This window comes from Macaca nemestrina, chromosome 15, assembly GCF_043159975.1.
Source record: "Macaca nemestrina isolate mMacNem1 chromosome 15, mMacNem.hap1, whole genome shotgun sequence".
Classification (NCBI taxonomy): domain Eukaryota; kingdom Metazoa; phylum Chordata; class Mammalia; order Primates; family Cercopithecidae; genus Macaca; species Macaca nemestrina.
Genome location: NC_092139.1, coordinates 21,536,566 through 21,608,654, shown reverse-complemented (window position 1 = coordinate 21,608,654; position 72,089 = coordinate 21,536,566).

The following is a 72,089-nucleotide window of genomic DNA, read 5'->3' as shown; positions in this document are numbered from 1 at the left end:
TATTCCAGGGCTGGTTTCCTGGCACAGAGCACTAATTTTGGTTAGGCATTGCTACCTCCTACCAGGCCTCCTTGTACTGACTACTGACCTTATTCTGTAGTTGGCTACTAGGTTATGTCTGGAACACCCCACCCCAAGCTAGTCGGCTTCAACTGTAGCTAGTTTAGCCTCTCCCACAGTTAACCAAACTTTACCTCTGATGGAATTCTTGCAACTGATGAGAATGTTACCCATACTTATCTTAAACCAATATAGTTTGATCATCTGTCATGTGCCAATGTCAGACTAGGTACTAGATATAAATTAGTGAAGAAAATAGATACTCTCATTGCTTTAAGGAGCTTACTTTCTAATGCGAAGACAAACACAAGACAGATAATTACAACAGAGCATGCTGTACACTGTTATAGAAGTTTCTAAATTGTCCTGTTCCTACACTCACAGCTCCAAGAACACTGCTTTCCTGCCCCTCCTCTTTCCTGAATGTTTATTATTAATATAAGCCTATAGAGCTGGATTGCAGTACTACATTTCACCAGTATGTGCTGCCACCTAACACATGCTGTGCCCAAGCCCAAAAGTAAGCTGTTTTTATTTAATTGTCAAACCTTACCATGGAAAGCCAAGTGACAGTTGACGAGGCTTGACCAGGGCATCAGTTGTTGAGACAAAGAGAAAGACAGAAAAGGGAGTCAAGAAATATTTAAGAGGTAGAAATAACAGGATGTGAGGATGAGAGAGGGGAAGGAGACCAGTTAAGGAAGATGCAGACGTCCTGAAAACTATGTAGTTCATACAAACAAGGAAGGGCTTAAGGAAGCAAGCCCACATCAAATGCTGAGCCACAGTTTCAGTTATTAGCTTTAGCTGATGAGGTTGGTGTTTCAACCATAAAAGTATTTTGGTAATAAACCATCTCTTATTTAAATGACAGTGACTAGGATTGTCTTTAGCAAACTCATAACTGGAAGCCATCAATCCACCAAGTCCCACAACAGGATTTGATCCCCTTGTAGCTGTCAGGAGGTTAGAAGAAATCCCCCATGAATGTCCCTGAACACATATGATCACTGTATTAGGCTGTTCTCACACTGCTATAAAGAAATACCTGAGACTGGGTAATTAATTGGCTCACGGTTCCACAGGCTGTACAGGGAGCATGATGCTGGCCATTTGCTTGGCTTCTGAGGAGGCCTCAGGAAACGTACAATCATGGTGGAAAGTGGAGGAGAAGCCAGCTTGTCTTATGTGGCTGGAGCAGGAAAGAGAGTGGGGAGGTGCCACACACTTTTAAACACCCTGATCTCATAAGAATGCTATCATCAGAACACCACCAAAGGGATGGTGCTAAACCATCCACAAAGGATCCACCCCCATGATCCAATCACCTCTCACCACGACCCATGTCCAACATTGGGGATTACAATTGAACATGAGATTTGGGTGGGGACACAGACCCAAACCATATCAATCACCTACTGGATGCTATATCATTATCTCACTAGTTTTTTGCAGTTCTGAAAACATGCATTACAATCCCCATTTCATGGAGGAGAAAGTAGAAGTGATAAATTTGAGAGATTGTTCTATGCTGGAAATAAAACTAAGCCTCAAAGAACCCATAACCTTTCAATTGCATTGTATTTCCTAGAAATGTTCACCAGATTTCTGTAAAGCACCCTAAATCCAGCTTGAAGTTGTCAGCCTTGGGTACCTAGAACTGTTTTTTTAAATAAAAAAAAAAAAATTCATTGGGAGATATAACAAAGAAGTGGCAGAGCCCCAAGAACAGAACTTTATATCTTAGGGCCCAACACCTGATGTTGGCTGGGTCAAGAAGGACCAGGTGGTAACTTGAGAAAAGTAAGTGCTGCCATTCACTTTGATCCCATAGGCATTTACTTATTGAAAAGTGGATGTCGAATTTGGAAGCCAGGCTCAGAAGGGCCCAAGTGCAGAATCTGGTTCCAATAAGTCATCTAATATTTTAAATAATCATCATATTTTCCAGCAGGCTCCGAAAGCAAAGAAAGAGATACGCTTTATCTATTCCTTAGAATGAGAGGAGGTTCTATGGAGATGGCAGAGTTAAGAGTTGGTGCTATTCATCTTCAAAGGGACTTGCTAACATAACAAACACTTCTTTCTCAACTTCTGAATCCATGAAGCCTCAAGTGGAAATACTTTCTATCTGTTGGAAAAGCATTCCAGTCTACAGAATCAGTCTCTTGATAAGGCAGTAATTACTGGAGCAATTTTAGCAGGTACAAAGGCATTTTTAATAGTTTTAATTATTCAAGGGCCTGATTAATTATCTAGTCTGTAGATCAGAGGCCAAGGGAGGGATAAAACTTATGAAAATGGTTACCATGACAGGATAAAGGGAGAATTCAGCCACCTTCAAACCGAAAGCTGCTCTCTGTGGCTTTGCAGTTACATGTTTGTGCCCTGCACTGCTCGCAGAGGATGGACCACTGGACTGGGTGCTCAGAGTCCTGGGTTCCAGGCCTGGTTCCACCACCGATCTGCTACATCCTTGCCTGATTCACTTTCCCTTATCAGGACTCTAAAATTAGTAGGTTGGGGGGCAGGGAAGGTATAGGGAATACAATAGACCGTCTCTGGGCCTCTGTCAAGTGCTACATTCTATAGTTCCATAGGGCTTTTTTAAAAGTACAGATTCTATTGAAATTTTTTTCTATGGACAATGAAAATCCAGGGAAAGTTTATAAGCACAAAAGGGCTTTGATCATATTTTGAGTTAGGAAGACAGCCACTGTGTAGGGCAGATCAACATGGGGAGAGACTGGTAAAAGGTGACATGAGCCACGTCTGACAGATGAGTAAGGTTTTACCTGAATTTCTGCTTTTGGGTAGAACAAAGGCCACCCCCGTTTATGGAGCCTTTCACCTCCACCTGTGGCCCCATGTGAGGTACTGCGGAGACACAGGCCCTGCCCTCAGGGAGTTTGCCAGAGCAAAGATGCCTTGCTCAGATGGTAGCCCACTGATGGCTCTATCTGGAGGATGATGTCAGAACATTCTAGAAGCAGAGACACTGTCCACTTTCACTGACATGGCAAGTCATGCCTGGAGCCTCTCTGTACAAACCTTCTCTGCAGACGCAGTGATGAAACCATCTCGCAAAGCACACCTAAGCCCTGTGTGGGCTTGATGGCTTCGCTCATGGAGTAACTGCCTCACCTCCAGCATCACTCCTGACATGCACGCCTAGCTTTTATCCAGGCTCAAGTGGTAGGGATTCCACATGTGTTTCCCATATGAGAAATTTTCAGTCAATGTTGGGACAGTTGACAAAGAGCTTTCCAATTTGTTCTCTTCGTTCCTCCATCAACCCACAGTGAGTTCCTTCTGGACTCTGTCTCCTAGAGCGCAGCACAGAGGTTAACAGGAAGACTATCTGGTTCAAATCACCACTTAGCCACTCCCTGACTGTGTGACCTTGGACAAGTTACATAACATTTTTGTGCCTCCGTTCTCCTATATGTGAAAAATGTACTGTTATAAAGATTAAAGTGGAGTGCCTTACAATAGACTGATGAATGTTTGTGCCTCCCAAAATTCATATGTTGAAATCTTAATCCAAATATGATGCTATTTGGCACTGGGGTTTGGGGGAGGTAATTCAGTCATGAGGGTGGAGTCCTCTTAAATGGGATTAGTGCCCTTTTGAGAAGAGACCAAAAAGCCAGCAAGCTCTCTTCCCACCATGTGAAGATGCAAGGAGAAGTTAGCAATCTACAACCTGGAAGAGGGCCCTCACCAGAACCCAACCATGCTGGGACAATGGTCTTCCAGCCTACCTAAATGTGACAAATAAAGTTCTGTTATTTCTAAGCCACTCAGTCTCTGGTGCTTTGTTATAGCAGTCTGAATAACTAAGACGTGTCTGTACATAGTACATGTGCTGTAAAAGAGATAAGTAAATAACGATGTACCCTTGTGCAGTTTTCTCCGATTCTATAAGATTCTGTCACCCCCATTACTAAAATGGTACAGTAATCCTTATGCATTTATTTAACAAACATTATTTTCTTAACAAATATTTACTGTGCTCCTATTAAGTGCCAGTCACTGCCATGGGAGCTAGAGATACCACACTAAATAAAACGAGGTCTTTGTCTTTGTAGAGTTTGCTTTATTGTAGGTGTAGGGAGCAGGCAGGACAATCAAATAAATGCACGATATGGAAAAATAGAAAGCAGATGAATGTGGTGGTGTGTGTTTTTTAAGATATAGTGGTCAGGGGCCCAGCACTGTAATCCACTGGAATTACAGGTGGCTCACAGCTGTAATCCCAGCACTTTGAGAGGCCAAGGCGGGCAGATCACCTAAGGTCAGGAGTTCAAGACCAGCCTGGCCAATATGGTGAAACCCTGTCTCTACTAAAAACACAAAAACTAGCCGAGCGTAGTGGCGCTCGCCTGTAATCCAAGCTACTCAGGAGGCTGAGGCAGAAGAATTGCTTGAACCTGGGAGGTGGAGGTTGCAGTGAGCCAAGATCGTGCCACTGCACTCCAGCCTGGGCAACAGAGCAAGACTCCATCTCAAAAAAAAGAAAAAAAAAAGATATAGTGGTCAGGGAAGGCTTTTCTGAGGGGCTGGCATTTGAGCAGTGATATGAATCAACAGAGCAAGTGCTTTGGAAGCAAAGAGTGGATGCCAATCATAGGGAAGGGCTGGTGAAGAAGGCCTGAGGCAGGACCATGCATGACATGTGCAAGGAACAGCTGAGACCACCATGGCTACAGTACAGCAGGAGAGGAGAATGTAGTAGGTGAGATCCCAGGGGGCAACTCGGGGCCTAGAGCACAGAGAGTCTCACAGGCCAGGTCAGGACATAGAGAGTATCCTAATGTGGATACTCTCATTGGAAGCCTGCAGTGGGATTTGAGAGAAGAGTGGGATGAGTGAGGGCTGATATGGACACTGGTTACATAGGGCATGGCAGAATGGGAGACTGTGGTTCACCACAGAGAGACACAAGGTGTTTAAGAAGTTAGGGGAGAGAGATTGAAATAATCTCTCCAGAGAGCTTCAAGAGACTCCAGAGAGCTTTAAGAAAGCAGCAGCATTTGAGCTGAGTATACATTCAATGGGAGGAAGCCAACTTTCAAATGAAGGAGAAGTGGTGAGCATGATGCTTATGGGATTCGTTTGTTGATTTATTCATTCGTTCACTTACCACTGGCCCCTCTCTGCACTGCATCCTATACTAGGTGTTAAAGATACAGTGATGTGTCCATTTTATCCAGCCTGGCCCCTGTCTTCAATGAGTTCACAGTGCAGGATGGGTGGAGAGAATAGCTTAGGCTGGTGCTAATTCTTGTTAAGCCCCTAAGATTCCAGGCTTGTTACTGCAGTATAACATACTGCAGTAACAACACTCCAGTATTGAGTGAGGTGCCGGTCATGTGTCGGCTTTCGTAATGGTTAGATATTTGTCACAAAGGCCAGGACATGATGATATTCCCTCTGATTGAGACAGCTTCATCAGTAAACCCTGTTTACATTTATACAATCATCCTCAAGAAAACCTTAGTGCATTTGGCCACCAGTATGGTACCAAGGTCCTAATAACAGTTCATCATCTCAAAGAAAAAAGTGAAAAACAAAACTAAAATCCATCCTAATAAGTCATCCCAAAGAACAGCAATCTAGCCTCAGTTTTAATCAAGCTCTTTAAGGAGTGCTCGCTTTGTGCCAGGAACTCTTCTAAATGTTTCACAATAATTAACTCATTTAATCTTCACAACAGGCTGTAGCCATGCACACACACTTCATCCTCACTACTTCAGCACACACGGCCTGATGTCCAGCTGTCAGCTCATGCATTGCTTTGCCTGAGACCTTTCTCTTCCTGACAGAGCCCACGTTGCAGCCTGAATGGCAAGCCAAAAGTGTCAGGGAATTAACACCCCCACCAGTCGTATGCACTCACATGGCACATGTACATTCATGTACTTGCACATGAAAGCAGTCCTCAATTAAGGCCGGCTTGGAGTTGGTGTATAAATACCCCACCTCCTTCACCCCTGGAGTACATGTTTTACCCTGAGTTGTGTGTTTTACAGTCTCCAGAGCTCCCCAGGGGGATTAAGCTCAAGTCACCTGCAGTGGTAACTTGCTCTTTCCAGTCTTCCCTTACTAGTCATCTACCTTCACCTCCCAATTGATTACTTCCTCTTAAATCTATGTCTCCAGTCATTCCCCTGAGGGAACCAGCTTAAGACACAACCCTTTCTTTGAGGGAAGAAGGTACCATGATAATAATCCTTATTTTGTAGCCAAGAAGAGTAAATCAGAGTTTTCAAACTTATTCAGCGGGAGACTGAATAATTTGCCCAACGTCAGAACCGGTGAGTGGTAGATCCAGTCTTCACACCCAACCACCAGGGTCCCAGATCCATGCTATTAACCCCAATACTCTACTGCAAAAACAACCCAAACCACTGAGCACCTACCTCATTTCATTGGCTTTGTGAGGTACGCAGGTTGGTGAGCTACATAGATGAACACACTTTTTTCCAGATTCATCTATAACCTTCTCTTTGGAGATTCCGGCATGTAATTCAGCAGTGTGTTTGAGAACGTATTTGATGTGATTTTCAATGCAGTGGCAGCCACAAGGTGATTCATCAGCCGGCTGTCTTTGACAGTGAATTGATCTCCCAGGTCAGGAAGCAAACCTCAATTTACGTAGGATGCACTTGGAATGCGCCCTCATAGTAGCACATGGGAGATAAAGCACAGTCAATGACAGTTCTTGTCAATGAGTTTGTTATGGCAAGAGGGGAGATGTGAGGCTTTCCAGTCTGAGTGCTACCGCTGACACTCCAGATGTATGCTTTTTTTTTAATTTTTTTTTTGGTATGATAAACACTTTGCCTGAGTCTTTTAGCCCTGCCTGTCAATTCCTTGACATTTCCAAGTCCTCTTTTGATCCAAGTATCTTCATCCAATAGCACAAAAGCAAAATGAGTACTTACTTGGTGCTCAGGCCATCAACCATTCTTTTTTCTTTCAAACTAGATCTTTCTGATTTTTCAATTTTGTTTTATGTCCGGATGAGTAATTTTAGGACCATGAGGTTGGTGAAGTCTGAGCTTCCCCACTCAGAATTTCTTGCCTTCATACAAAAGGGAAAAAAAAGCCCATTATAGCAAATTGTCCGTGTGATTCATTTGTTGCAGTTGCTGATGAAAAATTTTTTTTCTTGAAGGTCTTTCGAAGATCCTGGACCATGATGATAGGAAATAACCCCAGAAAGTGAGAAAAACAAGGCACAAAAACTTAATATTAGTTTTATTTTACCGTTAGAAAATCTTATTCTTTTTGCTTTTAGGATGAAATTTGAGCTATAGAGAATGAGAAATTGAGAAATAGAAGATCTGATCAAAACTGCCTCTGCTAGTCTAAAGATTAATGTTTTCAAAATACAATTTTATTTTTCTTATGTCTAGGTTTTCTGTTCTTTATTCATACCTTAAAGAAATTAAAACTCATATGGCTGGTTTCTTCCTGCTTCTCATAAAAGCTGATCATTCTCAACCAACAGCTAGAACTAAGTTTACAAGAAAGAAAGGAGGGAAGGAAGGAAGAAAAGGGTGAAATGGGAGAGAGAGAGAGAAGGAAGAAAGGACAGGAGGGAGGAAGGAAGAGAAATAGTATGTGGAGGACATTCTGTTTCAAAACTGTAACCACCTCATTGACTGTCTACAGTGAAAATTCAATGGGCAGTCATTCAATGCCTCACTTAACTCCATCTGTGTACATTCAACCTCTTAATGCCTTAGTTTTAGGGCAGGCCCATTTGATCCTTTTCATCATCTTAGGCACAGAGTAGTGGTAACTTCAGTCCAGAAACAGAGTTTCTTAGTGTACTTCATTCTACACATCTACCTTGAGGCACTTCTACACGAAGACACTTGCTGGATTCTGAAGGGCTAGGAAGATGAATCCGATACTATGTCAGTCAAGAGATTAGGTTAGGCCTAACCTAGAAGCAACAAAAAAGTTGGGCTTGTGCACTCCCACACCAGATAGCCGTTGGCTGCAGATGCTCCAAGGAGACATAAGGCATTTCTACCTCTCTCTGTGTGTGGGCAAAGTGGCTCCAGGAGCCCAAAGCCAGCCCTAGTGACTAGAAGCAACAAAAATTTATTTCTTGCCTATGTCACATATCTGTTGTGGAAACACAGAGGCCTTCAATCTACAGTATCCTCACTCAAGGACCCAGGCTGAGGGAGGCTCCATCTCTGTTCTTCCGTGATTACTAACGCAAGAAAAACGGGATGTGGAGAATCCCACACTGACTTTTTCAAGACCCCCCCTGGAAGTGGCACAAGTTACTCTGCTCACATTTGATTGGTCAAAGTAAGTCACATGGTTATGGCTTAGTTCCAGGAGATAGGCAAACACAGTCCTATGTGCCCACAAGAGGAGACAACTAAAATATGTGGTGGCCAGCTGCAATGGTTTGAATGTTTGTCCCCTCTGCTCATGTTGAAACTTAATCTCCTTTGTAATAGTATGAAGAGGGTGGGAAATCTGACGATGGGATTTGAGAGGTGGGACCTTTGGAAGTAATTAGGATTAAGATAAAGTCATGAGGGTGGGGCATTAGTCACTTTACAAAAGAAAGGCCTGAGCTAGCACTCTCAGTCCCCTCACCATGTGATGTCCTGTGCCACCTGGGGATTCTGCAGAAAGTCCCACCAGCATGAAAGTCCTCAACAGAGGTGCCCAACCTCCAGAACTATAAGAAATGCATACCTTTTCTTTGGAAACTGCCCAGTCTCTGGTATTCTGTTATGGCAACAGAAAACAGACTAAGACTAACAAAGCCAACCACACATCCAATTCTTGATATGGAGGAGCTCACTGTCTTTGAAAGATAGCAAAGCCAAAAAATCTTTTCAGTGGTTCCCTAGGAGAGGAGCAAACTAAATGTCACAAGCTAAAAGGTAGCGCTCACCCAGAAAGAAGGGCCTTGGAAAATAAGCTGGATTTTTACAAGAAAAGATGAGAAATCAGGCTTTCTAGGTGCAAAGTAGAGCAGAGCAAAGAAGAGAGGTCAAGAACACATGAGCTATGCTGCATAAGAGTAGTTTGTTCTGTGGTAAATAGAATGTGTATTTAGCAATGTATAAAAATTAAGAAAGATGGTGGGATCAGCTCATGGAAAAACTGCATGCCAAGAGATATGGTTAGGCTGTGTCCCCACCCAAATTTCACCTTGAATTGTAATAATCCCCACGTGTCAAGGGCAGGGCCAGGTGGGGATAATTGAATCATGGGGGTGGTTTCTGCCATACTGTTCTCGTGGTAGCGAATAAGTCTCAGGAGATCTGATGGCTTTACAAATGGGAGTTCCCCTGCAAACGCTCTCTTGCCTGCCACTATGTGAGAAGTCCCTTTGCTCTTCCTTCATCTTCCTCCGTAACTGTGAGGCCTCCCTAGCCATGTGGAACTCTGAGTCTATTAAACCTCTTTCCTTTATAAATTACTCAGTCTTGGATATGTGTTTGTTAGCAGCATGAGAACAGACTAATATACCAAGCTATGGAGGTGGGAGTTCTTTCAGCATATTGGGCCATTGATTCACTCATTCATTCACTCAATAAGCAGAAGTGCCATCCTTGGCTTTGAGAATGTAGTAGCAAGATAAAGAGAATAATAGGAAATGACTTCAAAAAAGACTTTGACAAGAGAATTGAAAGATTCAGGTGAATTTATTAGGGGTGAACTTATGAGGGTGAATTCTGGCATCTGGCTTTGGAGATTCAGAGTATGCTAGAGCCAAACATTCAGAGAGCATGGCAAGAACAGGTTCAGGGAGAGGGTGGATGATGGGCCACGTGATGAGCCGGGTTTGAGATAGGCTAAGTTGGAGGTGCCAGGAGTGGCACAGGGGTCTGCCCAGTCAGTGTTTCCCTACAAGTCACCAAGCATGCGGTGAGCCCTCTGGTACACAGTCTGGGAGTGGGCCCTGATCCTCTGTGGGACACTGCCCTGGCTTCTGTGGGCAGATCACCCCCTGGCTTTTGCCTCTAACCTCCCACATCTGGGACTGCCTCCAGAGGGCTGGCTTTGGGCTCCTAGAGCCACTTTGCCCACACACAGAGAGAGGTAGAAATGCCTTATGTCTGTCTCCTTGGAGCATCTGCAGCCAACGGCTATCTGGTGTGGGAGTGCACAAGCCCAACTTTTGGGACAACTCCTGAGGCATAACTCATGCCCCCAGAGCTCCCACAGGGTCAGGCAGAAGCTCCCCTCTTCAAGACTTTTGCCCGAAATCCCGTCTTCACTTGGCCTCCTCCCCTTTGCTGGCCTTCTTCCACCCACTGCTCCACACCCACATACTGGTTTCTCCTGGGAGCAGTTTCTTAATACATCACTTGCAAACAAATCTCCATCTTGGGGTCTGTTTTGGGGGGACCTACCCTACATCCAGCACCTACAGTGTGCCAGTCCCTTTGAAGGACCCTGGGGATTTGAACATTGAATACTACACAGCCTGGTTTTCAAAGAGCTCACTGTCTGGTGGAGAGACAGATATATACACTGACAATTTCAGTGCAGTATGTGAATGTGCTGTTAGAGTAAGATGCTAGGGGGTGGGTGGGAGGCATGAAAATAAGGTGGAGGGCTCTTGTTCCACCCAAGGGATGCAGGGAAGACTTTATAGAGGAAGTGACCTTTAGACTGGATCTTATAGGATACATAGGATTTTACTAAGGGAAAGGCAGGGAAGGGCAACATAGGCAGAGAAAACAGTTAATCGAAGTCAAGAGGCATGAAACGGATGGGAAATTGAATGTAGGGAGACTCCAGGTAGCTTGCTATTGCAGGAGCCTAATAGGCAGAGTAGACAGTGGTGGGCAGAGACCACGGATTACTGCAGAAGCTATGTAGGGTATAGAATTCACCCATGAGTTCCCATGAGGAAGTGAACCTAGAGTTGTTCATGCAGGAAGGATACATGCCCTTTAACCTGTACTCCCAGCCCATGGCAGTCTCCTCACCAAGTCTGGTCCCCAGCCCAGAGGCACTTGACAGCACCCACAAACTTTCTCTCATCAACTGATATTGTGGCCAAAGACAACGGGCTCCCAGGAACAGATTAGGGATAAACAGAAAATACCCAGCACTTACCTGGGAAACTTTTGTTGTAGTTCGAGTTCTCCCAGAAGTAGACTCTGTGACAAGAATTTGAGCACCCAAAATTTATTTGGAAGGTGTGAGAAAATACCCATAGAGGAATGGGGAAGTGAAGCAGGGAAGAAAAGCAGCCAATACAGGAAGTGTTATCAAGCACGTTACCTCTACGGAGATGAGAGCTTGCTCCCAGGAATGGAATGGGACTGGTGTCACGTACACCCCTGAGTTTTCCCACCCCAGGGACAGGGTACTTGGGGTATCTGTATCCCAGGTCCCATCAATCATTGACTGAGGGCTGCTCCCAGGGAGTGTTAATTCCCTGAAAAGCAACAAAGCACCAACCAGGCAAGGAAGTGCAGGTGTAGAAAGTCAGAAGTCAGGTCACTGTGCCCCAAAGCAGGAAGGGCAAGGGAGTTTGAGCAGGGCACCCACGGCGTGCACCACCCTTCATGCTTCTTGTTCTTCCTTCCCAGCTGCGGGGGAGAAACATCTCCAAGGACCTGATTTTCCCCTTTCTCCTCCATGTGAAGTTTGGAAGAAGAGTCAGGAAAGAAGATCACCAATCAAAAGGAGGGGGCCGATATCCATCTAAAAGCCATTCAAGCTTCATTGTCCCCAACTATTTTGGGCCAGTGTATCTGCCAATTGGCACAGATCCATTTCCTCACTCCATAAAGCAAATGAGCAAAAGAGAAAGTTAGTTCATAATAACCCTTCTACAAAGTCGAAGCACAATCTCACTTCAGGTTTCTAAGGAATCTGGTTCTTTTCACCTGAAAATGCCTGTGTAAAGTTCTACTAAAGCAAACAGGTGTGCATTTTTGAATAGCACCACCATTAAGGAAACACAAAGCTTTTTTTGTTTTAGTCCAGTGGTATGCACAGTGCCCTGAGGCCTAGGAGCTCTGCAGAGATGTCTCAGGTGGATGAGGAAGGTGGAAAGGAGAGCTTTTTCTGTTCTGAGTCCTTGTCTTAGTTTGGGTTTCCCTAGAAGCTGACCAAGAGAAAAGGATTTAAGTGCAAGTTGTATATTTGGGAGGTGATTCTGGGGTCACCACTTGGGGAGTGAAGAAGTGAGAAAGGGAAGGAAAGGCAACCAACAAAGAGTGTGTTATCAATGCAGTTACTACTGTGGGCAGCTAGTGCCTGTGCCTCGTAGGGACCTGTGTGAGCCAGTCTAGAGCACATATACCGCACACCTGAGGGGTGCGGGAGCTGGGGTATAAATACCACAACTCCCTTCAGTCATTAGTTCAGAGCTGCTTGTGGGGGACGTTAATTCTCTGGGACTTCCAGCCTGCCAAGAAGTGGCAAAACGACCTCTGGCAGCCAGAAAAAGCCCTTGGGCAGGGAGGGAGTGACAGGGAGCATGTGCTGGCAGATGGAATTTAATGGAAGGAGCCAAATTTTTGCAGAACAAGAGAATATGCAAGAGAATATGTATACCATGGGATACAGCCCCCTATTCTTAGTCCTCTGAGAAGAGAGGCTTAAATCTTCTGTTTTACATATCCGGGTGGCACTAGAGATATACTAAGAAAAAAGAGGTTTTAAAACCTCTGGTCTGATACAATGCACTTATTTTACAAATAAGGACATAGAGACCCAGAAAAGAAAGTGTGTAGCAATGTGGGGACCAGAGCTGAGGTTTCTTGAGCGTCAGACCAGGGCTTTTCCCACGCTGCACACATTTCGGCCCAAGCCCATTTTTGCTGCTATTTCATTTTTTCCAACTCCTTTTGTTCACATTGTCCCTGTTCTCCACGTATGCCCCTGCGACCTTAGCCGACTGTTGCCCAGCATCAACCACTCGAGCTTCCCACCAGTCACATAGAATGCCATTCTCTTTCCATCTTTATCCAACTTCTTTGACAAAAACCTTTTATTACATTTGCAAACAGTGACCAAAAAGTATGAAAACCAGAGGATTGATGTTGGCACGACCACTTTGGAATTAAATGTAAATACTCCACTTCACTTGGGCGACATGCTGGGCTGATAAAACAGCTCCTGCAAACTCAGGATCAAGGAGTCTGTTTCCAATACAGCTGTCTATTGTCTTTCATGTTTGAAGATCATTCAAAAGGCTTTGGGCTGCTTTATACACGAACATGTGGATGTCTTAATTTATAAAAAACACTGTGCATCCTATTAATCTCGGCATCCTCAGTACCCAGGACTCTTTCTAGACCACAATAAGTGCTCAATAAATGTTCGCTAAATGAATGAACCAAAAAATGATAGCTCTTCACTCTATGCTTCCCCTCAAACTGAAATCAAAAGGTTATCCAGCTACAGGGATTGTCATGTGTACACTGAGCTTCGGTGACATTCCGTCAAAAATTGATCATGACCTCTTCGCCAGACTTTTCTTGAACTATACTGACCAAAAAAATTAAAATCATTCCATTCATTAAATAAGTATTTATTCAGTGCTAACTCTGGGTTGGGCACTGGGATATGATGGTAAGGGAGAGAAATAAAGGAAAGACTCTTCCTTTTTGAAGGGTGCAGCCCAGACAGACACAAATCAAGTAATCATACCAGTTAAATGACACCAGCCATGATAAATGACAGTGGTCCTTTTAAAGATAGGTCCACAAAGCCTTTGATGTTCCTCCCCTTGAGAGGTGGAGCTCAATTCCCCTTTCCTGGAGTATAGGTTGGATTCAGTGCCTTACTTACAGGGAATAGAAGGGATGGGATGTCATTTCTAAGATTAGGCTATAAAAAGACTGTGGCCCCATCTTGAGTGGATTCTTTCTTTCTGTCTCTCTTCTCATCATTTGCTCTGGGGGAAGTACCAGTTGCCATGTTGTGAGGATACTCAGGCATGTGAGGGGTAAGGGAGAACCCCCCTTTAGGGAGAAACAGGGGACTTCTAGCAACCGTGTCGGTGATCTTGGAAGCAGACCTCTGTCCCGTTGAGCCTCTCCAGATGACTGCAGTCCTGGCCAACAACCTGACTGCAACCTCATGAGTGACTCTGAGTCAAAACCACCCAGTTAATCCACTCCCAGATGCCTAACTCACAGAAACTGGGAAGTAATAAATGTTTGTGGTTTTATGTTATGTTTGGGGTAATTTATTACACAGCAATAGGTAATTAACATGAAGGAGAAGTCCTAGATAATGTGAGTGCTTCCATCTGATCTGGGAAGTCAGAAAGAGCTTCCCCAAGGAAGTGATTGAGTAATGGGGGAGCAAGAAGGCTGAGAAGAGTAATTCAAGGAAAAGAGGTGACATGTGCAAGGGCCCTGGGGCAGGAAGGAGCATGCTCAGTTGGAAAGATTGAAGGAAACCAGTGTGGCTGCCGCTGCATGGGGATCAAATGGGAACGTGATTTGGAATAAAGCCGGCATGAGGGGGACCTATCCACAGACAGCCTCAAGACATTGTCCAGGACTTTGATCTTTATCAAGAGAGAAATGGCAAGTCTTTGAAGAAACAGGTAGGTGACTTCATCAGACTTGTATTCCCTTCTTGTTCTTTCAACTATCATCTCTTATCAAAGCATTCAGCTGACAACTTCCTCTCTCTGGGCATGTTTTGATTTCCACATATACTTTCTGCAAATAATGGAAATCACATAATCTAAAAAAAAAAAAAAAGAAAAATACCCTGCTTATAATTTGCAGTGCTAACTTCATGCTAACCCTCATTTTACCCCAGTGGCTGCCAGTCACTTGCCATCAGCTATAAGAGGGCAAGATAGACAAGGTTTGGGAAACATAGGATGAAGTAAGGGGCTCCCTTCGAGGTGAATCCCAAAAATCATATGCCGAAGTTGGGGTGTATGTATACCTGTGCAGTTTTTAAAGGACAAAGTTGAGTTTTTATCACATTCTCAAGGGGATCTGGGTTCCCTAGAAGCCAAAACAGAAGCCAAGATTCAGGGTCATGGGAGTTACTGAGTAAGGACTCACAGGGGAAACTTTCAAGGAAAAGGAAGAGAAAACCCAGCAATGGTGTGACCTTGGGTGATATGTAGCCCTGGCCTGATCCCCAGGGGGACACTGGAGAATAATCTATACACAGAGTTACCCCATCCCATGGCGTGAGGCCGGCCTCTTATACCCCTACATCTATATCCCTCCATTATTGGCTGTGACCCTAAGAAAAGGGCAGCTACGAATCATTAATAGCCAACACTCACAGCAGCTCAGGGATGGCTCAGCAAAGAGGATCTTGGCAGGACACCAAAACAGTGTTAACCACAATCTGTGACCCTGAAAAGGTTCAAAACCCTCCATCTATAGGGCGGAAATAGTTGGCTGGTCAGTAATGTCCTGGGAAACCATGATGAATTCCTCACACTTAGAACCTACAATGGGGCCCCAGGAAACCAGGACAGAGCTGGCATCGTTGTGTTTGCACATCTGACTGACTCAAGTTTCCCAGAGAATCCAACCCAAATCCAGAACTTACAGCTTATCAGAGTGCAGGAAGAAGCCAACAGGCCAAAATCAACCTAAGCATCATTAAACTAAAAGTTGCACAAAGATTCTACAGAGGAACCACTGAAAGTTCAGACAACCAGGTCCCCTGTGTTATTTTAAGTGTGGGGTAGTACAATGGGAGCTAAAAGTAAAGATTCTGGATCCATACTATCCGAGTTCAAATCCCAGTGCCCCTGCTTACCAACTGTGTGACTCTAGGCAAACTGCATGACCTCTCTGGGACTCCGTTTCTTATCTGTCAAATGGATATTACAATAATAGTCTATCTGTACCAGTATAGGATCAACTCAATCGATTTCTATAAACCGTTTAAAATTGTGCCTGCCTCAGAGTAGACATCAATAAATGTTTATGATTAATATGATTATACAGTTATAAAAAGTGATATTTTTGTTATTCAAGTTATCTGAAACTTCCCAGATTAGCTCCTCCCAAAGGCCTGGAAACATCCTTCATGCTACTGGGCAGCATCATTTGGCCATGAGCTTCCTGGGGGCCTGATGAGTGTCCTTCTCATCTTTGCACAGTGTTATGGACACATTGTTGGGTTTGATGAATATTTGATCAGTGGAGGCTGCCATTGCAGGAAGTGGCCAGGAAGGAAGTTTGCTGTCATTCAGGCCTGCCAGGCCCTTCCACTCCACCCACCTTTACATCTCATGGCAGGTGCAACTGCATGTTTAAAAGCCATGACAAGTCACTCTTTGAGTCTGAAATTTCCAGGTGTGCAGTGGCGGGGGTTGGTCTAGAGAAAAATCTCTAACCACCGTGTATCGAGTCCTCCCTCTATGCCAAGCACTGTACTGAACGTTTCATGAATATCACCTTGTTAACTCATCTCAACAACCCTATCTTCTTAATTTCCCTAGTACAGAAGAGGAAATGGAGGCTCAGCCACCTTCTCCAGGGCACGCAGCTAGGTTCTTTCATTCTCAGGCATAAGCCATAATCCAGCAGGAAGGACACATTCTTGCCAATGATGGCCAAGCTCCCTGAGATTGCGGGAGCTATTTGCAGGCAGGTGCTGAAGCCAAAACTCAAGAAGAGGAGACACTCGTATCCAGGCACCCTCTAGCTCACAGCCAGAGCTCATATTCTCCAAAGCTGAGCACAAGCCAAGAGAGAATAACGGACACCCCCAGGATTTCATAGGGATGTTGTAGAACCAGGGAGGTAGTAAAGCTAATACCACAAGAATACAACAGTAAATACTACTGGGCACAGTCATGCATACCTGTAGTCCCAGCTACTCAGGAGCCTCAGGTGGGAGGATTGCTCGAGCCCAGGAGTTCTGGGCTGTAGCACGCCATGGCAATCAGGTGTCCTCACTAAGTTTGGCATCAGTGTGGTGACCTCTGAGGAGGCAACACAAGGTTGCCTAAGGAGGGGTGAACTGACCCAGGGAGAAAACGGAGCAGGTCAAAACTCCTGTGCAGATCAGTAGTGGGATCGCACCTGTGAATAGCCACAGCACTCCAGCCTAGGGAACATAACAAGACCCTGTCTTTAAAAAATAATAATTAATTAATTGTAAATACTGCTTTTTGAGTACTTATTAAATGCTAGGCTTCACGCTAAGACCCTGTCTTGGTTGAGTTCCTCAAAAACAGACTCTGAGACGAGAATTTGGTTGCAGGGTGTTTACTCGGGAGGCGGTCCCAGGAAGCACAGTGAGAGCCAGAAAATAAAACAGAAAAGAGAGAAAAGTCAATTAATGGTACAGTGATGAGTAGGTCACCTCTGTGGACAACTAAGGGTAGGTCCTACTGGGGACACTTTGGGAAGCTCTGTGTTACACACAGGAGAATTTTCCCACTGAGTGTGAGAAAGCTGGATATGGATCCACCAACTCCATCTTCCTCTGGTTGAGGGTCCCTTCTGGGACGTTAACTCCCTGGCACTTCTAAATGTCCTGTGCAAGTGTTGAGCACCCTCCTGAGCACCAGAGGAGCCCTTGGGCAGAGAGGATCACAGGTGCTTGAGGCTGGAAGCCATGGATGTGTGCAGGAACTGCCCAGGAAACTTGCAGGTGACAAGAGGGTCAAGGAAACGTTAGAAAGGTGCACCTCCTATAGCCTCTTTCATGCATTGTCTCACCAGCCCAGTGAGGTAGGTACCATTGTGTGTCCATTTTAGAGATGAGAAAACTGAGACTGAGACTCAGCAAAATAAAATCTACTCAAGGTCACAGTTGATGAGCTAAGACTGAGTCCAGGCAGCCAGGTCCAGAGCCCCTGGTCTAAGGCATCATACAACACTGAGGACTCCCCAGCCCGTGCTCTTTGACTCTACTGAGCAGGCAACAATTGCACCAAACCCACAGGACTCCAGCCTCCTCTATTTGTTTATTTTACTGTATATAAGGTGCGTAACATGAGGTTTTGATATACATATACATAGTGAAATGGTTACTAGAGTCAGATGAATACACAGATCTATCATTTCACAGTTATGCTTTGTGTGTGTATGGCAAAAGCACCTAAAGTATACTCCTAGCAAAAATCCTGAATACAATATTATTAACTATTGTCCTCATGTGACACTAGAACTCTAGACTTGTTCCTCCTACACCTCTGCACCTTTGTATCCTTTCACCTATATCTCCTCATTTTCTCTCCACTCCTTCCTTGCCCCACCCCTGGTAACAATCATTTTATTCTCTGTGTATTCGACTTTCCTTTAACTCCAAATCCTGTATGTTCTCCACACAGGACTCATCCTACTGGCCAACAGTTTGGAGTAAGGGCTGGGGTTGGCCTTTATTCAACTGGAGTGCAAAGATGAACAGAGCTTGGGGGTAACTTATTTGTCCTAACCAATGCCAACTCCATTTTGCTTTGTAAAAGGACTCTTGGAGTTGTTAGGGGAGGAAAAACCATCTCCAGATCAGAAGCTTACCTTGTGTGTCATATTTCAGACAATAGGAAGGAATTACCCCAGTTCCCTCCAGCGGGGTGGAGAGAAACTTCTCCCCACCCGCACTGGAATAGTACAGTCAGTCCTAATCCCCCTACCTCTGGGAGATGCATGACTTGGATCCCTTTTCCAACGTTCTACTTGTGTGACCTTGCTTATCTAACGTCACCTCCCTGAATTCCGTTTTCTCATCTATAAAATGGAAATGATGATACTTGCCTCTTAGGGCTGTTGTGGGGATAAAATGAGATAGTGGAGAGAGAGTTCTCCGCACTGTGCCTGGCACATAGTCAGCACTGAAAAATAGATTCATTCCTCACCCCTCGCAATGCACCCTCCCTGGTATGCACCTACCCTGTAGTGGGGAAGCACTGGGCAGATGTGACCTGAGAGCATGTTTGTGGTGACAGATTCAGCAAGACAATAATTGAGAGTAACCTGCATGGTGTGTGTGTGTGTGTGATATGCTGCACTCAAAACCCATCCTTTCCCACCTCTAACCCCACAGGCTCGCCACAGTGATTACAGTGATTCTAAAGAATTCACCGAAACATGTTATAAGCCTTGATTACAATGAAAAAGCGATTTTCCTAAAGTGGATCTTCCATCTGTTGGAGGTAGCCAGGCCTCAGTGACAAAGAAGAAATTCCTGGAACTCTGCAAACTCCGGGTCTTTGGCATAAAGCCCACTCCTTCCTGCAGCCAGCCTGATTGACAAGGCTCAACATCCGTCCCCTCCCGGGCCTCGCTCCACAGCAGCAGCCCACAGAGCAGCCTTGGAAATGGACGATAAATGGCGCCTTTTTATTTATGAGCACTTTCCATTATGGGCATAATACCCCCATTCTTTCCCTGGTTTGTATATAAACATCTCAAAATAGGCTTATTTTAAAAGGACCTTGGGACACAATACCTCTGTTTGACAGAGCAGCTGACGTGCCCACGCACGCTGAGAGCGGCTGGGTTGTTACTCGCTGGCCCCCTTTGCAAGAGCACTCGGCAGTCTTTTTGGGTAGAGAGAATAATTTGCTCAGGAGCCCATTTGGCCCTGGAAGTCCAGAGAGTGGACAAGGTTGCCTGCTACTCGAGATTCACACAATTGCCAGTCCTGGGGCTGGCAATTCTGGGACCCATGGCCACCGGTTCCATGATAATAATTCACATTTGCAGAAGTCACATGTTTCCAAAGCCCTGGTCCCTGGCTTTTGCTCATTTACTCCTACCCACATTGAGTTCATAGTTAGAATATTGTTTTTAACTGAGACAGTCTCACTCTGTCACCTAGGCTGGAGTGCAGTGGCACAATCTTGGCTCACTGCAACCTCTGCCTCCTGAGTTCAAGCAATTCTCCCGCCTCAGCCTCCCGAGTAGCTGGGATTACAGGCATGTGCCACCACATTTGGCTAATTTTTTTTATTTTTAGTAGAGACGGGGTTTCGCCACATTGGCCAGACTGGTCTCGAACCCCTAATCTCAAGTGATCCACCCACCTCGGCCTCCCAAAGTGCTGGGATTACAGGCATAAGCCACTGCGCCCTGCCTGTTGTTAGAATTCTTTAGAGGAGAAAACTTCATCCCTGAAGTATTTTTTAAATACCTTAAGTGCCATCCCAGAAGAACTGGCAGAGGTGGAGCTTGGATACATTGTCAAAATGGTGAAAGTTAATCATTCATTTGCAAATCCACCTGAAATCACTATCCTTGATTTGCCTCAATTATAATGTCACTGCAAAGACCTCTCCCACTGCCTCACCCCAAGAAGCCCATTGCTTTGCTGTGTTTCTCTCATGAATGAAGCTTGGGGTCTCTTGGCCAAGGGCAAAAAGGATGGTCTGACCCCCAGGGTCTCTGGCCAGGCCTTTATGGAGCTAAAAAGAATAGCACCTTTTCCCAGTCTCAACGCGGAGAGTACAGTGGTTTTTTGCTTTGTGATCTATTTTGAAAGACCAGGCATAATTTGTATTCTATTTAGCAAACCTTTATATGGCACTTATTATGTGCCAGCTGTTGTTCCAAATGCATTTCAAATCTTAACTCGTTTAATCTTCATAACACCCTTCTGAGATAGATCTTCTTATTGGGGAATTCGGGGAATTTGTAGATGAGGAACTGAAGCAGAGACGCTTAAGTAACTGTCTCAAAGTCACACAGCCAGTATGTAGAAGAGCTAGAGTTTGAACTTGACCTGGTTCCAGAGTCTGTGCTTTCCTAACCACTACATTATATTCTTCACTGTTAGTGTCTATAATTCAGGTGATCATGCATGGTCACTTACCAGGAAAGAAATGCCTATGTTTTGGATACAGGAAGCACCAACATTGAATGGGCCCCTACGATATACCAGGCTTTGTTCCAAGGGCTTCAATATGCTATCTTACTACTTTTCAACAGTCTTAGGAGGCAGGTGCTGTAATCTCCAGCCTGCAAATGAATTAATCAAGACTAAAAGCATAAACCAGAATAGGAATTTCAGTATCCTGACTGGTATATAGAGGGGCCACTAAACAAATACAAAACCAATTAATTAATGTCTAAGTATAGACTCAGAAACACAGCTGGTATGCCGTGGAGCCTAAATTTGAGCCCAGTTTTATCTGACCTTCACCTTAAAACTGACCAGGATATCCCCAGGTAACACAATTAGACAAGTGTAGATAATAAGTTATTTTTATAAAATTATCAATATTACCATAAATAGAAATGTATTAATCTGTGTTTATCATACATTATACATTCATTCTATAAATATTAAAATCTTAGCATAGAGATTAACTGATTTCTAGTTACTGAGGATAAGAAATTCATCTTCAATATTGCTTCATCCAACCTAATATTTCTTATTTTGCTTTAAAGAGTGTATGTAACTTTCTTTTTATTTTTCTAATTTTAATTTTTATACACACATAATAGTTGTACATATCTCTGGGATACATGTGATATTTGATACAAACATGCAACGCGTAATGACCAAATCAGGATAACTGGGATACGCATAACCTTAAACATTCATTTCTTCGTGTTAGAAACATTCTAATTCCACTCTTATAGTTATGTTGAAATATACAATAAATTACTGTTAATTATAGTCACCCTATTGTGTTACTGAACACTAGATCTTATTCCTTCTCTCTCACTGTATTTTTATACCCTTTAACCAACCCTTCTTTATCCCCGTAACCCCATCACCCTTCCCAGCCTCTGTTTTTTTTTTTCTTTCTTTTTTTTTTTTTTTTTTTTTTTTTTGAGGAGGAGTCTCACTCTGTCACCCAGGCTGGAGCACAGTGGTGCAATCTCGGCCCACTGCAAATTCCACCTCCCGGGTTCAAGCAATTCTCTGCCTCAGCCTCCCGCCAGCCTCCGTTAATCATCATTCTTCTCTCTGTCTCCATGAGATCAATTGTTTAAATCCACATAGAATTTATTTTGGTATATGGTATGGATTATACTTTTATAAATAAAGCATATATACATATATATAATTAAAGTTATGCATATCTCCAAATGGTTAACTGTCTTACCATCATTAACTGAATAATCCATTATTTTTCCCCTCCTTACTCTTATAGTAAACTCTTTTTTAGCTTTCTATTTGAAATCATTTTAAGCTTTCAGAAAATTTGCAAAAATAAAATTGAGAGTTCCTTTTTGCCTCTCCCCCAGCTTCCCCTAATGTTAAGAACTTATGTAACCATAGTGCAAAAAAAACCAAAAACAAACAAAAACAAACTGGAAAATTAACATAACTAATCTGCAGACCTTATTTGATCTTCACCAGTTTTCCCATTAATGTTCTTTCTCTGTTCCAGGATCCAATCCAAGATCTTACATTGCCTTGAGTTACCATGAGTTCTCAGTTTCCTCCAATCAGACAGTTCCTTGGTCTTCCATCTTTCACGACCTTGACTCTTTGAGAGGGTACTGACCAGCTACTTTGTAAAACATCCCTTAATTTGCGTTGCCTAATGTTTTCTTGGGGTTAGATTGAGGGTATGCATTGGGGGCACAAATATCATAGAAGCAATGTGCCTTTCACAGTGCAGGAGGGCATGATGGTGCAACATACGAGGTGGCACACGATGTCAGGGTGTCCCTTCACCTGTGATATTAAACTTGATCACTCGGTTAAGGTGGTGCCTGCTAGGTTTCTACACTGTAATGTTACTATTTTTCCTCTTAGTAAATAATAAATATCTTGTGGGGAAATACTTTGAGATAATGCAAATATCCTGTTCTCATCATACTAAATACTAATTTTAGCATCTGTTGATATACTTGCCTGTGACAATTGTTATCGCAGTATTTGCCTACTGGGGATTTTCTATTTCCATCATTGCTCTACAACTATTAATCATAATTCCTCTGCAAGGAAGAACTGTCCCTTCTCCCCCAGTACATATAATTATTTATATCAGTATGGATTTATGAATATCTATCTTCTTCCATGGGTTATAATCCAATTATTACAGTAAATTCTAACATACCCTTTTTTCTCTTGCTGAATTTACTATTCTATTCATGGGTATTTTGGTATATTCCTGCCCCAGTAAAACACTATCTTAATCATTACAGCTTTATAATACATATTAGAATTTTTACATTGAAGTTCCCTTCTCACTGTCATTATTTTTCCAAGAATTCCTGGGTGACTTTTTCCTATTTATCTTTGCAGATGAGTTTTTAAATAGTTTTGTCAACTTACACAGCCCTAAGGGCATTAGGTTGAAATTGCATTCAATTCAAGAACTAATTTGGGGAAAATCATTTTCTTTACAATACTGTCTTCCCATCCAAAAACACGATATGCCTTTCCATTGATTTAAGTCAGCTTTCAAATGCCTCTATGAAACTTTTCCATTTATTTTATGTAGATATTATACCTTTTGGTTGGAAAATTCCTAGAGTCCTTTTTCCCTCAGGATTTTTTTTTTTTTTTTTTTGAGACAAAGTCTCTGTCACCAGGCTGGAGTGCAGTGGCGTGATCTTGGCTCACTGCAATATTCACCTCCCAGGTTGAAGCGATTCTCCTGCCTCAGTCACTTGAGTAGCTGGGATTACAGGCATGCACCACCACACCTAGCTAATTTTTTTTTCTTTCCTTTTTTTTTTTTTTTTTTGTATTTTTAGTAGAGGTGGGGTCTCACCATGTTGGCCAGGATGGTCTCAATCTTCTGATCTCATGATCCGCCCACCTTGACCTCCCAAAGTGCTGGGATTACAGGCATAAGCCACCATGCCAGGCATGGTTCTAAAGTTTTAGTTTATTAATTTACTCAACAGTTATTTATTGAGCATCTACCAGGCACTGATGCACGAAATGGGGAGTCAGCTTTGTTCTGGGCCTCACAGACCTTAAATTCTAGCAGGTCAGACAAAGAACAGAAAAACAAGTGAAAATTTATAAGTAAGATGGTTATTTATCATAAGGCAGTATTAATGCTCTATGTAACACTAAAGCAACATTGGGAAAAGCAAAATGAAAGGAAGAGGGTGTTATCTTAGACGTGGCCATTGGGAAAGCCTCTCTGCAGGGGTGATATTTAAGCAAAGACCTGAATAAAATGGAAGAGTGAGCCAAGAAACCATCTGGGCAAAGAGCATTCCAGGTAGAGAAAATAGCCTGTGCAAAGGTCCTGTGACAGAAATTAGTTTGGCAGTTTTGAGGCATGGCAAGGCCGGGGTGGCTGGAACAGAGTGAGGGAATGCAGATAGGACAGGAGGTCGGAGAGTTGGGCAGAGCGCAAGCCATGCAAGCCCTTGAGGCCCTGGTAAGGAGAGTGTAGTGTAGTCTAAGTGTGATGAGAATCACAGAAGCAGGGATTCCAGTAAGGAGGCCCCAGAGGTCATCCAGCTGAGAGAAGACAGTGCCCAGGACCAAGGCAGAAACTGTAGAATGGTCAGAAGCAGTCAAATCGTTGACACATTTTTAAAGCTGCCCTGGCAGGACTGCTAACAGGTTCAATGTCAGGAGTGAAGGATGATGAGCATGATGGAAATGTACCAAATCCTCACTGAGCATATATTTCAGGCCTCTCACATTTATCCTCAAGGATCCAGACTCAGCCAACACTTTGTAACACTCATATAGTTAATGCATAAAGTCATAGCTAATTTAACAGACTGCTCTTTGACATTAAAAAGAGAAAAAAACAAAAGAGGCCAGGTGTGGTGACCCAAGCCTACTCAAGCCTATAATCTCAGCACTTTGGGAGGCCAAGGCAAGAGAAACGCCTGAGCCCAGGAGTTCAAAAGCAGCCTGAACAACATGGTGAAACCCCACCTCTACAAAAAATACAAAAATTAGCATGCATAGGGTGGTATGCACCTGCAATCCAAGCTACTCGGGAGGCTGAAGTGGGAGGATCATTTGAGACCTGCCAGTCAAGGATGCAGTGAGCCATGATTGTGCCACTGCACTCCAGCCCTGATGACAGAGCAAGACCCTCTCTCAAAAAAAAAAAAAAAAAGAGCTTTTAAAACACCACCGTCACCAGGAGTCCTGTACTATCAGCCATGATCAACCCCACCACGTTCTTTGACATCGAGCAGTTTGCAAACAAGGTTCCAAAGACAGCAGAAAATTGTCATGCTCTGAGCACTGGAGAGAAAGGATTTGGTTATAAGGGTTCCTGCTTTCACAGAATTATTCCAGAGTTTATGTGTCAGGGTGGTGACTTTACATGCCATAATGGCACTGGTGGCAAGTCTATCTGTGGGGAGAAATTACTTCATCCTGAAGCATACAGGTCCTGGCATCTTGTCCATGGCAAATTCTGGACCCAACACAAACGATTCCCAGTTTTTCATCTGCACTGCCAAGACTGGTTGGATGGCAAGCATGTGGTCTTCGGCAAGGTGAAAGAAGGCATGAAGATTGTGGAGGCCGTGGAGCACTTTGGGTCCAGGAATGGCAAGACCAGCAAGAAGATCACCATTGCTGACTGTAGACAACTTCAATAAGTTTGACTTGTGTTTTAACCACCAGCCTATTCCTTCTGTAGCTCAGGAGAGCACCCCTCCACCCCATTTGCTCACAGTATCCTAGAATCTCTGTGCTCTCACCGCAGTTCCCCGTGGGTTCCATGTTTTCCTGGTTCCCTTCCATGCCTAGCTGAGTTGCAGAGTTAAGTTTATGAAATAAAAACTAAGTAACAACAACAACAACAAAAGACAGGCTCTGTTTGCTGGATCCTGTTTTGGGCCATAAAATAAATCACCATACCCCTGGGGATAATCAAGATAGCAGCTGAATTATGTCGAATATGCTGTGATGTAATAGAGAGAACTTAGAGCTAGGAAGCAGGTGCTCTGGGCAAACCTGAGCCCATCACTCAGCCTCTCTGGCCTCAGATGCCTCACGTACAATGAAAGGATCAAACTAGATCCAGCTGGATCCCCTGGAGGTTTCTCCTAGTCCAGGCATTCCAGACTCTATATAAAGTGCATTATCACAGGGACCTGAGTCAAGGATAGTAACTAGGACTGGACAAGCAAGAGACAAGAGCCCCAGTTCCCTCCCATCACCCCCAAAGCCCATCACGTAGAGCAGTGCTGAGAAGATTAAATGAGAAAATATCTGGAAAGTTCTAGCAGATGAGAAGAGCTCACTCCATGAGAGCTGCCAACACATGTCTAGTTAACAGAGAGTTAACAAGTATATATAGATCACCAATTTTCAACTCCATTATACTTGTCAACTGAAACTCCACTGAAGACATTATATTTTATTGATGACTCAAGTACCCTTCAGGCTCAGGAAGGAGCCTGAAGGTCATGATTATAATCTCTAATTAGCTTTGTTCTGGAGCTGTGTGGGAGGGCTGGTTAACCAGAAGTTGCAGGTACATGAGTTCTGGATAAAGAATTGCTACCTCAGTGGATGAAGAACAGATTTTGTTCATTTGCTGAAGTGCTTGTTAATTGTGAATAATTACTGGAGGGTGTACTTTAGCCATCACCTACACGTATAAATAACCATTTGTTCCATGACTCCAGGCTATTAATACGCTCCCAGGGCCGTTCTGATATAATGCCGGGAGAAATGTGGGACTTACATCCTTTATGTGAATTTTTGTTTGGCCTGACATCAGAGGATGCTAGGAGGAAAAAAAAAGAAAAACTCTACTGGGATCCAGGTTAACCTGAATTAGTGAAGGTTTGAGCAACTAGCATCCATAATGAAAACTGCTTAAGGACAAGGTATTTTTGGAAGCTGCCCCCCACCCCCCAACAAAGGATTACAAAAGAATTAAACTCTGGGATACCTTAGAATCAAAGGAGGCCTGCCGCTGGCTTCAAAGACCTTGGCCTCCTCATTAAGGAGAAAAGCAAGAGGATGGTCCTGGTGTTTACCAACTGTCCTGGACCTGGCCTCCCTCCCGTCAAATTTCTGAGCTTAAGGGGATTAAGAGCGAGTGACTGGTGCAGAGGAATGGGCCAGACAGGGAGAGGCAGCTCAGACCCAGCCGTCTCACCAGACAGCATGTTCTACACATCCGCTAGAAGCAAAGTCAACCCAGTTCATCCCTTGACCCGCGATCATCCCTGACTCCTGTGGCCACTCTCAGCTTTTCTCTATCATCTCACGGCTCTGCCTGGAAGTCCCCCGTCTGCCTGGAAGTCCACCCCCCACATCACCTCTCTCCCTGACCAGTGGCCTTCCTTACCTTTAGCTATGCCATGTGATGTTGTTTGAATTGCATCCCACTAAAAGATACGTTGAAGTCCTAACCCCAGTTCCCTGGGAATGCCACCTTATTTGGAAATAGAGCCTTTGCATATGTAATTAGTTAAGGTGAGGTCATACTGGATTAAGGTAGGCCCTAAATTCACTATGATTACTGGTGCTTTTATGAGAAGAGATGAACACACACACACACACACACACACACACACACACGGAGAATGTCATGTGATGATAGAGAGGGAATGAAGTGACACCATCTATGAGCCAAGGAAGGCCAAGGATTGAGGGCCACCCTCAGAAGTCAGGAAGAAGTAAGAAAGCATCCTCCCCTAGAGCTTTCAGAGACGGGGTGTGCCCCTTCAGACACAGTGATTTCAAACTTCTAGACTCCGGAACTATGAGAAAATAATGTTTTAAGCCACCCACGTTGTCAGCAGCCTTAGGAAATTAATATGCCGTGCAATACAGCCACATTCAAACTTTTCTGTTCAGCCACCCTTTCTTCAAATAAGTTTACAAGGAAGTTTAATAAGATATTGGAAGAACTCTGATTAATGCAGGATGTGGAGAGGGAGGGGTGAGCAGAAACTCAGGCCTCTGCCCTCCCCTTCTCTAACCCAGAAGCTGGGGGTAGGGAGGGAAGGACTGTGCCCGACATCCCTCAGGTTCCAGAAAGCAGTTTGGCATGAGAATTAGCAGGCAGGCCTACAGCACAGCTTCTCCTAGATTTGAAATTCAGCGCTTCCCCTTCCCAGCTGTGTGATATTTGACAGATAACTTATTGGGGCCCCAATTTCTTCATGAGTAAAGTGAAGACAAAACCACCTGCCGATGCAATCACTGTGTAGCCAAATGGAGATCCTGTTTGCAGAGCACCAACCCTGGCCCTATATCATAGGCGGAACCATGTCCCCTCCCAAAATTCCTATATTGACGTCCTACTCTCCAGTACCTCAAAATGTGATTATACTTGGAACTGAGGGTCTTTAAAGAGGTGATTCAGTTAAAATAAGGCCATTAAGGTGAGCTCTAATCCAGTATGATGGGTGTCCTTATAGGAAGAGGAGATTTGCACACTGGCAAGCACAGAGGAAAGACCATGTGAAGACAGAGCAAGAGGCAGCTACCTACAGGACAAGAGAAGTCTCAGAAGAAACCAGATCCGCCTACACCTGGATCTCAGACTTCCAGCCACCAAAACTGTGAGACAATACACTTCTGTTGTTTAAGCTGCCCAGGCTGTGGTGCTTTGTTATGGCAGCCCAAGCAAACTAATACAGCCTGGTACACAGGTCATGCAGGAAATGTTAATTCCTCCATTCCTGTGTGCCAGACTCACCCGTAAGCATTTTTTTGTTTTGTTTTGTTTTGGTTTTTTGTTGTTGTTGAGATGGAGTCTTGCTCCATCTCCCAGGCTGGAGTACAGCGACGAAATCTCAGCTCACTGCAACCTCCACCTCCTTTGTTCAAACAAGTCTCCTGCTTCAGCCTCCCAAGCAGCTGGGATTATAGGCGTTTGCCACCACTCTTGGCTAATTTTTTGTATTTTTAGTATAGACGGGGTTTCACCATGTTGGCCAGCCTGGTTTCGAACTCCTGGCCTCATGCAATCCACCTGCTCTGGCCTCCCAAAGTGCTGGGATTACAGGCATGAGCCACCGTGCCCAGCCACTGGCAAGCATTTTAGTCTGTCACATTTGATTAATTCTAGATGCACCTTCTCTCCCCATGTCAACATCTCTGAAATGGGGATGCATCTGGTAGTCTCTGGGAGCCAGGCCACGTGGCCACCATGACACAGTTATTGCCATGCATGCTCAAGCCCGGTGGGAATTCCCGGTGGATAAGGGCAACTCCCACATTTGCACCAGCAAATGACTTACAGATCATTGAAGGAACACAAGTCCTGGGTGCCCTCTGCAAACCTTCTATCAACACTTCCTGGTAAAGTCTAAAAATTCCAGCAGCAAAATTTGCAGAATGGGCAGCTTGGGGAAAACAAAAAAGATTTGGCTAGGAATTGAGAACATTTCTAAGAATAGCTGCACCGTGAACACCCTTGGTGGCACTGAGGACAAGATGACGCGGAAAAGTGCAGGCATCGACCACTGAGTCAAAAAGTGACTCAGAGAAATTGAATTCTGAATGTGGAAAAGATTTAGGAATCCTTCCATCAATTTATTTTGCTTACATTTCCCTTTTAATATATGCGAATGCCTGATATACGGTAGAATCTATGTCTAAATGAATTTTAAAGAGCTCTTTCAATAAGCATAAAATAAAAATTCTAAGTGATAAAAGGCACAAACTCTAGTTTAGATAGCATTTTTTTCTTTGGTAGTGATGCAGAAACTAAAACTGCATCTTATGGTTAGTGGTCAGTGGCTTTGCTTTGATGAAATATGGTATTAATTGCCACAAAAATTTTAGGCTTGAGGTATGGTTATCCCCATTTTACAGGTGAGAAACTGAGGCTGAGAGCCTACATGAGCCCAGCATCACGCCACTAGCCATGCCAGGCCGGGATTGGGAGCCAGCCTTGTACCTACAGGCCCTTGCCACCTGGCTGTGCCAACCTCTCAAGCTCACCTTGGCTGCCCCCAACCTAAACTTGAATTCCAATCCTGCATCCAGCCTCTGGCAGGAAGTTATTGCCAGGCAGTTAAATTAGTTGGTTTTTCATGCATATATAATGAACTCTTAGCAGTAAATAAGGCTCTTATGGGTGGCAGATTTATCCATTTTTACAGTGCAAAAGTAAAACTTGCCGGGTGTATATTTCTAACAGGTGCTGCCCCTCACACCTGCATATGTAAATCACAGTGGTGTGAGACGGAAGCATGGAGGACCCACCTGGAGGCCTGGTTTACAAGACTGTCAATAGTCCCAGCCTAAAGAAGCCTGCGTTGCACAGGGCAGAATCTACTGGGAGCACTGGGGTGAGGACTATTCACCAGACACAGCTCAGCTACTGCGAGGTCATAAAGATAATGTTCCAGAGAGTTTGCGTGGTCCCCAGGACACAGGTCGTGGGCTTTGGAAACAGACATGAAGTATGTCACTGAGTGGGAAGGGAAGAGAGAGAAGCCATTCCCAGGACAGCACGCAGAGCAAGAATCCACAGGGTACTCTGGAAGGAAGCAAACTCTTGGAGTCTAGGCTTTGCATCAGAATCATCTGGAAGGCTTGTCAAAATACAGATGTCTGGGCTTCCCCCTATAAATGCTGACTCAGGAGGTCTGAGCTGGGGCCTGAGACTCTGTATTTGTCCCAGATGCTAAAACTGCCAATCAACGAATCATACTTTAAGTATCATTGCTCAATACCTAGATTATATTTTGAGCAAAGGCACAAATATCTTACATATGATCTCGTGTCCAGAAACAACCAGCAGCCCTCCCAGGGATGTGATAGCACAGTGTATCCAGGTGTGAAGAGCCAGCCTCGGGCAGCCTGGCAGTTAGGAGCATGGACTCTAGAGGTGCCTGGAGAACTCAAGGTAAGTTGCTTGTCCTCCCTGAACCTCAGTTTCCTCCTCTGCCAAATAGTGTAATAATAGAACCCCTAGGATAAGCTTGTTGTGATGGCTGAGTTATTCTAGGCAGGGTTTTCTCTGCTCAGTAACTGTGAAGCCAAGTGATGGGTCGAGGGGCATTAATTGTACTCTTTTTTTTTTTTTTTTTTTTTGAGACGGAGTCTCGCTCTGTAGCCCAGGCTGGAGTGCAGTGGCCGGATCTCAGCTCACTGCAAGCTCCGCCTCCCGGGTTCACACCATTCTCCGGCCTCAGCCTCCCGAGTAGCTGTGACTACAGGCGCTGCCACCTCACCCGGCTATTTTTTGTATTTCTTAGTAGAGATGGGGTTTCACCGTGTTAGCCAGGATGGTCTCGATCTCCTGACCTCGTGATCCGCCCATCTCGGCCTCCCAAAGTGCTGGGATTACAGGCTTGAGCCACCGCGCCCGGCCAATTGTACTCTTATCTTCATCTTCTGTGTTCATTTTTTTATAATAAAAAAGTTGTTTTAAGAGGCAATGCTTGTACACATACCCAGTTCACAGAAGGTATGTTTCTATTCTCTGTCCCCCAACTCCAGCACATGCCACCTCCCGCCTCCAAAAGTAGCCTGGAAACAGCATCTCTAGAAACAAATGTTCATACAACAGGAAGTGGGGACAGGCCAACTAAAGGAAGTGCTGGGTTTACTTGCATTTAATTTTATTTGCTTCAAAAAATAAAGAGTAGGAGTGATGAGGGGAGGTTTGCATAAATGAACATCTTCCCCTGCCTCTTGCTTATCTCTTGCTCTCTGTGAATCTTCCCTCTTCATCCTCTCCCTCCTTCTCTCTCCTTCTCCTTTTCTTTCCCTCTTTTCCCTCCTTCTCCCCCTCCTTCTCTCTTTTTCTCTCTCATTTTCAACATATGTATCTGTGAATCTGTGGAAGGAAGCGAAAGCAATTTCAGAACAGCGATTTCAGTTTTTACCCCTAGCATTAGCACCCTACTCCCAACATTTCCGTGCTTGCTTACTATTTTTGTGGGATAGTCTTGCAGAGTGGTGGAAAGAGCTCAGAATTAAATCAGACACCCCTGGCTTTGGATCCTGGCTCAGCTTCTCACCAGCAGTGTGACCCTGGATAAATAACTCCTCAGAACCTCAGTCCCCTCATTTGGAAAACGCAGGTAACGTGTTTGGATTCCCCTGAGAGCAGAGCCTGAGTGTATTCATCCATGTTCTGTTACCTATATCAGAATACCCAAAATTGGGTGATTTATGAAGAAATAGAACTTATTTCTTACAGGTGTGGAGGTTGAGGAGTCTAAGACTGAGGGCATGCATCTGTTGAGAGCCTTCTTGCTGGTGGTGCAGAGTTCCAAGGTGGTATAAGGCATCACGTCGTGAGGGGCACTTGTTTGTTACAGCAGCAAGCATAACCCAAGCTAACCTTCCCTGCCCATGGAGAACTCTCTGCCAGTAAGAGAAATGAGGCATGCACCCACGTGTCTTAGTAGAGAGATGACTTACAGGAACTCCAGACCCTGGAGGATGATTTCTCACGGTGATACCAGGCTGTTCTGCCATGTGGCACAACTGCAGGAGGAGCCATTCACATTTTCTATGTGAACAGCACTCCCCGTATTTGTACAACCTGCCACCCTGGGCAGGATTCCCAGAGGAGTGGGCCTTGTTGCTGAGGCTCCAAGGATGAGTAGGAACCCCACCCATGGAGATGGGGAAAAGGCACTGCAGCTGGATGAAACAGAAGGGACAGAGACACGGCATATGGAAAACCAGAGGCATGCATGCGTGCGGCAGTAATAGCCACCAGTGTCTACTGAGCAGGAACGATAGGCCAGACAGTGTGCTAAGCTCTTTACATACATTAGCTCACTCAATCTCACAACAGCTTGTGCAAATTCAGACACTCTGGCTCCAGAGCCTGTGCTTTAAATCCCCCAACAGATCCTGCCCACTATCACTAACATGGGTACAGCACTTTACAGTTTACAAAACTCTTTTGGACTCATGATGTTTTCATCATGGCAACAGAGCAACTGTTCCCATTTTACAGGTGAAGAAACAGTACTAAAGGTCTTGTGACTTGTCAAGGTTACACGGAGAGTAAACTGAGAAGCCAAGACTTGAACCCCATCCGCTGGCCTTAGACAAAGGATGCCGCAGCAAGGTGTCTGCACAGCAGTCTCTTTCCTCCTCCCTGCTCTGCACGGAGGTGAGGTGTCTATATTTAGATCATTACAAGGAGCTGCTGAGAGAATGTCCTCAGGCTATGAATTCAGCCTTACACACAAATTCACTGCAGATTCAGGAGAAGGCCAGGAATAAAGGGGTGGGAGAAGGTCCTTGACTCCAAACAGAAACTGAGCTGATCAAACACAGCCTGAGCACACACAGAGACTGCAGGAGGGAAACCAGATTAATCTCAAACCCTGTGTACTCAGAAGCTTTCCCCAGAACCCAGGTCCCACTGGCAGGAAATTGTCGTTTCACGCATTTGTTTATTTTTCCCATGTCTTTTGCCAGGCTCCGTATTTCACTGAGTCCTTATCTTCTCTGTCCATGTCCGTGGACTGCTGGGTTGGAAATAGCCCAAATCCATTCAGACTCTTTCAGGCGCTGAGTTGTATCAAGGATATTTCTTGTGGGTAGAGCAAAGATAGGCTCTCACTCTCCAGTTGGGCTCACTGAGGCCTCCCCCTGGTGGGGAATTGGCTGGGCTCCTCTGGCCGAGATGCCTACTACTTATCAAAAATGCATGTTTCCCCTACTGTGGTATACAGTTGTCTCTAAGGAACACAGCCCAACCAGGAACTACATTTCCCAGCTAACCTTGCAGCTAAGTGAAGTAATGTGACCTGTTCTCACCAATGGAATATGAACAGAGTGATAGGCTTCTCACCTGGGCAAAACAGAGAGTAGATATGCTTTCTCCACATTCTCTCTCTGCCTCTGCCTGGATTCAGACCCTGGGGAATGGTAAAGCCACAAGATGAAAGGAAACTGGGTACCCATAAAGAGAAAACACTTGTGTTAGTTTACTAAAATGATGAGAGTTATTTGTTATAGCCCCAAGCATAACCTGAATTAATACATCTTCTTTCCTGACTCTTGGCAACTTTAGCTCCCTATGGAGACAGGGGTTGGAATATCACTTGTTCCCCTAAAGAGAGCTGTAATTTTCTATTGTTCCCTGTTGTGTGCTGGCTTTACCCTCACACCTGGGTTCCTGCCTCAGTTTTCCTGAATAGAATAGTAGATTCCCCCTAAGACAGAGCTGACTCTTATCCAAGTCCATTTGGGACTGACTGTCCAGTCTTGGTCAACATCAAAATGGGCTAAGACTCCAGTGTTATAATTAATGCCCACCTACCCCCCAATTCATGTGGCCACTGCCCAGCAACACTGTATTTGGTCCCTTTGAGGTTGCGACTGGCTGGGTTTGGGCCCACAGTCTCTAGCTGTACTGGTGGCTTGATACCAGACCCTTGGGAGAAGAATGGTGTAAGAGGAAGAGTGTATTAGTCCATTTTCACGCTGCTGATAAAGAGATATCTGAGATTGGGACATTTACAAAAGAAAGAAGTTTAATTGGACCTACAGTTCCACGTGACTGGGGAAACCTCACAATCATGGCGGAAGGAGAGGAGCAAGTCACATCTTACATGGATGGCAGCAGGCAAAGAGAGGATGAGAATCAAGGGAAATGGGTTTCCCCTTACCAAACCATCAAATCTCATATGACTCATTCATTCACTATCACAAGAACAGTACAGGAAAGACCTACCCCCATAATTCGATTACTTCCCACCGGATCCCTCCCACAACACATGGGAATTCAAGATGAGATTTGGGTGGGGACACAGCAAAGGGACACCTTGCTGTGGCATCCTTTGTCTAAGGCCAGCGGATGGGGTTCAAGTCTTGGCCTCTCAGTTTACTCTCTGTGTAACCTTGACAAGTCACAAGACCAAATCATACCAAAGAGCATGCTATACGATCAGAAGAACCTCAAACCAACCTACAATTTCCAGGATGAAGTTGTATTCCTCTGTTATACTAGGAAGCTCTCTGTGCACTCCCCTTGCCAAGTGTTCAGTCTTCTCCATCTACTTTCTCCCAACAGCCTCGTCCACTTTCTGCTCTCCCAAATGTATGGCACTACCTAGCACCCTACAGCCATGCTATGCTGTTCCCTCCATTCAGAATGCCCTTCTGACATAAAGTTCAGAGCCTGGCAGGGGCTAAATGCTGGTTTTTGCCTATTCAGCATCTCTCCTACTTCTGGAAACATAAACCCATGTGGAGCACCTAACCCATGAGATTTAATTAGGGTTAACCCTACTTCCTTCCCCACCAGAAGGGTAAGCATGAAATTGTTTGGGACTCATCTAGGAAACTTAATATTTTGACACCAGAAGATATCAGATCTCTTTTTTTCCTAAGATGCATGAAAAATTTAAACTTAGGGTCTTCAGTAATAATTTCTATTTGAGAATGGAATTTAAAAGTAGACCTCATGGGAGAATCACGTGAACCCAGGAGGCAGAGGTTGCAGTGAGCCAAGATGGCACCATTGCACTTCAGCCTGAGTGACAAAGTGAAACTCCACCTCAAAAAAAAAAAAAAAAAGTAGACCTCAGAAAAGAGGCAAGAGGTAAATCCCTGATTCACTGCCTGAGCACCTTGGTGTAGACAATGTTAGTACATCACCCAGATTCCCTCTACAAGGCCAGTGCACCCATCTGTAAGTGTCAACTGGGAACAGCTCATAGTTGCACCCTTGTTTAAATACTTGCCTCAGCCAAAGAGAGCCACTTTTCCCAGAAATTCCCAAAAAGTTATGCTCCCCATTCCAGATGGAGCTCCCAGCCAATGCCTGATCAACACTCGGGTACAAAAGGCGAATCCTCTTGCTTTGCAGTGAGACAGCTCTGTGATATTATTCCTACTCCAGAGATCCCGATGGGACCAGGCTGAAGCTGGACTCCAGCTGAAAACACATTCTTCCATCAGCTTCTTCTTCCCCGTCTGGCATAAAAAGTCACTTCCTTGCAATTACTGCTGAAAGTACCTCCTCAATAAATCGCCTGTACAAGAATCCCTATCACAAGTTCTGCTTGTAGTGAATCCAAGCTAAAATACCCCTGGATCAAGCCATGCCTGAAGTCAGACCATGGACTTCCTAGCCCCTAGAGCACACAAGTTCTCTTTTTTACTTAAGCTGGTTGAAACTGGCTTTCTGACAGTTGGGCTTGACCTTGGAGACCTCATATGTGGTGAAAAATAAACATTCATGCCGTGTCCTTTATTCTCGATCTCACCTTCATCATCAGCCCAGAGTGAGGTAAGCCTGCAGCCTGCTGGCTCCCTAGAGAGTCATGTGCCTAGCCTATGCAGGCAGACACACCCCCACACCCAACACCCCCAAGCTACAAACAGAAACTGTCACACCTCCTCACACACATCTTGGTAACTTTATTCAGTGTGTGATTCTAAAAAGAGTTTCCAGATTGGGCCAGATTTCAACTGCAATAAAAAGGACCAACTGCTTAGCCTCTCTTTGGTCTGAGATGAATACAAATAATACTTGTATTTGCAATAAATGTTTAGAGAAAAACTGCTTCAGTCCTCGGCTTTAGAGAGTTGTGTGCCTTTCAAGGATTCTTGCATCTGACTGTTATAATGCAGAGATTGCTGGCTATTAGGATCTGTCCTAAAATCCTCCAAGATGTTGGCACTGTATAGTATTAGAAAATTATGGTGTTTTGCTGTGTTGCCACAAAAAGAAAGATTAAACAGAAAGCAGGGTTTAATTAATAAAGTTGAAGGTTGCTGAGCAGAATAAGGGAGACTACTCTTCATTCCTACGGCCAATGCCTTGAAAAGCCCAGAATGCATTACACATACCCCAAACTCCAGACCCACCCATCCCCAGCATTTTCAGTCCTTGTCTCTCCAAGATAGGCTCTTACAAGTGACTTGGGCGTTAATGTGCGTTGCGAATTTCAGTTGACATTGGGTTTAAACCTCAGGCTTTTCATCCAATCTGTGTATATGCATTAAAGCTGCTATTTATTGATATTATCTCACCAAATTCCTATCAAGCCAATAAATCATTATTATCATCCTCATTTTGCAGAGGAAAAATCCCAAGCATAGAGAGGTTGGATAACCTGCCCAAGGCCATGCCATCAGTAAATGATAGAGCTGAGATGTGAATGGAGAACCCTCTGATTCTGAAAGACATACTATGTTCATGGAGCTACACTGCCCTCTGTGTCAAATAATATAATGTGGATGTATCTTTCTTCTCTTTAAAAGTTTGATAATTTTGTGTGGAGCACTGTGAATAAAGCTGACTTTTGTAATAAAGGTTATCTTTCTAAGATGAACCTTCTAAAGTCAAGGTGGCCACAAGTCCCAGGACCAGATTTTGCTTCAGTCAGTGGCCCCAGAGCAGGATGCACACTCAGAGCCCCCCGACGTGGTGCCCACTTGGAGAGCACCAGGCACGGGACCCAGGGGTCGGGGCAAACTGCCTCATGACCTCAGAAGGGGATGCGAGGATCCACAGTTCCTGTCATCCCTGTGCCATCCTTTGCGAAGACCCCTGCTTTCTCATCTGTAAAATAAGGATCATAATGCCTCCCTGGGGGTCAGTTTTGAGAGTTAAAACATTGTGGCCGGGCGCAGTGGCTCACACCTGTAATCCCAGCATTTTAGGAGGCCGAGGTGGGCAGAGCACGAGGTCAGGAGATCAAGACCATCCTGGCTAACACACTGAAACCCCGTCTCTACTAAAAATACAAAAAATTAGCCGGGTGTGGTGGCGGGCGCCTGTAGCCCCAGCTACTTGGGAGGCTGGGGCAGGAGAATGGCGTGAACCCAGGAGGCGGAGCTTGCAGTGAGCCGAGATTGCGCCACTGCACTCCGGCCTAGGCGACAGAGCAAGACTCTGTCTCATAAAAACAAACAAACAAACAAACAAAAAACATTGTAGATGTGAGAGATCTTAGCAAAGTGTCTGGCATATAAAAGCTGCTCAGTCATGTTTGCTTCTGAATCTGAAGGGGTCCAGAATACTCACTTAATAGATGAGAAACCTTAGGCCCAGAGAGGGAGCAAGACTTGCCACAGTCACACAGCAAGTCTAGCTAGAAGCTCTGTTGCCTCTAAGCCCAAGGCTTCCTCTTCTTCCCTATATCTACTCCATCCTGAAGCTGGGGCAGAGTAGCTGTGTCTCTACTGTGCCGCAAGCAGTACCTCCCAGGGAAGGTGGTTTAGGCACAGGCCTCCTGACACTGAGCTAGCACAGTGGGGAGGGGAGCAGGGGGTGAGATGGCCTTGATTAGCAAGAATCTCCCTGCCTTCTTTTATCCGGGGTGGGGACTCCAATTGCTTTTTGCCAGTGTGACCTTACCTGCTCCCTTCAACCTAGGCAGAGGGCAGACACTTGGATAGAACAGGGGACACCCACTGGGCAGTGAGGGCAGACAGTTGCAGGCAGGCAAGCATCTCCAGGAGGCAGAGGCCAATCAACAAATGCTAAATGGGCCACTTCCCCCCAAAACCCTAGGCATCCCATGAACTCCAAGCTCTGCTCCTCTCACACATCATTATTTCAAACCAGTTTGTCCATCAGTCCAAGACCAAAGGGAGTCTCAACCCTTAGCCCCACTCATCAGAGGCTGCCCCTGAGCCAGGTTCGCCAAATACTCGCCTTCTCACTCCAGCTCCACCACCATCCCCACTGCCATCCCCACTGCCCTCCCTGCTCAAACCTAATCTCATTCCTGATTAAACTTCCTCTCCCTTCCATTTGTAATCGTGTGCAGAGATGTGAGTTTTGAAGCCCCATATAAATATGTGCTTTAGAATTAAACTGGTTCAGCAATTCTTGACAATGATTTCTCAGAAATTAAGCCTGGACAATTTGTTTGGCTGGAGCACAACGTCTGAAACATGCATGATGGAAAGGCGGTAAATGTACTCAAAGCCCAACGGCTTCATAAATATTGGCTCCTCTGAGGGCGGGCATGCAGGCTTCACGGCAACATGCTGCCCCCTGGCAGTGCTCAGGGTTAGTGCCAGCCCACAGCCCAGAATCTCACACATCCTCCAAGTGAAAGAAAACATCACCACTGCTGGGCACAGCCCAGCCGTACTTTCCTCCACTTGGAGAGGACCCTGGGCTTCAACAGGTGGCAGTAAATCTGTGAAGGAGGGAAAAGGGTGGGATAAGTTTTTATCTACGTGTCTGGGGTAGCCGGCTCTGTGCAGCATGAGATTAAAAAGGAATGGAATACTAATGCCTGCTACAACACGATGAACCTCGAAAACATTATGCTGAGCCAGACACAAAAGAGCACATATTGTATGATTCCATTAATATGAAATATCCAGAATAGACCAATCCATGCAGACAGAAGGCAGATTAGTAGTTGCCAGGGGCTGGGGGAGGGAGGAATGGGAATCACTGCTAATGAGGTTTCTGTGTGGGGCAATGAAAATGTTTTGGAACTAGACAGTGGTGATGGTTGTACAACATTATGAATGTACTTAATGTCACGGAATTGTACACCGAAAATGGTTAAAATGGTATATTTTATGTTATGCATATTTTGCCACACACAAAAATATTACAACCGGGCGTGGTGGCCTATGCCCGTAATCCCAACACTTTGGGAGGCCAAGGCAGGTGGATCATGAGGTCAAGAGTTCAAGACCAGCCTGGACAAGATGGTGAAACCTTCTCTCTACTAAAAATATAAAAATTAGTCGAGAGTGGTGGCAGATGCCTGTAATCCCGGCTACTCAGGGGGCTGAGGTAGAGAACTGCTTGAAACCCAGAGGCGGAGGTTGCAGTGAGCAGAGATTGTGCCTCTGCACTCCAGCCTGGGAGACACAGTGAGACTCCATCTCGGGGAAAAAAAAAATCACAAAAACAACCTCAAGTCTCATTTCTTGCCCTGACTCCCCATCCACCCAGTCAGCGTATCTCAAAGTCCTGAACATTTCTGAGCATCCCCAGAGGGTTTTTTGCTGACCTGTGGTATCTGCCAATTCCTTCTCCTGGCACCAGGCTTGCTGCAGTCCTGCCCCTTGCACCTGCCAAGAGCTTCCATGGCTGCCACCTGGCTCTGTGGGGCATCTGACTGTGGTGAGAGGGCTGATGTCTGCCCCAAGAGTGTCACCTCTTCTCCCGCAGGAGCTGTTGGCATGAAAGCTGCAGACTCCTTGTGCTCTGGCCTGTGGAGGTTTCTTGGTGGTCTTAGTATGGCTACCTTTCCAGAGAGCTTAGGAATGGCCCACAAGTAGGGCTGGAGGTCTGCTTTGCAACAGACGCTGCATCTGGCTCAGAAGTTCCTTTCTGGTTTGATCTGCCATCCTCAAACCAGACTTGTGGATCTAGAAAAGATCTTCCCAGGAGATCCTAGAACCCATCTTTTGACAGAACCCTGGCAGACCTGTCCCCCTCCCCATCCCCATCTTCTTGACACATCAAATCCCAGGCAAGCGCCCGTTTACTATTTTATTTAATCCTCATGCATATGTGAAACACAGATTCTTATTCCCACTTTATTGCTGAAGAAACAGCTTCAAAAGACAAGAGCCACACAGGAAGTTGGTGGCAGAATCAGAATTCCAAGCCTGGTCTGTCCAAATTTTCCTGGACCCCTTGCTGCTCTAAGGGCTGAGTTCCCATAATACAGCAGGGATCAGAGGCAAGGAGAACTCTGGGAGTCATAAACCACCTTTCCCACCAGCCTGGGAGCTCAGAGAGGACAGGAATGGGGGATTCATCTTTGGTGCCAAGGGCCAAGCACAGAAGCCCCTAAGTCAGAAACATTAGTGATTGTTTGCTAAGATGAACTGGGCTCAGGCCCCACTGAGGCTGAGATAACAGAATGGGGCTGGAAGAGAAAAATTGACCCGAATCTTTGCTTAGAACTTAAGATAAATGATGAGTTAAAACTAATTGTGGGGTGGGCATCTTACTCTCTCATCAACTTTGGTTCCAGGTCACACACACACACACACACACACACACACACACACACACTCTCTCTCTCTTTCTCTCTCTCTCTCTCTCTCTCTCTCTCACAAATCCAGTCTCAGGTTTTCAAAACAAGATATTAAAGATACTGTTCTTAATACTCCCATCGTACTACCCATCTACTCACACCTTGAGCAGTCAAACCATTTTGAAAGGGGCTCAAGAGTTGCTCAAAATTCTCAGATTCACCTTAACCAGTTAGGATGAATTTTCTCCCACACATGTTGAAAGACAGACTTGGGTTTTATGATGATCCCACCAGGTCGGGGTGGTAGGCCAAAGAGCACAGTGGAGCTCAGGAAGGAAAACTATGAATCTCAACAGTTCACTAACTGTGCAGGTATCAAATGGACAAGGTGTGACACGGCAGTGGAGCCATGGTGTGACTTGAATGCCCAAAGTGTCCGATTTTATGTTGGGCAATAGAAACACAAGTATGGTGCTCAGGACAAGGGAGGTGACAGGGCCCATCTCCCATCAACAGTTGAGAGCGTGCTGGGGTCTTCACTAAGGCATTCTGCACTCCCCTCTTAAAAGGAGCAAGCTGGAATCTTTCCAGAGAAGTTAGACCTTTACTTTCTTCTTCAAATGAACATGGTTCTAGTTTTTCCCATTTCTCAATTTCTAGCACCATGTCCTCAAACTCCCAGAGAGGATCCGTAAAAGGACTGACCTCAACCATCTCTCTCACCTTCTGCTGCTGGCATAACCAGAGGCTGCCAGTCCTACTTCCTGAACATCTCCAGTGCCCTCTCTCCCTTTCTAGCCCCTCTATATCTTAACTTGTACAGTGGCCCCATACCTGGGCCCCCAGCATACCCCTAACTTCTCATTGTCCATTCTTCATATCGTGTTTAACTCCTTTGTCCTATCCCCCTGCGAGGTCATCTCTGGCCCCAGTCATGCAAAGGATAAAATCCAAACAGCCCAGCGTGGCCCTCTCCTACACTTCCTCCCAGCCTGTATTACCCTCTTTGCCTCATAACGTCCTAATCTTATACCAGGGGATCCATCTTTCTTTCTGGCTTTGAAGGTGCCATTTCTTCTGACAGAAACACCGCTGAACTCTGACTCACCCTTCAAGGCCAGGCTCAACCATTCCTTCCTCTGGGAAGACACAGGCAGTATGGTCCTTCTTTCTTTCAGGCTCCTGAGGCTCCCTGAGTTACCCTTATCACATTGCCCTGGACCTGTGGATGGGTCTATCTTTTCTCCTAGACTAGATATCATTGAGAAGAGACCAAGTCCTATTCACCTCATAACCCCCTGTGCCTAGCACAGAGTCTTGTACACAGTACTTAGCAATTAGTGTGCTTAGCATGAATGGATTCATGGACGGATGGACACATGGATAAATGCATGGTTGGTGCCTGGATGGAAGGGTACATGGATGAATGGGTACATGGTGGCTCCCTGGACAGATGATTACTATGTCTGTGATCAGATTCAGCATGACTTCAGACAAGCTCTGTCACTTATCTGTTCAATGAGCACAGGCTCCAGAGTAGGCATAAGCTGTGGGTATGAATCTGCTATTCCCTCGGTTGGTCTCTGTCCCTTCGAGCCTTTCAGAATGGAGGCATCTCTCTGTATTGATTTGGATTCCAGGGTTGGAGGATTCATGTTTCTTCATACAAGACCCTTGACCCAGTGGCCTGTTCCAGCAGTGGAGGAAGACATGGCTGCAGTGGACTTGCCCAGAGGAATTATATTAGTCTGCACTGAGAGACCTCCCTAAGAGGTCATAGCAGTTTGGGTTCTCCAGGAAGCAGACCTGAGGTAGAGAACAGCAGGTGTTCCTGGGATCCCTTTCTGTGGAAGGAGGCAGGATTGGGAAGAGAGAGGAGTTGGGTTGTGAAGCAGTCTCAATTAAAGCTCCTGCTGACTCCCTCGGGCACAACTTGGAGATGTTCCAGGTTGAGGAAGGAGACCAGGCTTCCATATACACATGTCAATATGTGCCTCCCTGGGCAGGAGACATGGCCTTGAGAGAAGTGACTCTCCTCAGTCGATGCAGTTCTGCAGAGGGCCATCAGCTAAGGGCTGACAGCCGGCAGCATCTCCAGTAGCCCAGGGAATAAGTCCTTCAGCCCTGCATGGAGATCTGGGTGGCATATCAGAGCACCCACTGCAGTCCATGTGGCTTTTCTTCCTAGCACAGAGTCTTGTACACAGTACTTACTAACTAGTGTGCTTAGCATAAATGGATGCATGGATGGACGGACACATGGATAAATGCATGGTTGATGCATGGATGGAAGGGTACATGGATGGATGGGTACATGGTGGCTGCGTGGACAGATGATTACTATGTCTGTCCTAACAGAATGTCTGCACATTTCCCAAAGCCTCACCAGGGTGTGAAATCTCATGCCCCAGGAGAATGCTTCCAACTGATAAACTCAGTTATCCAACACCACATCTGTTTTTGCCCAGCACTCTCAGATTTCAGTCCCATACGCCCTCGCCTAACTCCTCCAAGTACGTCCAGACAAGGTCCCACATCTCCTTTGGGGCATATTCTCTTTCCTTCCTTGTGAGACACGGTACAGCCCTACGGGGTTATGTTGAAACTTAGCCCTAGCTGTATCCTATGAGCAGGAGGGAACATGGTGGCAGATTCCAAGGGGAACATAAGGCCTTGGAGGAGACAGATTTCTGCACTATCTTCAGGCCAGCGGGGCAGTGGTTACTTTGCAGATTCAGCAGGTTTAGGGGAGTCTCAGGATGCAGGATTTTGGGGTGCATCAACCTAGATGCCCCTGTCTCATGTGTCATGGTCTCATTCTTTCCCAACCAGGGTCCTCATTGTAGCATAGCAAGGCAGTACTAAGATGAAAATCAAACTTCTGCTACTCTCCTGATGAAGCCCTGGGTCTGGGCCTCAGCTTTCCCTGCTCTTAGATTGTAGGAGATGAGATTTCCCTTCCTAATTACCAAGGAGGACCTCTGGCTTTCACACTACACTATTTTGAGGGGCAAGGGGGAAATAGGAAACTCACTCTGTTGCCCAGACTGGAGTGCAGCAGCGCAATCATGGCTCACTGCAGCCTCAACCTCCTAGGCTCAAGTGATCCTCCCACCTCAGCCTCCTAAGTAGTTGAGACTACAGGTGTGTGCCACCAAACCCAGCTAATCTTTTCTTTCAGAGACAAGGGTCTTGCTATGTTGCCCAGGCTGGTCCCAAACCCCTTGCCTCAAGTGGTCCTATAGCCTCAGTTTCTCAAAGCCCTGGGACTACAGGTGTGAGCCACCATGCCCAGCCACACTATGCTTTTAATTGACTAATGAGCATTCAGTCCTTCCTTATCTTTTTTCAATGTGTCAAATGAGCTAAGCAACAGCCATCCAATTTCTCTGAGTTTACAGGTCAAATGTCTGATACCTTCCTAGTGCTTTTCCTTCCACCAGAATATCATCCCAGCTTTCACACGTATACCACTAACCTACAGCAGAGGTCATCTGTGCTTCACCTACCCCCAGGGATGGGGTCCTCACTGCCAGCCAGGAGGTAGATGGTCCACCTCCAAAAGCTACCTTAGCAGCTGCTTTCTCAGACTACTCCCCGTGCCCACTGTCCCAGTTTGGGTTTCTCCAGAAGTGGACTGTGAGTTGGAGATTAGAGGACAGGCTTCTTAGATGGTGATCTTGGGTATGCCTCAGGACTCTGGATATATTAGTTAATATCCACTGCTGTAAACTATTTATACATAATAATTCAAACCCAACAGAAGTGCATGTCTCTTTACACAAAGATAAATGAATTGTTTTGCATTCTCTGATGGCTCTCTTCCAAGTAATGATTGAAGGACCCAGGATCCTTTTCTCTTGTGGCCAGAACCTGTCTGTGCCATGTGGCCCCAGGACCTCCACAGTCTTCTGAATAGTGTCAGTGGCATGAGCCTAGAGGACCCGGTGGGAGGTCTTATGGGCCAGGCCTGGAAGTGACACCGATCACTCTGTCCACATTTCAATGGCTAGAATGAGCTACGTGGCCACACCTGCCTGCAAGAGTCTGGAAAACACCACTTAGCTCCTCTTCCAAAAATGAAGAGGAAATGGGCTTGGCAAACAGCCAGCCACTGTCTGTAGCATTTGAGAAAGTGAAACTTTCCTCTCTGGTAGGAAACTAGAATCGCACTGGGTATCTTGCTCTTAGCTCAGATCAGCCAGTGACGCCACGGTCACTGAAGTCATTCCATAACTCTTGAGTTTAAATCCTGGCTTCCTTCTTTGCACTCCAGACTTTCTATAGCCCCGAGTCTTCTCTTAAGCTTCCCGCTAAAGCCTTCCCTACCCCGCCCATCACATGCCCAAGCAGCAGCAACTACAAATAGCATATGTGAGACTTAGCACCATCAGCAGAGGAAGAAGACATAATAAATTTTGGCTCAAGACCCAAGCAGCATCCTTATCTCCAGGAGAAAGCTACAATAGCTTATTTCTTCACTTCCTCAGTCTCTTACAGTAGTTATGACAGTTCCTTACAATTTTTTTGAGATTCAAACACTCCAAGGATCAGCAGTGGACAAGTTAATGAGAAATACAATTGTTGCTGTTAAAAGTAAAGAGCTGATCACGGTGAAATGTGAAGAAATTATTGCATTTATCTAGGGTTTGTCAGTTTAAGTGCAGGAAGTTAATGTTGGGGAAACAAAAATGGTCTTTGAACCAAGTGAATAATGCAGCTGTTTCTTCCTGCTATGTTTTATACCTATTATTAAATTAAATACACATACGTTCAAATGCTTCCAAGATAATGCACTGAAAATACCTTTTGGGAATAAGTCATACTTCCATTTTGAGATGCCAATTTGAGTCTACATATTTAAATCCTTTTCCTATGATCTGCCAATAGGAATGAACAAAGAAATATAGAGATTTAGTAAAAGGAAAGAGTCTATCTATCTGCATGCTAGACAAAAAGGATGACTGCTCCCGGCCGGGCGCGGTGGCTCACGCCTGTAATCCCAGCACTTTGGGAGGCCGAGGCAGGCGGATCACAAGGTCAGGAGATCGAGACCACGGTGAAACCACGTCTCTACTAAAAATACAAAAAAATTAGCCGGGTGCGGTGGCGGGTGCCTGTAGTCCCAGCTACTCAGGAGGCTGAGGCAGGAGAATGGCGTAAACCCAGGAGGCGGAGCTTGCAGTGAGCCGAGATCGCGCCACTGCACTCCAGCCTGGGCGACAGAGCGAGACTCCGTCTCAAAAAACAAAAAAACAAAAAACAAACAAACAAAAAAAAAAAGGATGACTGCTCCCAACAAGCTAGAATCATTGTGGCATGTCTACCAGACATAACGTAGGTGGCACCATGTTGAGGAAAATATGGGCCCACCCGTAACTAAAAATAAGTGAAGGGAAAACCCCATCTAGAAAGTAGGCAGGGTAGATTGCTGGTAGAACCAGAGTTCCTATCTCACCCCACCAACCAAATAAGATAAAATTCACAGTGTCAGTGGCTACAGATAAAGATGAGATGTGAGATGTTTGGCAAGGGGTAAATCTTACCCCCTTATAGGTGTGGGTACAACAGGCCTAGAAGAAGCACAGTACACAGATGCTGTCAGGGCCCTGCCTGTGCCATCTCAGCACTTATTGACTTCCATGCCAGCCTGACTTCCAACCTCTAGCACCTGCAAAGTTTTCCCCAAGGGCTCTCTCTGACCACCAGCACCAGCTCCATTTGTGTGAGGCAAAGCAGAAGTATCAAGGCCCTGGAAGCTGGGTGTGTAAATACCTCAGCTCCCTCACCTCTGAGATGGGATAACTTCGAGAATGCTGTACACTGGTTCCCAGAGCTCCCTGGTGGGACTGCGTTGCAGTTGTGCATGCTGGTAACTTACTTGATTGTGCACTTTGTACTGGCTGTCTTTCCTTCTCTGTCCCACTTCCTCACTCCCATGATCAATGTGTCATAATATCGCCTCTCAAATAAACTACTTGCACTTACATTTTCATGTCAGGATCTGCTTCTGGGAAAACCCAAACTAAGCAGGGAGCTAACCTGAACCTTCTGAAGGTATGGGTGGTGGGTCAAATGAAGTGGAGCCACTGTCATTGTGGGGCCATAGGATGGGCAATGTAGCCCTTTAGGGATAAGGGCCATTGTCTTAGCTAATGTCAAAATAATTTGAACACAGGAGATGATTCAACCAGGTTAGGGGCATCCCTTTAAATGCCTCCACTACACACACACACACACACACACACACACACACACAAGTAACTAGACTCTATTTCTCTTTGGGGAACATTTGAACACAGACCCTTATATTTGACAGAACACATCTCACTGTTGGGCAAACACGAATCTCTCAAAGAATAATAAAATAAAGAAAAATCACCTACTATAAGAAAATATTTGATAGTAAAAACAACAGCCCAATTCTGCAAAGTCTCTACAAATATTTTCCTGTATATACATTTGAGAAAATGGTAGCAAATCTCTCCTAAATACATTCAGAAAGATCCAAAAACACATTGCAACATGTTTAGCATCAGGGGAAGCTGGGTGAAGGGTGTATGGGAACTCTCTGTAGTATTTTTGCACCTTTTCTGTAAAACTAAAATTATTTCAAAATAAAACATAAACACAAGACAAGACTAAACAAAACAAAGCAAACATTGCCTCTATGAAAGAAATGCTCTGAAATCAGAAGACACTTTTGGCAAGAAAAGCAAATGTGATCATCAAAATATCTAAATGAGTAAAGGCCAAACAATGGATCGAATACTGTCAAAACCCAAAGGAGTCACTTTGGAAGATCAGCATGAGTAATTTCCCCTAACTCAGAGGAAAAGGATGAAAAGACAAAAACAATGAGACAAGAGAGAAGAAATGGAAAATGGATGCTGCAGGCTCAATAAGCTTCCATTTGGAATTCTAGAAGGAATGAACGGGACAGATGGAAGAGAAGCAATAATGGAAGAAATAACAGAAGGAAAAGTCCCTTAACTGTACAAAATGGATCAGATCCCAAGGATGGTGAGTAAGTGCTGGCAGAAAAACCTACAGAAAGTAGTGACATGGACAGGCGCCAAAGCTCAGCCCCTGGGCCGTGCCTGAACCCCTTGGCATCTGCCCAGGTGAACATCGCACAGAAGAAATGCAAAAAAACACTGGTTTGTCTGCAGTTGCAATACAACAACCAAAGAGATGGAAAAGTCTCAGATTCCTGGCATTGCTCCTGGTGACTGGTACATTTGCACAGGTCAGGGACATCTGAGGGGTACACAAAAGAATCCTACTGAGCATGTCTGCACAGCTCTAGGAAATGAACAAAGCTAAAGCAGCCTTTGGGAGATTTTCTTGGAGGTGAGGGTGGGCATGGGGGGCTTAGGATTAGGTCCCAATGCAATGTTGCCTCCCACCCTTCAGTTTCCTTGCTTTTCAATGTCTGTGTCTTCCCCATCCCCACTCCATCACTCTCCCTATTCAGACTAGAAAGCTCAGATGACTTTGGACTCATCCTGTTATACCCCAGTCCTACTGGTCTCCAGATGATGACTTTATGATTAGTGTCTCTCTCATAGTCACCCATCCCTCTACATCCCCAGAGCCTCAACCCAAGTCCAAGCTCTTAGATTATTTTAACACTATCCCATGTGGTCTTCATGCTTCCAGATTTTGAAACCCAACCGCCTACTGTGTGCCAAGACTTGGACCAAACCCAGTGTCACAAACTAAAATGCCCGTAGGTGATACAAACGAGTGAGGCCAGCAGGTTTAACAATGGGGATCTGTGGAGACTGTGGAAACTGGAGGGTGTGACTAAAAGGAAGAGCCACTACTTGCCCCCAGTCCATTATTCCCCATAAAAACCATGACTCAGAGACGCCCATTTTTTAAATGACCCAGACCTTGCCATTTAAAAAAAAAAAAAAAAAAAAAAAAAAAAACCTGAAACTCAGACTTTTTTCTGAAACCTTTTCTCAAACCTTTAAAAACCAGGTTTTTAAAAGTTGACAATTAATTCAATTTTTAAACACTCTGAGATATTCCTATCTTCTTTGGTCTCTGACATATTTGCAACCCCTAGAACAGTGCTCATGAAATATTCCTGCAGGCTAGGTATTGCACAGATGCAGTAAGATGAGCAGGATTTTGCATGAGTCTTCATTGAAGAATCTAGTTTAGTCTTCACACGGTGGAGTGGGTATATCATTCTTGCCTTAGAGATGAGGAAAACGCACTCACAGGGGGGCAGAGGCTTGCCCAAAGTCACACAGGCAGTGCCAGTACTGGGATTTAGATTCAGGTCTCTCTGACCCCACTACACCACTCAGAAAAACAAGGGACTCTCCTCTGTCTCTATCAGCCTGTAGGTTCTTTTTTTCTTCTTCTTCTTTCTTTTTTTTTTTTTTTTTTTTTTTTTTTTTGAGACAGTCTTGCTCAGTAGCCCAGGCTGGAGTGCAGTGCGCAATCTCGGCTCACTGCAAGCTCTGCCTCCCGCGTTCATGCCATTCTCCTGCCTCACCCTCCCAAGTAGCTGGGACTACAGGCACCCACCACCCAGCTAATTTTTTTTTTTTTTTTTTTGTATTTTTAGTAGAGACAGGGTTTCACCATAATAGCCAGGATGGTGTTGATCTCCTGACCTCGTGATCCGCCCGCCTCGGCCTCCCAAAGTGCTAGGATTACAGGCATGAGCCACCATGCCTGGCTGCCTGTAGGTTCTTAGACAAGCCATCCTCGACACTTTCCTGTCCATCAGACCTACTTCTCTGAGCCTTCTCCAAGTTCCCTTTGTCTGGTTCCCTAAATATTTCCATCACTAGCCCCATCTCATTATCTTCCCCTGAACTATGAAGTGGCCTCTTCTATATGGCCTCCCTGCCTCCAGTGCTGCCTCTTCCTTCATTATAGTCTCCAAAGGTTTGCCAGATATTATTCGGCAGAAAGATGATATGAGACTCACAAGAGTTTCAAGAGGGGAGAGGGCCACACTCCAAAGCCTACTAGTTGAGTTTCTTCCATATCTAGTCTGACCCACGTCCCAACCTCACTGTCTACCACTACTCCCCCAAGTTTACACCACAGCCAACCTCTTCAAATTTCTTTCCGACCATTCCCTACAAGCACTGTGCTTTTTGTGCCTCTTTGCCGTTGACTATGCTATTCTTTCCCACAATAATGCTTGTGCTTCCCTTCTCCTCTGAAGGACTCTTATTCACCCTTAAAGACCTGGCTTGGATGGCCCCTTACAAGAGAACTTCCCTAAGACTTCCAGAGTCACCCACAGCTTTCTCATGGCCTCCTAGTGCCTTGTGATGTTTCCAACAAAGCAGCACATCTCACCTTGTGTCACAGCCACTCGATCACGTATCTGCCTCCTCAAATAGATGGTTCCCTCCTTGTCTTCTTCTATATGACTGTCCTCATGCCTAGCAGAGGCATAGATTTCAACAGATTCAATAAATATGTTGTAAATGAACAAATAGTTACAGCTTTGCCCTTTGCATTCACGTAGAAGGGAGGAACAAAATATAGTTTATAATGATCTCATTTAATTCTTTTAATAACCCTACAATTCTGTAATTACATCCATCTTACCAAGGAGGAAACAGACACTCAGAGAGATTAATATGCTCAAGATAGGACAGCTAGTAAGAATTTAAATCCAGGAAGAATAGCTAGTGGATGCTGGTCTTAATACCTAGATGATGGGATGATCTGTGCAGCAAACCACAGAGGTATATGGCACATGTTTACCCCTGTAACAAACCTACACATCCTGCACATGCACCCCTGAACTTCAAATAAAAGTTGAAAAGATTAAAGAATTTAAATCCAAGTCTGTGAACTTCTGATATCCCCATTTTGTTCATGATACCCTATTTCCCTTCCATGACAGCAATGGTCCTTTTTATTCCCTCTGGAATCTTCTTTTCATCTGACTCAGCAATCTCAGTTCTTTCAGTCATTCCTGACATGTTACAGGGTCCTGACCAACTTGAGCAGGTGAAGAAGTTCACCTTGCTTCATTCCGCTGATTTGATTTTCACATTTGATCACCACAGCTTCTCCAGGCAAATTCTGCTGATTATAATGGGAATCTGAGGAAAGAATGAGGATGACTCCTTGCACCCCCATCTCCCTCACCAAGAAGAAACATAAAAAATGCACATCCTCATGACTGTCTCCTTTAAAAATAAATGACAGGGTTCGCCTATTCTGTACATTTTATAAGACGGAATTATACAATGTATGGTCTTTTGTGTCTTTTCAGGGGGTCAGGGAGGGGAGAATAAGAAGTGACTGCTAACAGGTAGAGGATTTCTTTTTGGAGCAGTAAAAATGTTCTGAAATTAGAGTGGTAATGGCTGCACAAGCTTGTGAATATACTAAAAGCCGCTGGATTGTGCATTTTTTTATTATGGCTACATACACATAAAAGTTACCATTTTAAACATTTTTCACCATACAATTCTGTAGCACTCAGTACATGCACACTTCTGTACAACCATCACCACCAACCACTTTGTCATCCTCCCTGTATTAGTCAAGGTTCTCCACAGAAACGGAACCAATAGGATGTGCGTATATGTGTATATAGTCATGTGTCGCTTAACAACAAGAACACATTCTGAGAAATGCATTGTTACGCAGTTTCGTCCTTGCGTAAACATCGTAGCATATGCTTACACAAACCTAGATGGCATAGCCTCCTACATACCTACGCTATGTATGGCCGATTGCTCCTGGGCTACAAACCTGTACAGCATGTCACTGTACTGAATACTATAGGCAACTGTAATACAACGGTACGTATTTGTATATCTAAACATACCTAATCCTAGTACAGTAGAAATACAGTAGAAAAGATTTTTTAAAATAGCACACCTGTGTAAGACACTCACCATGAATGGAGCCTGTAGGCCTGGAAGATACTCTGGGTTAGCCAGTGAGTGACTTGTGAGTGAATGTGAATGCCTAGGACATTACCATATACTACAGTAGACTTTATAAACACTGTACATTTAGGCTACACTAAATTTATCAAAAATATTTTTCCAAGCAGTGGTACACACTTGTAGTTCCTCCTTGTAGTTTCTGATTGTAATTCCATTTTTTTAGGAACTGCTGTATCATTTTTCTGAAATGTACTCTTTTTTTCTTTTTTTCTTTTTTTTTTTTTTTTGAGAGAGGATTTCTCTCCTGTTGCTCAGGCTGGAGTGCAGTGGTGCACTCCCGGCTCACTACAACCTCCACCTCCCAGGCTCCAGCAACCCTCCTGCCTCAGCTTCCTGAGTAGCTGGGACTACAGGCACGTGCCACCATACCCAGCCAACTTTTGTATTTTTAGTAAAGGTAGGGTTTCACCATGTTGGCCAGGTTAGTCTCCAACCCCTGACCTCGTGATCCACCCACCTTGGCCTCCCAAAGTGCTGGAATTACAGGCATGAGCCACCACACCTGCCCCCAAATTATACAGTTTTTAAACAGTTAATTTTATGGTACATGGGTTATATCCCAATTTTAAAAGTTTAAATAATGTAGAAGGAACAATGTGAAATATTCTGCAGGACAACTAGCCTGGAATCTTCCAAACATCAATGTCATAAAAAATCAAAAAAAAAAATATCTATATAGGGGGAAAGTTGCAGATCAAAATAAAGAATAAAGAGGCCCAACAACCAACCAAGAAAACATAGATGAGAGGAAAGGTGGTAGACACTGCTGGTTCGTTCACCCAGTACCCATTCCCAACTTTTCTTTCTTACCTTCCTGCGCTGTGAAGGCTGGAAGGAGAAAAAGTAGAGGGGACTCGATTCTTGAGCGTCTCCCACAGCTCACGGTGGATAGAACTCTTGCAGTTCTGGCCGATGAAATGTAATGTAGTAGAAATCTACTGAACATTTCTGCGGAAGGTTTTGCTTTCGTATCTCCTCCTTCTTCCTGCCTGAAAATGCAATGATAAACTGGAAATGGAGCAACATCTTGCAACCATAGGTAACAAGCTCCGCTATGTTACGACTAGGAGAATGGAAACCCCACCCAAGTTCTTGATGGCGTCTTTGACTGCCACACCAGCCATGGATTCCCCGCCTCTGGACTTTTTGTTACATGGGGTTGGTGTGTGTTTGTTTGTTTGTAATACTTTAAACTAGAGTCCTGTTATTTGCAGTCAAGTGCATTCCCAAGTATTACAGGGAGACTTCCTGTAAGAAAGATGGCAAATTGCCTTAACCTCCCTATACCTCAGTTTCCTCATCTATAAAATAACAATAATCATGAGGATTTGATGAAGAAGCATTGTAGGGTTGGTGTGAGGATTCAAGTAGCTACTATGGCTGAAGCACTCAGATGAGAGCTTTTATATATTTTATAATATTATATTTTATATATTTTATAATATTAGTAAAAATGGAATCCGCTTGACTGAATTCAGTTCCTAGATCTGCCACTTATTAGGTTGAAACGTTAGGTGAATCATTTAACCTCCCGATATAGTTTGGCTATTTGTCCTCCCAGTTCTCATGTTGTATTGTAATCCCCAATGGAGGTGGGGCCTGGTAGGAGGTATTTGGGTCATGGAGGCTGTGATGGTTAATACTGAGTATCAACTTCATCGGATTAAAGGACACGAAGTATTGTTCCTGGGTGTGTTTGTGAGGGTGTGGCCAAAGGAGATTAACATCAGAATCAGTGAACTGGGAGAGTCAGACCTACCCTCAATCTGGGTGGACACCATCTAATCAGCTGCCAGTGCAGCTAGAAGAAAGCAGGCAGAATTTGGAAGGACCTGACTGGCTGAGTCTTCTGGTCTTCATCTTTCTCCCGTGCTGGATGCTTCCTGCCTTCAAACATCAGACTCCAAGTTCTTCACCTTTTGGACTCTTGAACTTATACCAGTGACTTGCCAGAGGCTCTCGGGCCTTCAGCCACAGACTGAAGGCTGCACCGTTGGCTTCCCTACTTTTGAGGTTTTAGGACTCGGACTGGCTTCCTTGCTCCTCAGCTTACAAATGACCTATTGCGGGACTTCACCTTGTGATCATGTGAGTCAATACTCATTAACAAACTCCCCTTCATATATACATCGATCCTATTAGTTCCATCCCTCTAGAGAACCCTGACTAACAGTGAGGTGGACCCCTCCTGGCTTGGTGCTATCCTCAGGATAGTGAGTCTTGCGAGATCCGGTTGTTTAAAAGTGTGTGGCACCTGCCCCCCCTATTGTTCCCACTCTTGCCACATGATGTGCCTGCTTCCCCTTTGCCCTCCAACATGACTATAAGCTTTCTGAGGCCTCCCCAAAAGCCGAGGAGATGCCAGCATCATGCTTTCCTATAAAGCCTGCAGAACTGTGAGCCAGTTAAACCTATCTTCTATATAAATTACTCAACCTCAGTTATTTCTTTATAGAAATGTAAGAATGACCTAACACACTCCATGAGCCTTTGTTTCCTTAGCTTTAAAATGAGGATGATAATAATCCTTCACTCAAAGAGTTGTTATGAAGATCAAATAAGGTATGTAAGGGACTTAGCCCATAGCCTCACCCATGGTGACTGTACCAGACTCTCCATTTCTCATATGCTTTCACTGCTACTGCTGAGGTTGGTGTTATCTCTAGTCTTAGAAAAGGTGTTTGATAAATACTTGTTGGAATTATGGAAGGATGAATTGGATGGATGGATGGATGGATGGATGGATGGATGGATGGATGGATGGTTCAAAAGAAAGATGGATGAACAGAACCTCTTGGAAGTTGGGGGTTAAGTAATATTGAAATACCCTATTGGTCTTGGAAGGGTAACAACAGCCATATACACATAGCCCCACTAGCACCTCTCTGGACTCCCTCCTCCCTCCCCACAGAGTAGAAAAGGTAGTCTTAATCCATAGTCTCAGTGTACACAGTCCCTCACTGATAGTCATTTCATTTTTTTTTTTTTTTTTTTTTGAGATGGAGTCTTGCTCTGTTGCCAGGCTGGAATGCAGTGGCATGATCTCAGTTCACCACAACCTCCACCTCCTGGGTTCAAGTGATTCCCCTGCCTCAGCCTCCTGGGCAGCTGAGACTACAGGTGCACACCAACATGCCCAGCTAATTTTTTGTACTTTAGTAGAGACGGGGTTTCACCATGTTGCCCAGGATGGTCTTGATCTCCTGACCTCGTGATCCGCCCACCCAGGGTTCCCAAAGTGCTGGGATTACAGGCGTGAAACACCGCTCCTGGCCAATAGTCACTTCTTAACAAAACTCTAAAAGAAAAATACATCTTGCCACTGCCACAGGAATTATAGGCTGTCAGTAGCCAAGCATTAGTGCATATCTCTAGACTTTATTTTTAATAATAACATGCTGGGCTTCTCCATCCTGGGGGACCAGGCCACCTTTGGATCTCCTCGACACTGTCTGACAAAGAAAGGGAGTGCCTGTACCACCCAATCCCAAGCAAGCCGGCCAGCTTCAACCAGACAGCACCATAAATCATAATTAGCAACTACATTAAAATGTGGGTGTGGAGGGTGAGGTTAGCGAAGCCCACGCCAACCTCAGGCACAAAGGCAAACCTCAACTCAATTCACTGCAAGGTAATTACAGGAATTGTCAGAAGCTGGTGCCAGCTTTACTTTCAAGTAAAGGAAGCTGCAGGAACCTAAAAACTCCATGTATTCAAAAATAATCACTGAATCCCCACAGCAAATTCATGGGTCAATCACTTACCACTCCTAAATAAAGATGTCAGCAAAGGACTTTGTTTCTTTCAAATGGAACAACAAAAAAAATGAGTTATTGCCTTTTCAGTGATCCCCGAAAAGGAGAGAGCAGAGAGGATCCCTTTTTACAGATGAGGAGATCAAACTTTACAGAAGTTAAATAATTTTCCTAGAGCAAAGGTGAGAATGGGATCTGTATCCATGTTTGTACGATCCCAAAGCTAGCATGAGTTCCCAGAAACCCTCGGTGGTTGTCTTAGTTGGTGCATCCTATGGCTGCTATGTCCTGCCTGCCACAGATTTGTGCAGCTGCCCACAGTGGTGCCCAGTCATATGAACACCCTGGCCCAACCAAACAGCTTCTCATGCTGACCTGGCCTAGGTCTGCTGCCCACATGCCTGACTCAGTGTGCTAGAGGCGAGAAAGCTGCCCAAGGTCACCCCTCTACATATATATTTGTAACTGCCCCGCTAACCTTTTCCCAGGGTTTCGGTCCAGCTCCCCCAGGACTGACAGCATAGCTGTGGCTGGACACCTTAGCCTAATTCCTACCACTCCAAACCCCCAGAGCTGCCCAGCCCTGCCTGGGCCTCTTGCTTATACTCACATCACCTGCCTTATTTTCTCACTAACACAGATATTTATTGAGTACCCTCCCCGAATCAGGCTCCAAGCCAAGTTCTCAGAGCCCAGCAGTAACAAGACAGCCATGGCCATGGCTTCATGGAGCTGTTCGTCTAGCAAAAGAGACAAATACTAAACAACCAGGGACCAAACAGCTCTAGAATCATCCATTCAACGCATCCCACGTTCTAGTGGGAAGAGCCTCTGTAACAGGACATCTAGCACCAAGCTAAACATCACCCTCAGTTAACACTCCACGAGGGTCTATGAGTGAAGTATTAATATCATCCCCACTTTACAGATAGAGAAACTGAGTCTCAGAGAGCTACAGTGAGCCCAACAGCTCATAGTTTGACAAGTGAATAAGCAAGGTTTGTACCCAGGCAGTATAATTCCACAGCCCATACTCTAACCAGCTGCCCAATAATATATGGCAGACTCAAGGAGCCAAGAGCCTCACTTACTTTGAAAACAAGTTTAAAAAATTCAGATGGATGCCAGCATACTCACACTACCCAGACGTTATCTTTTAAAACAGCTTGTTTTTACCACTCGACAGGTGTCCGGGTAGCCCCAGGCACAAATCAGAACTCATTTCTTGCCAGAGGGGAGATCCGTTGCAAGGATAGAGGACAAGCCCTCCCCGCAGCCATTGGCAGACCCCATCCATCTGGCCAGCCAGTGTTCATCAGAGAGGCCAGCTGATGCCCCCACAGTCACAGCCAAGGCCGGCCACTGCAAGCTCAGAGCAGCAAGACTGATTTCGGATCTCTCTGCCTGGAACCTGGGAACACATCAATTACCCATGCACATGCAGCCCATTCGGAGGACAGATATTACCTCCTGCACTCACCGCAGAGCCGCGCGTCCTCATCCAAGCACAGATGGAGGACAAGGGCGTGGGGTTAATTGATCAAGCAACACCAGTGCCTGTGCAAGGGTTGGCAGAAAATGGCTCATTTCACAGATGCACAGGTTCCTTCCTTGCCAGTCTCCTGTGATTAAACCAGGTCAGTAACGCGCTTCTGAACAAGCACGCCTGAACTTACACGTTCAGGTTCATCTTGTCTCCTCCCAAGTGGTCACCTTGGAATACTCCACATGCTTTTCTCCACTCTGCAAACATTTGTTGAATACCAACCAGACACAAAGTATGGCTCTAGGATGGGGGGCAGGGTACAGTTCAGTGCAACGTAGTCGATTTCAACCAATTAGCACCAACTAGGTACTAAGACTCCACAGTAGACGATTAGAAGGTGGGTCCTATCTTCAGTACATAACAGGCAAACAAAAGGTTATTGATCGGGGGCGGGATGTGAGGAAAGCAGGAAGTTGGGGAGGACAGAGTGCAGGCCATGGAGACAATACCAGATAGAGGGTGCTAAATACTGAAAAAATCATGATGGGTGTCAATTTTCTGTCTTAATCTCAGAAAGGCAAGACGTGTCACAATAATTTCATTTGCTTTAAACCTATCCCAGGTCTCAGCTTACTGACCTGGCAGGAAATTCATATTTGAGGTTCCCTTCTTGCCTCACAGGATCCTGTGAAGGTCTCAAGGGTCTTACACATACACCCAGCTCTGGGTATGTTCAGAGACTGTAGGTCCACACCGTTGCCTTTGTTAGAGCTGTTGTCCAAGCCCTCTTGGTTTCCTCTGGGCTGATACCAATGTTGCCTCCATGGAGTTAGGCTCAGATGTACGGTCAATGCCCAGACCAGAAGCCCCAATGCCTGGGGCCCAACCTCTTTAAAACCCCCTAATAGTCATCTGCTCTGGTTTCCCAGTATTTCCAGAAATTCCCTTCTCTTCTCAGAACCAAACTGCATGTTTGGTCTTCATGATCTCGCTCTCTCCCTCTCTCTTTCTCTCTCTGTCTGATTCTACTTTCTCCCCATCAAAGGTCTCTCCCTCCCTCCCCACCTTGCATTACTCCCTCCCCGACACACACACACAAACATTCACACTCTGGCACTAAGCCTAGGTTTTGAGAAAAACAAAACCAGGGAAGAGACCCCTATTCAGGCAACTTGTGCTTTTAATCTTACAACACAAGCCTCCCTTAGCAAGGAAAGAAGAAAGCCTCTTCACCTTAGAATATGGAATGCAAGAACACAACACAAATTAATGTATTAAGTCATCCCATCTGTCAAAGGAAGCCCCAGAAACAGAAATATTTAGAAAAGAAAATTTTACTTGCAGAGTGCAAGGGAACCAGACTTCTGAAGCACTGGTTCACCAAATACAAACACAGCAATTATTTCCAAGAAAACAATTGCAAAATTATCAAGTTCACCAGGTGCATATTAATCGTGGCATGAAAACAGCAACACTCTCATGTGATAGTCATAATCACAAGGTCCCGATCTGTCTTCAGAGATCATCATAGCAAGAATCAGAGATAAAACTGTCTTTGTCAGCGAGTCCAGGTTTAAGGGAAATATACAAGGATTTGTGATTTGGGAGACTCTGATATGCTAGGTTTGTCTTGGGGTTTAGGAATGTCTATTTGTATCATTTTACTGTCTTTTTCTCCCCTAATATACTGTGTGAGATGCTTAATCATATTGGAATCAGAACAAAGGGATAGCCTTGGTTTCTATACATCAGGTGATTGACAGGGAAAATGCCATGGAAATTCAAACTAGTAAATCAGAGAAAGTCATAAAATATCAGTATGAGACCTGAAAGCCTGGGCAGGCTTTGGGCACATGATGGAGAGAAGGCATAGACACGGGGCCTATTCACCGAGCTGGGAGGCTCACAGTGGAGCCTGGGGGATGTGAGGGGAGGTTGAAAGAGCTGGTTGAAGGCGAGACTGAGGCTCAGAAGGAGGGGGTTTCTCTGAAATCCTAGCTGTCTAGAGCATGCCAAGAACAGCAATCTGTACCAGTGGCCTTGGAATCCTAAAATATTAGCAGACACCAAGGCCATTTCATCCAATTATCTTTCAACATAGATGGGGAAATTGAGGTCAGGGAGCTAGGGTGTGTCCCCACAATATCTTCAGTGATAGATAGCATGTTTAGCCTTCAGGCTGATGGGGAGGTAGGAAAGTGAATTTTTAAAAATAGTTAAAAAGATATTCAGAGTCCAGTGTGAAGAATCAGGCAAGAATCAAGATGTGCAATGCCACTTCCTGTTAACATTTTTGTAAAATCAATTTTTCTAAGGACAAAGACAAGAATGAGAGCAACTTTCTTATGCCATTAACCGCCACTGAAGGCCATTCTCAGTGGACAGTCCAAACACTGAAGAGACTGATTGAAATATGGACACAACCCTCCAAAGGGGCCAATACTCATTTTGGTGGTTACACTCTAGGGTCTTTACTTTCTTCCTGTGTATTGCTTATGTTAATTAAAAATAATAATCCATGCTCACTGTGAAACATCTACACAATAAAGAAGGAAACAGAGTAAAGACTGAAGGCTGCCTTTAATAACTATCCCTGATCTTACTCTTCTCCCTTAAGACAAATAACGTTAGCAATTGAGTGTCTACCTTTCCAGCTGTTTGTACTTATTCATCAATCTGTATGCTTATAAACACATTTAATAAAGGGTTTTTCTACCCAAAGGGTATTATACAACACATTCTTCATCTTTGCCTTCTGTTTTCACTTAGCTTGACATCGCAAACATTTTTTCATGTCATATAGCTTGACCTCATTCTTTGAAACAGCTGCAAATTACATTGTGTGGATGTTCCATAATTGATGTGACTATTCCTTATGAATGCACATTTAGGTTATTTTCAAGTTTCTTATTAATATAAATGGTACCATTTATATTAATAAATAATATAAATAAATATAAATGGCACAATGAACATATATGTGAATATATATACACAAATATATATGTACATATATGAAAATATCCTAAAAAAACAGATTTCTGGAAGTGAAATGCTGATTCCGTAAATATGTGTATTTTATACTCTTGATATCAGCACCGTGTGTGAGAGAGATTCATTGTGTGCCCCTTCCCAAAACAATATATTAATGACATCTTTACAATGTTTGTGGAAGACTATTACATTTCAATTTGTATGTCCTTGTTTATGAGTGAGGCTTTTTATTTGAATCTGTAGTTGTGGTCAATTCAGGTCCTCCGAGAAGCAGATCCAAGATGGAATTATACAAACAAGAGCCTTACTTGGGGGAAATGCCTCTGGAAGGCAAAGAGGGAGGGAACAGGAGGAGGCCAGGAGAGCTCCAGACCAAGAAGCAGGTCTGACGTTTGTGCAAGGAAGAGGGAAGAGACAGGATTGAGTAGGAAAATCCTCAGACCACAGTGTAGTTTTGAGAAAGCCTTGACCAGACCACTGTGGAATTCCCACAAGGTCCTGCTTCCCCATGAGGGGAAAACCTAGAGGAGGCACAGCCTGGCGTGACCTTCACAGTGAATCCAAAGATGCTCTAGCTTGAGGCCATCAGTCAGCTCTTCCCCCACAGGAGTTTCTTTTGAAGAGAGATCTGGGCAGTGCACCTCCATGGCCACCACTGGAATCCAGGGTTTCCTCTAGAAGTTACACGACCACACCTTTCCTTACTAACTCCATCTTTGTTATACATATGCAGAAACCCTTCAGAGATTCGGTGGGTTCACGCCTTGGTTTTCTGTTGTTGTTTCATTTTTATTTTTGCTTTTGTTTTGTTTTGTTTTTGAGACGGAGTCTTGCTCTTGTCACCCAAGATGGAGTGCAATGGCACGATCTCAACCTCACTGCAATGCTCACCACAACCTCCGCCTCCTGGGTTCAAGCAATTCTCCTGCCTCAGGCTCCCGAATAGGTGGGATTACAGGCACCCACCACCATGCTCAGCTAATTTTTTGTGTTTTTAGTAGCGACAGGGTTTCACCATGTTGGCCAAGCTGGTCTCAAACTTCCTGATCTCAGGTGATCCGCCTGCCTCGTCCTCCCAAAGTGCTGCGATTATAGGCATGAGCCACCGCGCCTGGCCCACTCCTTGTTACAGGTGCTGCAAGAATTTTGCTCCAGTTTTTGCTCTCTTTTATCTTTGGTTGTATGTTTCACTATATAGGAGTTTTTTACACTTTACTTTTTTTCCTCTAGTAAAATCTGTTAATTTTTTTCCTTTAAGGCTTTTGTGTCTTACTTAGGAATGCTGTCTTCTTTAAATAGAAAGAAAAAAATGGAAGAAGGGTCCCATTACTTTATCTTACACATTCCCTGGCTGCACAGTACACTACTGATTTAAATTTATTATAAATGATTGTTTTATGCACCAACCAGGCCTTGATTCAATTTGCTTCTCATCATTTTCAGTTTTTGCTATCTAATTATTATGTTTCCTTTTGAAATGAGTGGCTGGCTCTATTGATTCAAGTCAAAGCCCATGATTTCTCCCACAATGTCATCAATGAGTTTGTACAGAAGAAAAAATATCTTTGTGACAGAGGATGTGGGAACGATCTGGCATTTGAGAAAAGACAATGATGCTGCTTTCCCAGTGGGCTGGGCCTGGAGACGTATGAGACCTCAGCCAGTAGCAAGGTGTGGATGGGAAGAAGAGGAGCCCTGAGGAGTCTGTGATCAGAGCACCCACTTCCAACCCCAGAGAACTGAAGAGCCCGTCCCAAGGATGGTGGTCCATTCTGCACACACCTGAGTCGTCTCTATGGCAGCCCCCATTTGGTTTTCTCCATAGCAGCTCTCATAAGCTCTAACTGTTACATTTATGGCTTGGAAGCAGGAGTTTCCTGGCACTTCAGGGCTCAGTCTTAGGCAAGTAGGCATGGGATGTCTGCTGTCCACTTGTCAACATGGAGAGAAAAGGCCCACCCTGCAGGGGACAGGCCAGCCACAGCCAAGCAGGACCTTCTACTACCCCCCACTTTCCTTATTCTACCTTACCCTCCAAGATACTTACTGTCAGCTCCTTCCAGGAGCTGCCTCACAGGGACAGCCCAGCACGTCCCAGGATGCCCTCCACCATGCCCACCCCTTACTTTCTCCTAAACCCCCTCCCAAGACCACAGCAATTAGCCCCAGACAAATATCATTGATCTGGCACTGCCTTCACTCCCATTTTTATGTCAGGATGAATTTGGATTCTGAAGTTGATCTTCTTGTTGTGCAGGTTTTATGAGGGAAAGATTAAATCATCCTCTGATGTGTGCTTCATTAGACTCCAAATCCTTGAAGAGTCATTAAAGCACCTTCTCATTGAAATGCTCTCAATCTCAGCTTGATGGGTATCAGCAGGAAGGATCTCTCCATTATTTGGGAACTAAACTGGCTGGGAAGCTGGGCCCAACATGACCCTGTCACAACCCTGTGAGCCTGGCCCTTCTGTAATTTGTGGCCCCCAAAATCTACTAGTGCAACACCACCAGAGGATGGCTCTGTGCTGGCTTTCCCAGAAAAGCCATTCCTGCCTGTCCTCTGTGGGGATGGGTTGCCCTGAGTCAGCCACGTTCTCACCACGACCCACAGCTGCAAGTCTAATCTGTGAGCTGGGTAGGGCTCAGTCCATGGTCAGGGTTCAGTGTGGGGCCAAGGTCAGGGTTTATTCTAGAACTAGGATCAGAACTCAGTGTGGGTCCAGGATCAGAGATCAATCTGAGACCAGGATTAGGGCTCAGTCTAGACCAGGGTCAAGGCCCAGTCTGGGATGAGGGTCAGAGCTAAGTTATTACCAGAACCAAGGCCAACACAGTCTACATCCAGGATTACACATCTGTCAGTGGCCAGAATCAGGGCCTCAATTATGGCCTAGTTTATGGCCCAACCTTTGGCCAAAGGCTCATTGACCCAGCCCCAGCCTGGCATCAACCCTACGTCAACTTAGGATACCAGGACTTGACACCTTGTCTAAGCACCCCCAGTCTCAAATATTAGCATACCCATTCCCAACCAGGTGGTACCAACAGCCACTGAGAGGCTCAAGCTATTTCAGGTGACAGAAAACAGACAGGAGTAGCTGCAGGTGACAGCCTATATTAGAAATGGGCGGGGGGAAGCTGGGGCAGAATTGGAAGGGTCTAGAAGGCGGCAGAAATCAGGGCTCCATCAGGACCTCAGGGACAGAAATCCAAGACACAGACAAAGGAGACTGCATTATTTCCAACCCTTCCTGGCAAAACTTACCACATATTCATCTTTCTGATTTCAGCAGCAGAAAGAGCCAGAATCTATGAGAAGAGATCCAAGCCAATGCCAAGTTTCCTTCCCATCACTGCAGAAAGTGGGAGGACAGTGAGGTTGTTCTCCTGGACTTGCTGGGTGACCTTTGACAGGTCGCTCTCCCTCCCTGGACTTTAGGGTACACACCTACAAATGGAGGAGTTGGAGTGACTCATCTGCCATGTCCCCTCAGGTTGGCCAACCACAAAGAGAATGGGAAGAGAGTAGCAGCCAGAAGGAAGTGTGTTGAAGGTCACAGGCGAGAGAGAGAGGGTGGCAGGCCCAAAGGCCTGGATTAAGCCCAGTGTGACTGCACACAAAGCGAGGGGACAGATAAGAGGGGAGGGTAGAAGATAGGTAGTGACTGAGCCCACAGGGCCTGGACACAATGGAAGTCATCTGGTTTTTATCCTGTGGGCAATGAAGAACCTTGAAGGATGCTAAGCAGGTGAGGGCACTGCCGTGTCTACATTGTAGAAGGATCTGACTGCTGCCTACAGCACAGATAAGAGAGGACAGGATGGCTGTGAAATTCACTGGGTGGGAAGATTAGAACAGGATTGGTGGCAGAAGATGATGGTAAATGCTGATCTGGACCCGTGGAGTTCAGATGACTATGGGATGTGGGACTACCAAGTGAAGGTGTCCAAGAATGAATTGACAACATGAACCAGGAGTTTGCATGAGCCAACTGGGCCTAGGTTATAGATGAGGGAGTATTCAGCCATTGCCAAGGATAAGGTAGAGGGAGAGAAGAGAGGGGAACCTGGAATGGAATCTTGGGACACTCAACATGTCAGGGGCCACAGAGGAAGGGAAGTCAGCAAGGGAGCCCGATAAGAGAATCACTGGAGAGATGCAGGGAAACAAACCTGAAGAGGTGGCCTACAGAAAATTAGAGCAATAGCAATATTGAATGTGGTCGAGAGCCTAAGGGCATGAGAACTCAAGTCATTCAGTGACTATGGAGGCCATTGCTGACTTTAGAGAGAGTAGTTTCTGAGACCCTTCTTGGGGCAGCAGCCAAACTGAAATGAGTAGGAGAAGGGGTTGAGGAAGTGCGAGTGGAGACAGGAAGTGTAGGCAACTGTTGAGAAAAGTTTTCTGTGAGTGGGATATAGTGGGATCATAGACAGGAAGGCGTGGGATTTCGGGCAGAGGGTGTTCTAAGCAGAGAGAGACTTTGGGGTGTCCTAAGCAGAGAGAGACTCGGACGTGTGCAAATGCTGTGGGGGAGGACCCAGGAGAGAAGAAATTAAAGATACAGGAAAGAGAGCTATTCGGGGAAGGAGTGGGTCATTTAGTGTCCGTCACTTACCATCACACAAAGCACTTTCCATATGCCTTTAATATTTAATTCTCCCAACCTGTCTGTGGTTTCACAGAACTGTGCTCACTTCCTTCACAGCACTCTGGAAATTATTTTAATTATTCTTTGACTTGTTTATTGACTCCCTTTCCCACTAATCACTAAGGTCCATGCAGGGACTTCCCAGCCTCCATCACCTCTGTCTTATCTTGCTTTGTTTTTCATCATGACACTGACACTCCCTGACATTGTATTATTTGTTACTCGCTTTTTGTCTCCTTTCCCCCACAAAAAATGTAAACTCCAGGGGAGATAGGACAAAGTCTGCCTTGTTCTCTATCGTGCCCCCATGCCTAGCACTGTGCACAGCTCATAGTAGGCACACAATAAATATCTGTGGGAAGAAAGAGAGAAAGAGGGAGAGAAAAGAAGGAGGATGAGAGGAGAGAAGAGAGGGAAAGAGAGGGGAGGAAAAAGTAGGAGAGAAAGAGAAAAAGGAAGGAAGAAGGGAGAGAGGGCAAGAAAGACAGAGAAGGAAGAAAGGAGACTGGGCGTGGTGGCTCATGCCTGTAATCCTAGCACTTTGGGAGGCTAGGCAGGCAGATCACTTCAGGTCAGGAGTTCAAGACCAGCCTGGCCAAAATGGTGAAACCCTGTCTCTACTAAAAAATACAAAAACTTAGCCAGGTGTGGTGGTGAGTGCCTGTAATTCCAGCTACTTGGGAGGCGGAGGTATGAGAATCGCTTGAACCCAGGAGGTGGAAGTTTCAGTGAGCTGAGATCCCGCCACTGTACTCTAGCCTGGGCAACAGACCAAGATTCCATCTCAGAAAAAAGGAAAAAGAAAGGAAAGAAGGAAGGAGAGAGATGGGGGAGAAGGAGGAAAGAAAGAGAGAGAGGAGGGAAGGAAGGAACGGAGAGAGAGAATCCTCTCAGAAGAGGTTCTGAAAACCACAACATGCTGTCCAAGTGAAGGACAGGAGGAACCCAGCACATGCCAAGCTTGCAGCACCTGCCACAGGCATAGCTCCAGCTAAACTTCATGACAACTTTCAGAGGTAGGAACTACTGTCCCCTTTTCAGAAATGAAGAAATTGGGCTCCATAGGGGTTTTAAGGACTGTCAGAAATCACATAGCTAGTCTGTGGTGGTGCCAGAGTTGAAAGCCAGTGATAATGGTTTTGTCTTTGTCTGCTTTTCCTAAAACCCTGAGCTCATTTCCTGCACCACAAGCCTCTGGGGATGATCATCAGTCCCTCCCTCCACTTGTCCTCAGGACTGCAGGCCAGGGGCAGGGGCTGACAGAGTCCATCCGGTATTCTAGAACCATCCTCTGGCTGCTGTCCTGCAGAAGGAAGGGGAGCCATTGGTGGGAGAAGGAAGGAGAGTTGTCCCCAGAGAGCTGGTGGCTGGGACTGAGCAGAAGGACATTTGGGAAAGAGATTTGAGAGAGAAGATTGACAGGCCCCGTGCCATGGGATGTGGGGTGGGAAAGAGCAAGGGGCAGGTGAGGGGCTTGCAGGTTTCAGACAGGGGAAAGGGCAGTAAGTAGCGCTGCTGACAGCTGAACACAGAAAATAGAAAGCGCGCATGTGGGAAGGGAGGTGGCTTCCACCTTGGACAAGCCGAGCAAGTGGGGTTGGTGGGACGCCCAGATAGTGGTGTCCAGCGGCAAGCTCTGGGGAGCAGTCCCAGCCGGGGAGAGAGGCCTGGGACAGTCAGTGCGGCCCTGGATCGACTATAGAGGATGCTCTTGCTGAGGGCAGCATACTGAGCACAGGGCTGCGTCAGCCCTTTGGGTCCCGGGAGAGAACAGCAGTCAGAGGGGCAAGCAGTGGGTGTCCCTCTCAGCTATGCGGGGCAGAAGCAAAAGACAAGATGAATGAGCTGCTCTGTGTGTGCACGACAGAATATTTTGCAGCCTCCCTGGATAAACAAGCTGTCATCCACCACCCAACCCTCTGTCAACTGAAGCAGCTTGGGGAAAGATAATGCTGCGGGTTTGGACTCTCTCCTAGGCTGCCAGTGCCCTAATTACTACACAAGCAAAACAAGCCCACAGAGTTGCAGGCAGAGAGGGGCTTGCTGGCCGACTAGGGAGGAGTGCCACTTTCCCAGTCCCAGGGAGGGGTGGAAGACAAGCACTAATGTTTATTGAGCACCTACTGTATACCAGACACTTGGCACATGTCATCTTATTCAACACAGTTTAAGTATTGTCCCCATTTTGCAGATGAGGAAATAGAGGTTCAGAGAGGCCTGATAATGCACTCGGTTAAAGGACTCGCTCCCGGGTCTTCCCACTGCACTTCACTGCCTCCCTGGAAAAGGTCCAGGTTTGGTTTCCTCTCTTCTTTCCCAATCCTGTAGAATCAAATCCAAAGGCGTGTTCACGACTCTGCAGCTCTACTGACTCTTTTTGTTTCTTTCTAAGACGTCTATTTGTAAGAAATAAAACTGTTGGGTTCAGCAGCAGGACAGTAACTATAAAGAAACCTGCCATTAGCAGCACAGACTTTAGCTCCCAGCATTACTGCATATTCAAAGCAGATTTCCAAAACACCATTTGACAATAAACAGTCATTCCAAAAGGACTCCATTTGCCTCTTTCCTCCTGCCCTGCCTCGGGCACGCCTGACCAAGGTCGAAAGAAGAGGAAAGAAGGTGAGAGGAGACTCCAAGGAGCCAGAGGCAGCTGAGAAGGAACTAGGCTGCCCTGCTAGGAGATGGCAGCAGTCCCCCGATTTGGGGGACAGATCAACTGATTCTTCCCACCCCTTCCCCTTCCTGTCCTTCTAGATGGGGAAACTGAGTTTCAGAGAGGAGCAGTGACTGACCAGTGATGGGATTAGATCCCAAGCCTTTTGACTCCCAGCCCACAATGATATTCCAACATAACATGCAGCTTCGTCAGAGGCCAAGAAATCCATTTATAAGGAAATTTTATATGTGCATTTAACTCATATGATTTAATTTTTTTACTTTAAAAAGAATTATAATATATAGCTTTCAATGCAAATGGGAAAAGCCTACACAACTTCATAGAAAGAGAAGGAATATCCAAAAAGTAACAAGAATGTTCCTAGTGCTGTCTTTCATAGTAAATTTGCATGATTGTATACCACACTCCAAACACAATGATCTTTTTCTTAGTCCCTCGAAGCCCCCAGCCTTGTTCCTACCTGAGGACCTTTTCATTTGATATTCCTTCTGCCCAGAACACATTTCTCTAGGCTTACATGGCTGGATTTCTCTTGTCGCTGAGATCTCAACTCAAATGTCACCCCCTCTCAACAGTCTTCCCTGACCACCCTCCTTTAGGTAACCATGTTGTCAATCCCCATAACAATGGGTGTCACCCCTTAGCATGATCACATCCACCTGGATGGCTTAAAATACAGATTGCTGAGCTCCATCCCCCACAGTTTCTAATTTAATAGGCCTGGGGTGGGTCCTGAGAATTTACATTTCTAACAAGATCCAAGGTTGTGCTGATGATATTGGTCCAGGAATCACTTTGAGAGCCACCTCCCTACAACATCACCCTGTTTTATTGTCTTCACAGTGTTTATCACAATCTGAAATTATCTTGGGCGTCTATTCAATTTCTTTATTATGGTCTGCCATTTTTACTGATAGAAACTCCTGAGAGCAGGGTGACTGTCTGTCTTGTTTATTGCAGTTTATCTCCAGGACTCAGAAAAGAACCAGGTATATAATAAATGCTAAATGAGTATTTGTTGAATGAATGAATTAGTGAGTGGGTGAATGGACAGATGGTGGAGGGTTGGCAGAAGAGGGAGGGAGAAAGAGAAATGAATGGATGCATAGGTGATGAGTGGTGGATACATGGGGAATGGGTGGCTGTGGGTGAGTGGATGGATGGATGGATGGATGGATGGATGGATGGATGGATGAACGGATAGATGGATAGATGGGTGGGTGGGTGGATGGATGGATGGATGGATGGATGGATGGATGGATGGACAGATGGGTGGGTAGGTGGGGGGTAGATGGATTGATGGATGGATGGATGGATGGACGGACAGACAGATGGATGGATGGACTGATGGATGGATGGATGGATGGATGGATGGATGGATGGATGGATGGATGGATGGACGGACGGACGGACGGCTGAATGGATGGATGGACGGACGGATGGATGGGTGTGTGGCTGTGTGGATGGGTGCACAATGTGGGTGGGTGGATGGATGAATGGATGCATGAATGTATAGTCATCTCACTCTCTGGATTCCCGCCTCTGTATATGTCATCTTTGTTCCAAGTTGATCTACATGGCCCAATCTCATTTTTGGTTTCCAAAATTTCAACTGATAAAAGCAAGACCCTGAAACATTTTGCCAAGGATCTTGAGGGGCCATGGCCAGGAGACATATATGACAAAATAGCAAATGACATAAAACTGCACACAGGCATACCTGCTCTTAAAGGCCCTTTCAGCTACCCCATCACCCGCAAGTGGTCCCCAGCCTTCTGCTATCTTGAAGTCTCTCCTCCTCCTCCCCTGCTTCATCTTCCTTTTACTTTTCTTTTTCACCTTCTCAAAGATCTAAAAATAATAATCTTTTGCATTTTCCCATGCAGAGCAGCTAAACCATAATTTTTTTTGGCTTGAGGTTCCCAAAAAGACCAGTGCATCCCCTCTGTCTTTAAAAATTCCTGCATCTTTGAGACTCAGGCAAGTCATACCTTCCTCCTCTATCTTTGTTGTAGCCTCCTGGAAGCTATCCCTCATTCAATGAAGTCTCCTGGAAGCTATCTCTCGTTCAATGAAGTCTTCAGTCTTAGTTCAATGATTTCATCCTGAGTGACTGCAGAAGACAGGTCAACTGCTGATAACCAGGTGAGAAGAGGAGGTAAGAGGTCTAATGAGAGTAAGAAAAGCTTTAAATAATTGCTGTGAATGGTAGAGAGGTGAGCTGGCTGGAGAAACACAAGCCCAGCTCTAGAAACTACAGTTGGAGTTGGTGATGAGTAAGTCAAAGAAGAAAGAATCCAAGATGTGAAGAGTTATCCAAATGCTTTCTTCTGTATTCTCTTAGTCACTTTGTTAGCTTCCAATTGCTGCTGTAACAAATTACCATGAATCAGTGGCTAACAAGGCAACAAATGTATTATCTTACACTTCTGGAGGTCAGAAGTCTAAAGTGAGTCAGCATGGCTGAGTTCCTTCTAGGGAGAGCATCTGCTTCCTTGCAGTTTCCAGTTTCTGGAGGATGCCTACATTCCTTGGGTCACAGCCCCTTCCTTCATCGTCAGAGCCAGCAGTGTAGCATCTTCAAAACTCACTCTCTCTCTCTCTGTCTCTCTCTCTTTCCCTCTCTCACACTCACTCACTCACTCACTCTCCCCCACCCCCTACTCCACTCCCTGATCTCTACAGAGCAATATATTTGCAGGTTTCAGGGTTGGAACACGACATCTTTTTGGAGAGTGGGGCACATTATTCTACCAGTCCCCAACTGAGAGAGTCATTTCCTACATTTCAACATCAACTGGAACCACTTCCTCCAAAGTCATTAATCCATGCGTCCCACCATGGTTATGGGGTTTAAACAAGTATCGTGTTTAAGAGAGAAACCTTTAGATTAGCTGTATTAGGCTTAATCTTGAGCAAGTCATTCTACTCCTGAACCTCAGTTTCCTAATCCGGAAGATGAGCTTTAACACTAATAGAACAACTAGCAGTGTTTTATTTGCTATGTGCCAAGCATTGTCTGGATGGCTTGCATATGTCATCTAACTTAAATCTCCCTAGTGCCCTATGAGTACAAATGAGGAAACTGAGTCCCAGGCTGGTTATATAACTGCCTGAGGTTGGGGTTGGTGATGAGTAAGTCAAGGAATAAAGAATCCAAGATGTCCCTGCAACCTCCTCTCCTTCCAGCCTGCATGCCCAAGCATCTCGCTGCAGCCATTCTTCAATCTTATCAGGACCTCCAGACTATCCACCTCTCCTCTTGCTCCCATCCACAAGCCCTGCCTCTCTTCCTTTCCTCCCTTTCTCACTTGGATCCTGTGATCTATCATTACCAAAATGCCTCACGCCTCCATGTCTCCATCACACCTACTGGCAATAACCCAATCTTGGATGGGCTTCCATCTTCCTCCTCCATGCAGGAACTGGGGAAACACTGCTGGACAAAACCACACAACAGTACATGTAAATCTTCAGTGTCCATCACAACTTTACCATGGAGGCATGGGAAGACTGAGAAGCCAATGGAGGGTGTTAAGCTTGGAAGTGACCCCATCAGAATTGTGGAAAGATCACCTGTGAAGCAGGATGGAGAATGGATTGGAGGAAGGAGGCAGGGAGATGAAGGAGTGACCCCCTTCACCCCAGCACCTCACCTTATTCTCTGTGCTCTGTGGTTGTTCACACTTAGCATTGTATTAGTCTGTTTTCACACCGCTGATAAAGACATACCTGAGACTGGGTAATTTATAAAGAAAAAGAGGTTTAATAGACTCACAGTTTCATATGCCTGGGGAGACCTCACAATCATGGCAAAAGGTAAAAGGCATGACTTACATGGTGGCAAGCAAGAGAGAATGAGAACTCAGGAAAGGAGTTTTTCCTTATAAAACCATCAGATCTCGTGAGACTTATTCACTACCACAAGAACAGCATGGAAGAAACTGCCCCCATGATTCAATCATCTCCCACCGGGTCCCTCCCACAACATGTGGGAATCATGGGAGCTACAGTTCAAGATGATATTTGGAGACAGACACAACCAAACCATATCAAGCATCCTCCTCCTTTCCTCCTCTCTAATATTCCTGCAGTTCCTCATACCACTGGTATATGTCTTCCTCCTTGGCTAGATAGGCAAGACGCTTAAACAAAGGATCTAAGTTCAAGTTTAATCTTTTCACTGACAAGTTCTGTTAACATAGACATTTACTTAATCTCTCTGAGCTTCAATATCTTGATGTACTTTTGACACTCAACAGAAAAAAATGCTGTGACTTATACCTGTGATCAACAGTGCTACAACATTTACAAAAAGCACCTTGCAAACTGTGCAGCACCCTATGATCATCACCTGCTATCATTATCCCTAGTTTATAGTCACTTTGAAAGCAGAGTTCAAAACTTACCCGTGTTTGCCTCCATCCCTCTTAAGCCTCACACATTGAAAACACAAATGCCTTGAGGGATAAGGAAACCATTCGGTGTCACACTAACGAACATTTAAAGACAGAGTAAAACAACGCCAAGACTGCCCTTTTAAAGCCTTCTCTTTCCCCTTCCCAAGGTGATCTATGCTCTGGTTTGATTTTTTTCTGCTCTGCTCTAAGCCATGTTCAGAAATTCGTCTGTTTACAAAGAGGTGCCCGCCTCCTGATACCAAGCTCAGAAGACCAAAGAGTGAAGCATTAGAAGGCCCTGGTAAACATGAAGATCTTGAGAATCTGATTTTGATTTATTGAACAGGATAATCCAGTACCATTTTGTTCAGAGAGTTTGGT